Source organism: Diaphorina citri, unplaced genomic scaffold (genome assembly GCF_000475195.1).
Source record: "Diaphorina citri unplaced genomic scaffold, Diaci psyllid genome assembly version 1.1 scaffold588, whole genome shotgun sequence".
Taxonomy (NCBI): Eukaryota; Metazoa; Arthropoda; class Insecta; order Hemiptera; family Psyllidae; genus Diaphorina; species Diaphorina citri.
This window is the reverse complement of record NW_007378022.1, coordinates 103,318-172,200: the sequence shown is the minus strand read 5'-3', so window position 1 is coordinate 172,200 and position 68,883 is coordinate 103,318. Positions and strand designations below refer to the sequence as shown.

The 68,883-nt window shown below is 37.8% G+C and overlaps 3 protein-coding genes and 3 long non-coding RNA genes across 6 annotated transcripts; 3 read left to right on the top strand and 3 right to left on the bottom strand.

Moving 5' to 3' along the window:
- Positions 1-10,365: 10,365 nt before the first annotated feature.
- Positions 10,366-11,146, bottom strand: LOC113467921. The gene is made up of 2 exons (XR_003391836.1): positions 10,974-11,146; positions 10,366-10,524 (listed from the first exon to the last, which is right to left on the bottom strand). It is a non-coding gene; the product is annotated as an uncharacterized LOC113467921 (long non-coding RNA).
- A 3,021-nt stretch (positions 11,147-14,167) lies between these two features.
- LOC103510356 (zinc finger protein 830) lies at positions 14,168-26,225 on the bottom strand. Its single transcript, XM_026824422.1, has 8 exons — positions 25,898-26,225; positions 25,066-25,284; positions 24,717-24,867; positions 19,685-19,894; positions 17,157-17,282; positions 15,530-15,743; positions 14,788-15,038; positions 14,168-14,350 (listed from the first exon to the last, which is right to left on the bottom strand). Exons 1-8 carry the CDS (start codon positions 25,996-25,998, stop codon positions 14,177-14,179), a joined length of 1,446 nt encoding a protein of 481 aa, XP_026680223.1. The 5' UTR covers positions 25,999-26,225; the 3' UTR covers positions 14,168-14,176.
- LOC113467922 lies at positions 22,065-23,843 on the top strand. Its single transcript, XR_003391837.1, has 2 exons — positions 22,065-22,528; positions 22,676-23,843. It is a non-coding gene; the product is annotated as an uncharacterized LOC113467922 (long non-coding RNA).
- Positions 26,226-30,681: 4,456 nt separating the features above from the next.
- Positions 30,682-33,092, top strand: LOC103510355 (zinc finger protein 845). Its single transcript, XM_026824421.1, has 3 exons — positions 30,682-30,859; positions 32,070-32,235; positions 32,433-33,092. The coding sequence occupies exons 1-3, from the start codon at positions 30,717-30,719 to the stop codon at positions 33,090-33,092; spliced, it is 969 nt and encodes a 322-aa protein (XP_026680222.1). The 5' UTR covers positions 30,682-30,716.
- Positions 33,093-35,501: 2,409 nt separating this feature from the next.
- On the bottom strand, positions 35,502-57,102 carry LOC103510353. The gene is made up of 13 exons (XM_008475006.3): positions 57,057-57,102; positions 56,738-56,988; positions 55,925-56,014; positions 55,139-55,195; positions 54,342-54,556; positions 48,614-48,722; positions 48,253-48,402; positions 42,045-42,101; positions 41,087-41,301; positions 40,746-40,814; positions 39,935-40,088; positions 38,280-38,538; positions 35,502-37,677 (listed from the first exon to the last, which is right to left on the bottom strand). The coding sequence occupies exons 1-13, from the start codon at positions 57,100-57,102 to the stop codon at positions 35,588-35,590; spliced, it is 3,762 nt and encodes a 1,253-aa protein (XP_008473228.1). The 3' UTR covers positions 35,502-35,587.
- LOC113467920 lies at positions 52,630-53,260 on the top strand. Its single transcript, XR_003391835.1, has 2 exons — positions 52,630-52,786; positions 53,114-53,260. It is a non-coding gene; the product is annotated as an uncharacterized LOC113467920 (long non-coding RNA).
- Positions 57,103-68,883: the final 11,781 nt, after the last annotated feature.

The window sequence follows — 68,883 nt, the reverse complement described above, 5'->3', positions numbered from 1 at the left end:
CTATAGACTCAAGCAAACTGAAAGACAGGACACCCCGCTTTTTGACTAATCGAATTAGTTTTGGGAGGAATACATTTGTTTGTGTAAAATATCCAATTTGTTCATTTGTACCAGACTAAAGACCTGCCGATTACTCTGCTTAAATATCAGATTATAATCGCTGGACATTGGCTCATAAACAGCACTAACCTACTTAAGAAAATAAATGTATAATAAAAAATAAATCTAGTTGTGTCACTTTTCTTGTGACTCCAACCTTTAAACACCCAATTTACTTCTGTTTTAGTATGAGTCCCACCTTTGGAGTCGGAGGGAGGGGCGCCGGGGTGGTTCAATAGTCCCGCACACGGGATTGACTGTTAGAACTTACTTCTCCTCTCGTGAGTTCCGACCTACACATCTTTATCTATACCCTAGTGGTGTAATACTGTAATGTGTATAGTTTAGTTATGGCCCAAGGTGTTTTGACTCCTCAGAAAGAAACTAAAGCCTTCTATCTTTGGAGGCAAATAGACAATCTCAGAAGGCACGATAGTTTGGAAAAGCCTTTTTCTCCTTCTGTCCCTTCGATAGGATCCTATGTTTTGATGTTCTGTTTCTCGTTCGACGTGAGATTAACCGGCGTTTATAAGTTTATAAACCTTGTAACGGTTTGAGAAGAACTAGTTAAGTATGATCCCATGATTAGTTCCGGGCGATATTTCTGAGCCCTGTGTTAGGTAATCTTAAGTGGTCAGTCATCAGCTGTACCCTCTTTTCGTCACTAGAAATTGTCTCGCACACGAAAAATCGTGACCATTCAGTGGAAAAAATAGTTCTTTTGTTTTTAGCACCTTAAATAAAACACCACTTAGACCTTCCGGAGAATTTAAAAAAAAAAAAAAAAAACTATATGTCGTAAATGTCCGTAACCTATAATTGTCGTAGGAGAAATGATAAAAAGATATTCCCCGACTCACAGTGAGGCCAAATTTCGTGTCTCGGCTTTATTGAAGTTTGGGTCCTGAAGACACAACGTGGATTATACTTGTGGTGAGCCGTGCCTCCTAAGAGTACGAAGTTTCATTAAATACTAGATAAAATGGTGACTCTCACTTGTGTCACAGGTTCCCCAAAAGAAACTACAGTGGGTAAAATAAATGTGTTACGTCATAAAGAAACTTAATTAACTTTTGAGAGACAGCATTCTTGCCCCGTAAATAATTTAGCGCATACAACCTGCAATGTAAGGGTTTATCTTTGTGTTATGCACATATCGGCATAAAATTAATACACTGAAAAAATATCAGTGTACCGACTTTGATTACTCTAAGGCGAAACCCTCAGGCGGTGAACGGGTGTTTCGCCTTATAGGTGAACAAGTCGGACCAACCCTGGTATTTTTCAGTGGTATTTTTTATGCCGAAAAGAAAAGGGAGAGCAGGTCCCGGTAGTAGACAAACCGGTCCTGGAGTTCTTGGTCAGCCTCGGTGTCCGTGGCGGGTGGCTTGGCGGCTTTAGGAGTAGCTTCTTGGTAATTTTGGGCTTCTCCGGTGGGGATTGCTAGTCTCTCTCGCGGGTTCACTTAGTGTCTGTGACCCCCCTATCGGAGACATGGCTGCGCTACTTGTGTTGCTATAGTCGATGAGCCTTACCCCTTTTGGGGCCTGGGTAGTCGTTGAGACACTTTGCTTGTAGTCTCTCGTGTTGAGTGAGACTTACTCCTAACTTGACCTCTTACAACTACGAGTGCCCTGAAACCTCGCCCTGTTGTCCTGCCCCTGATTGGCCAGTTGTATGTATGTACCTGTTTCAACTCCGGCTCCGTCCTGTTGCAGTTCGACCAGACGGTGACTTCCCTCACAGCCTTGAGCGAATCGGTCACCTCTAGGGTTTGAAAAGATAGTTACCTCCTCATGTTGGTTTGAAAAGATCTACCGCGTAGCTTGAGAACCGATTTGCCCCCTCATGGGTGGTTTGAACGAGCTATGCCGTAAGTGTTAACGAGGATGACTAGGCGGGTCGTCTAAGTTCTCATACTTTCTGTAGAGTTGGAACTTCTGTACCTTATTGTTCGCTATGCAAACTGCGTCCACATGGGTTTACTGCGGGTCGTTCACTTTTTGCGGGGGCTATATCAGATATCGGAAATTTCGTTCTGATAAATCCTTTAAGCTAAGCCAGCTTGGAGGCGTACGCGCTTGCTTTGTAAGTCGTAGTTTGGTGGTTCGATTCTTGCCCACGGGGGCAAACTTCATCCCTAAACAGATGACGTTCGTTCTCGGAGACTCCTCTTCGTTTTGCGGGATTGATAAAGCACCTTAGCAGTTACAGTTTCCTCTGTCAAACCTCAAAATAAATAAATTGTTTTGTTGTGTTACAGAGCTACGTACATAGGAACAAAAAAACTCAGTGTTCCGGATTTGTTTGGTTTTCATGCGTTTGGACCGCGTGCACGTATATGGTTCTCTCGACATAGGGTATCGCGGTGTGGAAGCGGATCCGGGCACATCATGCGGGCACACACTCACATGGGGCATCCAATCTCTCACATCCGGTATGGAGCTCGAGGGAACAATATTCCTGGTTATCCCGGTAATGCGGAGCTCGACAGTCAAAGTATGGACATTGTGAGCGGCAATGTTACAGGGACACTGTCGGGTAAGTACATTAGTTTACAGCCTACAACTTGTTATTCCTTACTGCTACATGTATTAATCTTTAACCATAAAATATAGCGATTACCCCCCCCCCCCCCCTTTAGACTGCTTGGGGTAAAGGGACTTTTCGCAGTCCTATTAGGGCAGGATAAACAGGTATATTTTATTCTATTCTACACTTGCTCCAATTGGAAGTGGTGTTATTAAGAGCGTATAGTACAGTACTTCTTCTCGTTTTACTACGTCTTCAACTCAGTGCACTAGCCAATAACAAGTGGACATAGTTCCTCGTAAATACGTCAATAGTTAGCTTAGTTGGTAGTGCGTCTGCGCGTGTAGAAGCGCGTAGGCCGGCGGTTTGATGTCACGCGGCGGGGGCGGATGTTATCCTGATGTGATAATATTTTATCCTGATGGGATAATGTTCGTTCTCGGAACGGCTGGCTTTCTCCTATCCTGTCTTCCTTCTCTCTTCGATTTCGGAACGATAACACCAAAGCAGTTACAGTTCCCTCTGTCAAACCTCTTAAAAAAATAATAAAAATAACTCGAGTTGGGTCGACATTTTGAACCAACCTCTTTTATGCGCCGCGGTTTTTGCCGTGGCTGACTCCCAGCAACTTCTCTTTCAAATCCTGTTTCACGTATAGTACGGTACTTTTTAATCAACCCCGTTGGACTTGTTCAATAGCCTTTTTGGGGGCTGGGGTTTGATTTCCAGTACCGACAATTTATCAACATGATCAACGTTTCGAGGTGGTTATTAGCAAAAGTTTTACTTATAAACAAATCAATACCTTTGATTAATTAACACGTCCCCCCCCTTTATGGAGGAGACGCTCTCACCAGTCTCAGCTTTACTTAAAAATAAAATTAATGTGTTTTTTTCCCCTTTTCTTGAGATTGATTAATAACATTAGTTTATTTGTTTCCAAATATTTTTTATCGATTTTGGTTTCTTCGTTTGCAGGACGTAACAAGCATCAGTCAGCTGTCACGTGTCTTCAGTTCAATTCCAGGTTTGTCATAACTTCCTCAGATGATGGTACGGTCAAGCTGTGGGATGTCAAGACAGGTGAGTTCTCAACCCCTTTTATGTCCTCATTTATTCTCAACCCCTTTTATGTCCTCATTTATTCTCAACCCCTTTTATGTCCTCATTTATTCTCAACCCCTTTTATGTCCTCATTTATTCTCAACCCCTTTTATGTCCTCATTTATTCTCAACCCCTTTTATGTCCTCATTTATTCTCAACCCCTTTTATGTCCTCATTTATTCTCAACCCCTTTTATGTCCTCATTTATTCTCAACCCCTTTTATGTCCTCATTTATTCTCAACCCCTTTCTTATGTCCTCATTTATTCTCAACCCCTTTAATGTCCTCATTTATTCTCAACCCCTTTTATATGTCCTCATTTATTCTCAACCCCTTTTATGTCCTCATTTATTCTCAACCCCTTTTATGTCCTCATTTATTCTCAACCCCTTTTATGTCCTCATTTATTCTCAACCCCTTTTATGTCCTCATTTATTCTCAACCCCTTTTATGTCCTCATTTATTCTCAACCCCTTTTATGTCCTCATTTATTCTCAACCCCTTTTATGTCCTCATTTATTCTCAACCCCTTTTATGTCCTCATTTATTCTCAACCCCTTTTATGTCCTCATTTATTCTCAACCCCTTTTATGTCCTCATTTATTCTCAACCCCTTTTATGTCCTCATTTATTCTCAACCCCTTTTATGTCCTCATTTATTCTCAACCCCTTTGATGTCCTCATTTATTCTCAACCCCTTTTATTTCCTCATTTATTCTCAACCCCTTTTATGTCCTCATTTATTCTCAACCCCTTTTATGTCCTCATTTATTCTCAACCCCTTTTATGTCCTCATTTATTCTCAACCCCTTTTATGTCCTCATTTATTCTCAACCCCTTTTATGTCCTCATTTATTCTCAACCCCTTTTATGTCCTCATTTATTCTCAACCCCTTTTATGTCCTCATTTATTCTCAACCCCTTTTATGTCCTCATTTATTCTCAACCCCTTTTATGTCCTCATTTATTCTCAACCCCTTTTATGTCCTCATTTATTCTCAACCCCTTTTATGTCCTCATTTATTCTCAACCCCTTTTATGTCCTCATTTATTCTCAACCCCTTTGATGTCCTCATTTATTCTCAACCCCTTTTATTTCCTCATTTATTCTCAACCCCTTTTATGTCCTCATTTATTCTCAACCCCTTTTTTTAAAAAAAAAAAAAAAAAAAAAAAAAAAAAAAAAAAATGTTAAGAGGTCTTCAGATTCACCACAAATAATAATTGTTTTCTTGATAAAAGTGACTTACCAGTGCTAAAAAGCACACGCCTGTAAAGATCACTGCTTTTTCTCCCATGTCGACTACTGACTGTGATTCTAATGATTGTGTCCCGAGTCTTTTATAGGGGCCTTGATTAGTACCCTAGTCTGATTTGAACAAGAAGAGTTTGGCATGTTCAAATATTTGAATATTTGCGGCCAATTAGAAGTAGCTTGCTCTTTGTTCTTGTAGTTTTGTATCCCTAGGATAGCTCCTATCTTCCTCTTTTTTGAAAAGGTTTGATAGAGGAAGACTCTAACAACGGAGGTTCCATCGTCCGGAAATCAAAGAAAGACTCCTCAGTTTTGTGAACCGTATTGATTTGATATGTGTAATGTGTATCCATATCTATTTCTACACTCCAGCTTGAGTGCTCTCCTCTTCATTCAAGATTTCAGTTAGAAGCTTTGTAATTTTGTATTGATGGTGTAGTGGTTAAGGCACACGCCTGATAACTTGGTGGGCGCGGGGAGTGAGGTGAGGTTTCCACCCGAGGTATGGAATTTTGTCTTCAATTCTACCACAAATTTTCCGACACCTCAGTGTTCTTTTCACTGTGTTGATCTAAATAAAATAATATGTAAATAAAAGAATTCATCACAATCACGACAAATAGGTTACAGGTCGCTAATATCTTATATTATAAGAACAAGATCCATTCACTCATTCACATTTCACACACTGATCGCTCTATCTCGAGAACCACAACACCTAGAAACAATTTTTCCACAATCGATCTTGTTTCATGTTCAATATCGATTAGTCGTAGGTATTCCAATTACAATCGATTGTCTCAATGAGATCGCTTCGAAAAAATAATCGGTTGACCGTAGGTATTCCACATTTTATAATCGATGTCGGTCAATCCGTAATTGAATTTCCCTGGTCGAAAAAGTAAGGTCATCATTGCTTCTGTCGTGGCTACTTGAACTTGGTGACATCATAATTCTATTCTGATTTGCGATCATTATTTTGACGTCTATGTTTTGGGACTAAAGGTCCCTGTCATTTTCTTAAAGTGTATGGTTTATTTAGTTTCATTGCCATAGGTGTGGCATTTTGTTTTCTAGACCTGAGGTCCATTCAAAAGGATGCCCAGTTGAGTCAATTGAACTTTCGGGCTAGTTCTGGGCATTATTATTTGGATAACGTTTTGCAATATTTTCATACCAGTTATTTTGTCGAAAATTGGATGCCCTTTAGGATAAAAGTACATCGCGTTGTGGCCATTAAAATTGAGACGTTACATATAGTTGTTTATGTATTTAGTTTATAGCAGGTCAACGAAGACACCTGCTTCGCCAACCGAGATTACCTCTAGTTTGGTGCCCCCCGTCTGCTTCCCTCAAAGTAACTTGACGAAATTTCACTAGGGCCGCATCTAGAATTTTAGCGAGGGGGTACCCAAGAATCTGAACTGTGGACTATGGGGGGGGGCTCTCAAAATACTCCAAATTATAGAGCAATACCTTTTAATATATTGCTACACTTAGAGCAAAAAAAAAAAAAAAAAACCTAAATATGGCCCTGGATATTTCGCAATATTTTTGACGTCATAATATTAAGTATTCAGAGCGTTTTTAAGCTTTATATCAGCCATTCTTAACCTATGGTCCGTGGACCACTAGTGGTTCCGCGAGAAGGTTTCAGGTGGTCCCCGCGAGAGGTGAGTAAGGAAAAAGTCATCGTGTCTCTATTTTATATAACATTACCCCTAAGAAAGAAAAAAAAATCTTTCCTCTTTTCATACAACGTGCTCCTCCCTAACTCCGCTCTTATCAACGATTGCATTTGTGACCTTGAAATTGAAGCAATGATACAGTACCTTGCGTGTGTGTGTGTGTGTGTGTGTGTGGAAGAGAGAGAGAGAGAGAGAAGAGAGAGAGAGAGAGAGAGAGAGAGAGAGAGAGAAGAGAGAGAGAGAGAGAGAGAGAGAGAGAGAGAGAGAGAGACAGGGACTCCAATGTCAGTACTACATAATCTCAAGTGGTCCGCGAGATTTTTGGTTTATCAATAGTGGTCCGCCAATTCTAAAAGGTTAAGAACCCCTGCTTTATATGATTTCAAACTTTTCAATCTAGCTGGAAATTTTGTTGTTACTTTGTATTTTTGGATACCAACACCTAGTCCTTTTGTATTCTGTTTTCTGTTTGTTGTTGGGTACAATATGACATACTTCTTCTCGTAATCTTGTTTCACTTTCTTCGACATCTACCTATTTTTAGGGAATCTTTGGATTGATTGTTTTTTTTTTCTTTTTTTTTTTTCAAAACAGTGAGAGAGTCATAAAAAATGGACTGGTAGTTTACCGGCGAAGGGAGGGTAAAACTTCCGTTGATTTTGGGTTCCTTAATGCTTAGCATTGGATTCCTTAGCTGGTAGAAGTGGCTTTAAACCTTGGGGAAAATGATGGTAATAGAAAGTAAAGAGTTATTTCGTTGGGCTAATGTCCCGTGGTTTGTGTGCGAAGGTAAATTTCTTCGAAGCTCTGTTCTGATTTTTCCTTCTTCCTTGTGCTGTTATTATTTATTTATTTTAGGTTTTTATTTAATTTTAATTTATTTTAAATTTGTATTGTTGACACATCTAAAATCCCTCTCCTTTAGGGATTTTTTGTTTTGTAATTCTTGGGACTGCCGGTTCATGTTATGCCCGTCAATCACGCCCAGACCGTCTGATGTGAGACCGGGGTCTGTCAGACGGTCTGAGGAGTGGCGGTCCCTGTAACAACACATTTCCTCAACAATGCGTCATGTACATAGATTTTAATTTTTTTTGGTTCATGTTATGCCCAGACCGTCTGATGTGAGACCAGGGTCTGTCAGACGGTCTGAGGAGTGGCGGTCCCTGTAACAACACATTTCCTCAACAATGCGTCATGTACATAGATTTTAAATTTTTTAACCATGTTTAATTTAAATAACTTAGGGATTTCTTGACTGAGATAGGGTCTATAATATTTTATTTCTAAAGCCCGGCACATACACTGCATGTCTCTCAACTTGGTTTTTCGACAGACGTTGCGTGTGTACGCAATTTTTGCGCAAATAACACTCGTTTTGCGGAAGTATCCCGTGTATAGACCTGAAATTTTCCGCAAATATCCCGTGTTTAGACCTGAAAATTTGCGTAAATATCACGCACGCAACGATTTGTCGAAAAGGCCAAGATGGAAGGTACCTATGTAGTAAATGTACCGTGTTTTAAGTTCAACTGTCGTTTTGTTGTCAACGGGAATGAAGCGAGACAATATTTATTTTGTAAAACGACTTTTTTTCTCTTCAATTTTATGACGAGACAATTTCCCGTTAGATTGACAATGACGAAATGTTTTGTTAGCATGTTTAAATGATGAATTGTTGCTATTCAACGGTACTAAAAAAAAGTAGGTATACGTACCTACATATCCATTTGTAGCCATTAAAAAATAATCAAGAGCCTTTTAGGATGTTTGAAAATACTTTTCGACCATAAAACCAACAGGATTTGTCATCTTTTAACCTTTGTTTAAGTTAAAACGAAACGGTTTCTCTGGAATAAACCTGATTGTGCGGACTTTCTAGAGCTGCTGCAGGTGACTTGTAGAGAAACTGAGGAGGTTGAAATATACCAGTGAGGGTGCTTCGAGGTTCCATCAAGGCCCGGCGATAGCAGCTTAACTCTAAACACAAAAAGCCTACTCCGAGGGATAGGTGTAGGGGCAAACAGCCCTAAAGGATGGGTTAAGCTACTACGAATCTTGTTTAAGTTAAACGAGGAGCGGCTGGATAGGTGTAGGGGCAAACAGCCCTAAAGGATGGGTTAAGCTACTACGAATCTTGTTTAAGTTAAACGAGGAGCGGCTGCATGAGTTTTATACCAATATGCCTGACACCATAATCTGAGACTTAACTTGCTTTAAGTCAAATTATTGGATGGAGCAACCTTATTGTTTGATTTTAAACTTTTTTGTCCAATCAGATTGCTCGATACGATAACTTGACCAATTTTTTTCGGGAACTGAGATGTGTGTCACAAGCACAGCATTGAACTTTGAAGTTTGAACTGAGAAGATGATGATCCTCAAAAAGCAGGAATAGAGAATACGAAAGCCGTCAAAAAAGGAAGATAAATTTGTTCAATAAATGTTACCTGAATTAAGAATTAATGTTAATTTGTTAATGGACTTAATGGTAATGGTAATTGGAATATTGGAAACGTTTTTCAGTTTTCACTTTTCCTTTTCCTAAAAAACAAGCAGGGCCCGTCCCTCCGGGAATTTTTTAGCCCGTAGTTTATTCGATCATGGTTAAAGAATACCTTTGTACCTACCTATAATCCCCTAATTAACCTTTTTCAATAAATAAACCCAGTGTTATCAAATTTAATGCGGTGCATCCCCAAGTAGGTACCTATAAAGCCAAAAGTGCAACCAACATTATCTCTAATCATGCAATACTTGACCAATATGGCTCATGAACGGTTTAAATATGGAATTATTTTGACCTTCTAATTGGCTCTTGTTCTAGGGACAGAATAACAAATATTGTATGTGTCTCATTCACTTTGTGTTGAATTAACTTAATGAGTTTTATACCAATATGCCTGGGACCATAATCTGAGACTTAACTTGCTTTATGTCACATTATTGGATGGAGCAACCTTATTGTTTGATTTTAAACTTTTTTGTCCAATCAGATTGCTCGATACGATAACTTGACCAATTTTTTTCACACCCAGATTGTGGTCCCTGCCATAAGCTAGAAAACTGTAGTATCAAGGCAATGATTTTTTTTACTTACTCGTAATATTCCCAAAGAGATATTTATATTATTTAATTACAGAGATATTACAAAGTCATGACATGGGACACTTTACACACCCAGATTGTGGTCCCTGCCATAAGCTAGAAAACTGTAGTATCAAGGCAATGAATTTTTTTACTTACTCGTAATATTCCCAAAGAGATATTTATATTATTTAATTACAGAGATATTACAAAGTCATGACATGGGACACTTTACATTCGACAATTCAGAATGGTCCTGCCTCTATAAATTGCCCAGGTGAACTGGAAACTCTATTTTCTATTTAATCTGTTTGTGAAAAAATATATTGTTGACAAGAAATACTGTTTATAATAAAAAGAAGAAAATATTTGTTATTTTGAAAAAGAAAAATAGTGGTTCGTTTATTTTTGCAGATTTCATACAACATTTCATCAATTTCTATAGTATATTTTTTTTTTTGACTTGAAGGGGGAAAAACAAAAATAATAATAATCTCTGATCCACTGAAGATAAGTAACATTAGTAGCTCGTTTTAACAGGAGAGAATTCGAGGACACCTGAAATCACAACAGACACGGAGAGATCACAGTTAGAACAGTGTCTTTTTTTGCAGATTTCATACAACATTTTATCAATTTCTATAGTATATTTTTTTGACTTGAAGGGGGAAAAACAACAATAATAATAATCTCTGATCCACTGAAGATATGTAAGTAACATTAGTAGCTCGTTTTAACAGGAGAGAATTCGAGGACACCTGAAATCACAACAGACACGGAGGGATCACAGTTAGAACAGAGCAACAAACAGAACCAGAGGGAGTCTTAGTCCGATTTAAGTGAAATATGTCAGAAATGTTCATTACAATCAGTGATTCGGGAAATTTTTTCATTCGATTTTCGGCCCAACAGGTCCTTCGATAAGGGCTTTTTTTCTCTGATAGTTCTAGTTAGAACAGAGCAACAAACAGAACCAGAGGGAGTCTTAGTCCGATTTAAGTGAAATACGTCAGAAATGTTTATTACAATCAGTGATTCGGGAAATTTTTTCATTCGATTTTCGGCCCAACAGGTCCTTCGATAAGGGCTTTTTTTCTCTGATAGTTCTAAAGTTCGTGGGACCACCAGTTATGTCACTACCGAGGCAATGACATCATTTTTACTTGATTGAAGGCTACATAATTTTTACTGCTCTTGTTCAACTTACTTCTCTGTAAGATGCCTTCAGTCCCATTCACTAGAGCTTGGAAATCTTAGATTTCTGACAGCTTGATTTGAGTAACGGCGATCGATTCGATTGGTAAGTATGTACTTAGTAGATGTTTGATTAATGTTCAGTACCACACTGGTTTTACTTCAAGCGAAGATCTTTGTCTGCCAAAAACTGCCATAATAATTTTGAACAAGGTCCCATTGGTTTAAGACCTGAACGAGGGGGATAGGAATGAATCACTAATGGAAGTTAGGAAAACATTAAAAAAGCCAGCCAACCTGGTTAGCCTGGAAGATAGCGCGTGCCAAAAACTCTGTAACAAAAATAGAGTTAGTAAGACAGTGGACATCAGAGTAGGATGTTAGGGAATAAATCCTCAAACGTGAGACTGTCCATTGAATGGTGAGGGGAAAAGTGGTAGTCAAATGTACCTTTCTCTCAAAATATGGGTCGTACATAAAATATGTAAGTTTCATGTTACCAAAAACTCTGTAACAAAAAGAGAGTTAGTAAGACAGTGGACATCAGAGTAGGATGTTAGGGAATAAATCCTCAAACGTGAGACTTTCCATTGAATGGTGAGGGGAAAAGTGGTAGTCAAATGTACCTTTCTCTCAAAATATGGGTCGTACATAAAATATGTAAGTTTCATGTTCTCCTATCCTGTCTCCCTTCGATTTCGGAACGATGAGACCTTAGTTACAGTTCCCTCTATCAAATCTCTTGAAAAAAAAAAATCATTAATCAAAGTAAGAAAGGTAATGTAATCGGCTGATATTTTCACATACTTACTTTCCGCGGCCGTACATTAACTTGTTCGTGTCTCCCTTCTGTTCCCAGGTGAGTTTATTCGTAACCTAGTATCCCTGGACAGCGGAGGCAGTGGCGGCGTGGTGTGGCGTATCCGGGCATCAGAAACCAAACTGGTGTGTGCTGTAGGCTCACGCAACGGCACTGCCTTCATCGAGACCTTCAGATAGTTGGTTATTGATTGCTTTTCCAGTAGAAACCCCGGTTTCGCTGATAAAATTGACACCGTCTGAAACGTGATTCTTCGCATCTTGAGCTGCTGAATATCCTAGTTCATTCACTTCGTTGACGTTTTCATATAAAATGTTATTGGCAGCTTGTCCAGGTAATCCAGTTTCACTTGCTGTACTGACGCTGTCTGATACTTGATTCTTGACATGTTCTGCTGAAGATCCCAAGGGTCTCACTTCATTAAGATCTTCAGTTATTTGGTTAACTGCTTTACCTGTAGATGACTCAATCCCGCCAACTCCATTGAAACCTTCAGGTATTTCATATAGTCTTTTTCCACCGGCTAGTCGGATGACATTGGAAAGTTGGGTGTTGATTCCTTGGGTAACTTGGGTTGAGGAATCTTGATCAGCTGCAGCTTCGAATCCATTTGAAATTTGTGTCCTGACTCCTTTGCCGTCCGAAGTTGACGTTTCACTGAGCGAATTGATGTTCTCTTGCGCCTGTTGGGTGTGTTTCATATTCTTTGACTTGGTGCACTTTCTTTGTCCATGGTTATTTCCTTGTCCTCGGTGTCCATGGTTTTGATGTTCCTCCTGCTGATATCCTTCTACGTTACTTTGGACATTGGTTCCTTGGGTGATGGATAGCCCCCCGTTGTCAACAGCTCCAGCTCTGAATTTCAATGTGTTGCTTTCAGCTTTCTTACCATTTTGATTTGAGTTTTCCTTGCGTTCCCCATCTGAAATTTGGTTCACGATTTTTCTTGTGGAAGATCCCAGTTTGGCTCCATTGAAACCAGTTAGTTGGTTGTTGGCCGATTTTCCTGCAGAAGATTCTGTTTCACTGAGCGAATTGACGACATTTGGACCTTGGTTCTTTGTTCCTAAGGCTGCATGCCCTAATTCACTAACTCCATTGAAAATTTTGGATACTGAAGAAAACTCTTTTCCACTGGCTGGCCTGACACCATTGAAAAGTTGGGCAGAAATTCCTTGATCAACTGCAGATTCTCAAGAAGAGTTTGGCATGTTCAAATATTTGAATATTTGCGGCCAATTAGAGGCAGCTTGCTCTTTGTTCTTGTAGTTTTGTATCCCTAGGATAGCTCCTGTCTTCCTCTTTTTTGAAAAGGTTTGATAGAGGAAGACTCTAACAACGGAGGTTCTATCGTCCGGAAATCAAAGAAAGACTCCTCAGTTTTGTGAACCGTATTGATTTGATATGTGTAATGTCAGTAATGTGTATCCATATCTATTTCTACACTCCAGCTTGAGTGCTCTCCTCTTCATTCAAGATTTCAGTTAGGGCACACGCCTGATAACTTGGTGGGCGCGGGGAGGGAGGTGAGGTTTCCACCCGAGGTATGGAATTTTGTCTTCAATTCTACCACAAATTTTCCGACACCTCAGTGTTCTTTTCACTGTGTTGATCTAAATAAAATAATATGTAAATAAAAGAATTCATCACAATCACGACAAATAGGTTACAGGTCGCTAATATTAGACTATAAATATCCGTCTCATTAGCCGTCAGAAATCAGACCATGTTTACTTATTTACCTATGAAATATGTGTTTGTTTACATATTTATTTTTGATTAGGCTAATCAGTTTTCCCCACTAGAACAGAAAGTCAAACGAACTACTATAAATATCCGTCTCATTAGCCGTCAGAAATCAGACCATGTTTACTTGTTTACCTATGAAATATGTGTTTGTTTACATATTTATTTTTGATTAGGCTAATCAGTTTTCCCCACTAGAACAGAAAGTCAAACGAACTATTTTATTTAGAGAAATAAAAGGGGGTAATTGAAAGAAAAATAAAGAAGTGCCTACTAGGTACAAAAAGAATTAAAAAGTACCTAACCTAGTGAAAAGAAAAAAGAAGAAACTTTATATAACATACCCCTAAGAAAGAAAAAAAAAATCTTTCCTCTTTTCATACAACGTGCTCCTCCTAACTGAAAAGAAAAAAGAAGAAACATTAAATTTGAAAGTCAGAAAAAAAACTAAAATGAGAATTTTAAATTTTTAATAAATAAAATACCTAGGTATATATTTGTTATTATGTGGTCTCTTCCTGATCCCTTGTGTGCCACATCCATTTTAGTTTAGGACTATTGCACTGCACATAAATAGGTAAAAAATAAATTATTTCAAATGGTAAGTGGTAACTGTTCTTCCAAATGGTTTTAGAATTATCTCATGTTTCTTACCTTTCCCAGTTTTTGAGTTGCTCATCAATTTCCACAATCTGCCGATCAGTCACAGCTTCTTCTTGATCCTCGGCAATAATCTGGGCAGACACTGAAGTTTCCTCTTTCAACTCCTTCTGGAATTTCTCCCACTCTTCCTCGACAGGATCTTTGTACTCTATGTTTCTTGCCTGAAGAATAAATGTGAGTTAAAGACAAAAATATTTATGAGCATGAATGTTTATTCATAAGTCATAACTTAAATTATTCTTTTTTGTTCTCATGCTTCAAACAACTTGTAAAAAAAAAAAAAAAAAAAAAAAAAAAAAAAAAAAAAAAAAAAAAAAAAAAAAACCCCCCTTTTTTTCCCACAAAAAAAAAAAAAAAAAAACTTGAAACCCCACTTGTATGTTCAATACACCCATGTGAATGAGGCTTTGTTTGTTTGATAGGGTTTTAATACCATTGTTTAACTGCCTAAGGGTGGGTTCACCAACCTTCTTTTTAGCCCCTAACAGCCTGTTAAACCTATACAAATCAAATAGAACTTAACAGGCTGTTAGCTTAACAGGCCTTCTAGGCCTGGATTTTTTTTTTTTTTTTAATCCACTGTAAGCATTGTACTTGCCTTAGCATCAAGGACTGGATCATCAAAGAATCCCTCGGGTAAAGGAGGTTCATCAGTCTTTTCTTCTTTCTCACTGGGTGCGGCTACATCAATGTCCATGGCAACATGACTATCATGTTTAGAGGATTGAGGTAGCAACAGTTGACCCAGACTCAGAGGTTTCGGGGTAGATGAGGAATCAAAGAAGTCATCGGGTAGGGATGATTTTGTATCGGGAGGTTTGGATGGGGCAATAGGATTTTTCAATATACCTGTAAAAGGAATCACAAAATCCATAATTAATTATAATACCTAGGTAAGTGTATTTCAGCTTTCCCCGCCTTCAGGTCATTCTCAAAACAATGTTTTTGGCTACATCAATGTCCATGGCAACATGACTATCGTGTCTAGAGGATTGAGGTAGCGATAGTTGACCCAGACTCAGAGGTTTGGGGGTAGATGAATCAAAGAAGTCATCGGGTAGGGATGATTTTGTATTGGGAGGTTTGGATGGGGCAATTGGATTTTTCAATATACCTGTAAAAAGAATCACAAAATCCATAATTAATTATAATACCTAGGTAAGTGTATTTCAGCTTTCCCCGCCTTCAGGTCATTCTCAAAACAATGTTTTTTTTTTTTTTTTTTGTTTTTTTTAATACCTAGCCTCAAAGTCATGTCATACTTATTATTTTTTCTATTGGTCCAAATGAGTAAACCAATAAGTGCAGAGTTGTTGGTACCTAGGTACTACTGAACTTACTTTTAATTTGTTTTGGAGGTGGAGGGAGTGGGGCTGGAGTCTCAGCAGGCCTTTTCAAACTCGCACCATTCTGTTTAACATCTATCTGTACAGGAGCTGATTTCTTCTTACTGATATTGTCCTTGTGTTTCTTACTGTTGATGTGGATTGGCCATACAGCATCACTTTTAACTATGTTATCACAGACAATGCACCAGAGCTGGCCATCTTTATACGTGAAGACAGTGGTTAAGGAAATAAACTGGTTTACTGAACAACATAAGTACATACAAGCACATTGTGAATAATGTAAAAGCTCCATATTCCCCAATATTACTTTCCTTTTTATAGCACAAGGAAGGGAAAAAACTTTAATTTGAGAACCCATATCATACATACCATACCTACATTATTTTATTTTATCACCTCATTACTGTGCTCATCTAAGAAGATCCCATTTATGAAATGAATAAAAAAAAGGCCATTAAGGCTGAGACCTCAAGTTCACACTGAAGTGTTTAGCCAAGCACTTTCAGATGTCAACAATTCAATGAACATGTAGATGTGACCCCAGACCAAGGGAAAACATCCATGAACCCAATCCTATTTAGAGTTTATGTCCAATGTATCAATCCCCTAATTAACCTTTTTCAATAAATAAACCCAGTGTTATCAAATTTAATACGGTGCATCCCCAAGTAGGTACCTATAAAGCCAAAAGTGCAACCAACATTATCTCTAATCATGCAATACTTGACCAATATGGCTCATGATGGGTGCCCCATGGGGCCCTTTTTTTCTGAGAATCCTCTCTTAAAGCAACTTTGCACTTCACACATCACAAATATTTTGAATGTTTCACAAATGGTTTTATGATTCAGCATTCAGTTGGATTACTATTACACAACCATGTAACTCCTTTGCAATATGCCATGTCAATTTCAAAGTGAGAAATGTGAAGTGCAAAGTTATTTACAGAATATTGTAAAATTCTCTTCTATCCTTTATTATTCTATTCTACTCATTTACAGAATAGCCCCCTGGTGTTGGTGATGGTTGATTAACTAAAATATAAATTAAACTTATGATATTCAACAGATACAACAATTTCATTATGTTCAGTACCTACTCAAAGTAATGAAAGTTAAGATTAGGTTCGCATCACTTTTAGAATAAGATACCACATTTGGACGAAATTTCTCTAAGCTCCAGTGTGAATGAAAGTTCGCGCGAAAAATATTTCCATTTATTGCATATATGGTCGTGACTTGAATCGTTGGTGAGCGAATTGAACTGTGTTCCGACACCTAATTTTTGATCAGAGTATTGAATAAAAAAAGGCCATTAAGGCTGAGACCTCAAGTTCACACTGAAGTGTTTAGCCAAGCACTTTCAGATGTCAACAATTCAATGAACATGTAGATGTGACCCCAGACCAAGGGAAAATATCCATGAACCCCTTCCTGTTTAGAGTTTATGTCCAATGTATTAAACCCCTAATTAACCTTTTTCAATAAATAAACCCAGTGTTATCAAATTTAATACAGGTGCATCCCCAAGTACCTATAAAGCCAAAAGTGCAACCAACATTTTATCTCTAATCATGCAATACTTGACCAATATGGCTCATGGAGTTTTATAAAGGATATTTTGCTAGTGGAGAATCAATTTTCTTGGCAATCTGCAGAATATCGTTCTTCTTCTGGGACATAAGGCGCCGTAGATCATTTTGAGTGATTTTCTTGGCCATGGCTGGGAACAGGAACTGAGATGTGTGTCACAAGCACAGCATTGGACTTTGAAGTTTGAACTGAGAAGATGATGGTTCTCAAAAAGCAGGAATAGAGAATACGAAAGCCGTCAAAAAAGGAAGATAAATTTGTTCAATAAATGTTACCTGAATTAAGAATTAATGTTAATTTGTTAATGGAATTAATGGTAATGGTAATTGGAATATTGGAAACGTTTTTCACGGTTTTTCAGTTTTCAACTTTTCACTTTTCCTAAAAAAACAAACTTTTTAAAGCAGTGTTGCAACATGTACTTTGTACTCCGACTTGAGGCGCGTTAATGCGCGTTACCCGTTGGGAGAGTTTTGTCCTCTATATCGGTCGGGTACAAAAATCCGAACAAAGCGGCAAAGGAAAAGAATATAGAAACAAAGTACCTACCTCTATAACCACTTTTTGAAAGTTATTTTCAAAAAGCTTGTTCATTTTTGAAAAGACCATAATAGTATCGACCCTCGCAGAAAATAAAGAATTTGAGCCAACTAGCTGTTTATTCTGCGATGGTTTATGGTTTTGTATCCAATTAATCCATTAAGCCTACCTAACATGAAATAATTGAGTATGTATACAATAGTATATACAGATAGTGAAGTTTATAAGAAAGAACAGTTAAAAGAGATTTAACTGGCTTCTAAAATCTTGATGTGTCTGTCATTTCAAATGATTATTAATTTCTCAAACAATGCTGCATGTCCCAAACTACAAAATAATCTTTGCAATAAAAGTTCTGAAAGAAAAAGAACAACAACAAAGAAAAAGAACCCATGTCACCCATATGGGCTTCCAGAGGTCCAAATAAGGCTCAAAATCTTTTATAATAATACCTATATATAAAAAAAATGTAGGGTACTTGAACAAAATTTTCACCAAGTTTTGCCTTATGACTTATGACACTTACATAAGTCTAGGGTTAATACAACCTATCAAATTCCTAGAAAACAAATTCAAATTTTTGACATTTTATGACACCTACTTTTGAATTTTTTGTTCCAGGTTCACACAAGCTGAACAAGGGTCGACCGCCATTAACTATCGCACCAATTGTGTACAGAATGAAAATCAGCAACAAGCTCACAAAGAAATGTTTGACCCAAATATGCAACAGAGTCAGCAGCAAGCTCAGATGTACGTCGTGGACAAGAAGAACTCAGATGCCAAGGTATGAATCAATTAATTTTTTTTTTTTTTTTTTTTTTTTTTTTTTTTTTTTTACCCAGCAAATCTGCATTGTACAGAAACCTGTTTAATAAGTTTAGCGTGATCTGTCCTTCGAATATACTCGTATTGGAAAATGTACTTTCATTTTATACGTTTTCTTTTTCTTTCAAGCTCTATTATTAAGCTGGATTTATTTCGTTTCTCGGACATCGAAAAATATTTTAAAATGGTCGCCTTCGTAATTTTATTCTGTTTGTAACTTTGTACCGTTTTGGCTTGTTCACCGGATTACAAGGGAAAGAAGAAATACATCAAGTGTGAGAATTGTTCGAGTGTGCCGCCTGCTAATAACTACTCAGGCAATGACTCTGGCTCTGAAAACTCCTGTACAACAAGCAAGGGACAACATCCTGTCAAGCGACGTGGGATGGCCACAGTTACCAAATGTCACAAGTGCAATGGCTCAGGGATTATATTTGTTGGAGGCATACGGGCGCCCATTGACAAACCCTTCCATTGTAATGTGTGTGAGGGGACATTCTCACGGTACTCTTCCCTATGGAGTCATAAGAGACTTCATACAGGCGATAAACCATTCAAGTGCGATATCTGTGGCTTGGCGTTCGCACGACAGGCGTATCTAAAGAACCATGGCCGTGTACATAGTGGTGAGAAACCATACAAGTGTAACATCTGTGGGATGTTATTCTCCCAGTCACCACATCTGAAGAATCATGAACGTATACATTCAGGCGAGCGACCCTACCAGTGTGAAGTATGCGAGAAGACATTTGCCCGGCATTCCACATTATGGAACCATAGGAGAATACATACAGGAGAGAAACCATACCGCTGCTCCATATGTGGTTCGGCATTCAATCAAGCAACACATCTCAAGAATCACGCCAAGGTAGGAAAATGTAAGGTATAAGTAAGTTCTTTATTCTCTTCTCACTCTTATTCTAAACGCTTTTTCGATCTTAATACTATTTTTAATGAGGTTTGATAAAGGGAACTGTAACTGCTAAGGTCTTATCGTACCGAAATAGTAGGAGGACAGGATAGTAGAAAGCCAGCCGTTCCGAAAACGAACATTATCACATCCTGATAAGTATAAAATCCGCCCCGGGCGGGAATCGAACCCGCGGCCTAGCGCTTACAAGGCAGACGCGCCACCAACCAAGCTAACTAGGCTGACAAGTCCATTACTAACTATATATCACTGAACTTGAATCACATTATCACGTTCGCCCCTCAGGTTCACACGGGGGAGAAGCCACATCACTGTGATATTTGTGACGTTGGCTTCTCGGACAAGTTCGCGCTGAAGCGGCATCGACTGATTCACGAGAAGTACGCCCGTAACAGTACGGTAAATCAGAGCCATGACTCTCAGACCACACCGCCCCAGAGTACCCCGACCCATAGCTCCTCGCAGCTAGAAGAGTGGAAGTGTGAGGTGAGCAATAACATTGCGTTTCCGGGGTGTTCGCGCCCGCCAGACTCCAAATGAAGCTTACTCAAGCTATAGCGAGCGCTGTGTAGACTGTAAGGAGAGATGAACGAGAAGTGAACACCGGGGGATGGGTATTCGGTTCCGATTAATAGAGTTTTTGTAACCAAAATTAGCGTCCCATTAACTGAACTAAACGTTCCTTGACGAAAACTCGTTTCTGCGCATGTGCAGTTTTCGTTAAATAACGTTGAGTTCAGTTAACGGGACGCTAATTTTGGTTGCAAAAACTCTCTAATGATCGGAATTAGCTGTTATCAATTATATCTAGACCAGTGGTTCCCAAAATGTTTTCTACGTGGCCTGTCAATTGTTAACGCTCCGCGGCCCCTTTACTATATTTTATGCGCTCTTCTAGGGGGCCTTGAAATCCTTCATGACACCAGTTTGGGAATCACTGGTCTAGACAATTAAAAGAAAGTTTCCGCAAGTTTTTGTTCACGTAAAATTTGCCATATTGGACGTTTGTCCGAAATGACATTTTATACACATATGCAGTTAACGGGACGCTAATTTTGGTTGCAAAAACTCTCTAATGATCGGAATTAGCTGTTATCAATTATATCTAGACCAGTGGTTCCCAAACTGTTTTCTACGTGACCTGTCAATTGTTAACGCTCCGCGGCCCCTTTACTATATTTTATGCGCTCTTCTAGGGGGCTTGAAATCCTTCATGACACCAGTTTGGGAATCACTGGTCTAGGTCTAGACAATTAAAAGAAAGTTTCCGCAAGTTTTTGCTCACGTAAAATTTGCCATATTGGACGTTTGTCCGAAATGACATTTTATACACATATTCAAAAAACTAATATTTTTCTGCTTACTCGTATAAATGTCGGTTCGTCTAATATCGTAAATTTTTCCAAATGAAAATTTCTTTTAAATAGGTATAGGATAGGTAGGTGGTACCTATTTGGTATTTGTTCACTCGAAATTTCGTTCACTATACGTACAAATCTCCTTGACTGGTCTTCCGCACAACTCTTGCACATTGGCGCTTTAGATAACAACATTACCTACCGACCATTTATTATTATTATTATTATTATTATTACTTGAGATGTTCGTATCTTTAGAATCCTTTTATTTTAATTTATGAGGGTGCGTCAACTTTAGAATCCTTATGCTTCTATCTCTTCGGTATATTATAGCAATTTTACTCTGAAAATTTCAAGAAAAGATTTTTTTTCTTCTCTCTGATAGGCTTGCAAAATGGTACTTGGGCTGTGTTGTTTTTTAAGCGCCGACATAATCCCTGTGATGTATGTATTAACTATGTTTAACTTTACATCTACATTCTACTATTTAGAATTCTAGAACATCGTTTCACAAATCACAATGGTTCTAGTACCTATACATAGAGTAGTCGACTTATTTTTGAGGCTTGGGCTAAACTTCAAAAAGAATTATTATCACAGTATTATAGATCAACGGACTTGAAACAAACATAAAGGAAAGGGTAGTGCTTTGTAGATTCGTATAAGCTTCTAAACCCGACTTTTAGGTCTGGTTACCCCTACCATAAGCTTCAGAGTTGGCGCCTGAGGTAAGAATAGTATGAAAATTCCAAAAGCAAATATAAAAGTGTCTGAAATCTTTCCACCAGATTTTTACTATCGTATTTATATATTGATTAGAAGAAGATTTATTTATTGATCGTAAGATTGTATATTACGTTCGTAATATAGAAAAAAATAGAAAGATCGTAATATTTTATGTATTTTGTATTATTCTGTACAACCGTGGTTTAATTTTTTAGGTGTAAACAAACCTTAATGGATTAATTTATCTTCTATGCCCATTATTACACCTAAAGCCTCTCAAGTAACGTGTCGAAGCATGTGTGAGATTTGTCCCACCTAGTTTGTTACTTCAAAACCTGTGGTCTATTTCTAAAATGTATTAATTAGCTCTGAATATCGATTAGATGCTCTTTGTAGTATTAACACTATAAAGCTGTGTAGAAAAGAAAATCAAAGTGTTACCAGGCCCTGCTAGGTAATCTGTCCCTCCTGTATTTGAAACTGTGCTTTTCTAGATCCCCCCCCCTTGTAAAATACATCTTAATTTTTTTTTTTTTTTTTTTTTTTTTTTTTTTTTTTTTACCCAGCAAATCTGCATTGTACAGAAACCTGTTTAATAAGTTTAGCGTGATCTGTCCTTCGAATATACTCGTATTGGAAAATGTACTTTCATTTTATACGTTTTCTTTTTCTTTCAAGCTCTATTATTAAGCTGGATTCATTTCGTTTCTCGGACATCGAAATTTTTTTTTTAAATGGTCGCCTTCGTAATTCTGTTTGTAACTTTGTACCGTTTTGGCTTGTTTACTGGAAACAGTTACGTAGAAAAATGCCGAAAATGAACCAGCAACCTCTGTACTGAGTAGGCCTAGGTACTTTTTTTATGTTTTAAAAACTTGGTATGTATGAAATTGCTATTTATTTAGTTATTTAATATGTTTGAAAAATATGTATTTATATTTAATTTAGTTACCTAACTCTTTGAAGAAGCCGATTTCTTTTTACCTCTTTATTTAGAGCACTATGTCCGAAGTAGGTACTCCTTGGTATGTATGAAATTGCTATTTATTTAGTTATTTAATATGTTTGAAAAATATGTATTTATATTTAATTTAGTTACCTAACTCTTTTAAGAAGCCGATTTCTTTTTACCTCTTTATTTAGTGCACTATGTCCGAAGTAGGTACTTACATGGGAGTATTTTTTATTTATTGACTTGTTTTCATCGCCATTCTCAAACAATGTTGCTTATCTTCATGTCCCTACTACAAGTCTGTTCCATTGTATTATTAAATCCAAACAACCGATTTATTTACCTGTTTTTATCAACTGACATTGAAATATGTAAAGTCTGGGACATTTAAGGTTACCCAGAATAGAAATGATCATAAGGCTACTGGTTTAATAACCAAATTTTAGTGAAAAGGATGTACTTAAATATCTCAGATTTGGGGCGGCACAACAGGTCCTGCTTTATAGCTAGACGAGATTATCCAAAGCTTTAATTTAGTTGACTCTGCTGTTCGATTGTACAATTTACTTTTTAATGTGTTACGTATTGTAGTTTGTATTCTCCTTTTTTTGAAAATATGTCTCTCGTTCATTCCAAAGTAAGTTCAGAGATCTTTCTCAAATTATGTCTATCAACTAATGACTTATCGGCTTTGAATTGAACTTTGCTCTTTTCAGTTCATATTTTACTTACACCTCCCAAAAAAATTACTGATCTCCTTTTAGGTACTTCCTGGTTTCGCAAGCGTGAAAAACGTTTCATGTTGAACTAATTAGGTACAATCTCATTTTAAAAGATACTTTGCCTTCTAAAAACGTGCAAAAATGGTATGGCCAATTTATTGAATAAGTATGAAATTGCAAACCCGGGGAGGATATCTTTGTTACCACGGTTGAGTTAGTCGTTAGGTTTTATTTGTACAGATACTAGGTGTATTATTTTAGTCTACGTACCCTCAGGTGACCTAACTTCTAATTCAATCCAGATCTGTATAAGGTCAGCTATACACATAACGATAACTCGCGCCGATTCATTACAACGTGTATAATCTGCACAGTTCTTGACTCCGAAAACTGTGCAGTTTATGCTACTTTGCAAGAATTTCGTGCGAATTACCGTAATGTATGTGGCTAGCCCAAGAGAGAGACATATTTTCAAATCATCCAGAACTTCCAGAAAAATTCGATGTCCTTTTTTGTCTCCATAAAGTCCGACCATACCGGCTATATCACGTTGAATACAACAGTTTCCCATGGATAATTGAAGAACTTTGTGAAAAGGGCAAGACATAAAAGTCTGATATGACCTTACCAATGAAAAAATAAATTGTGTTTACTCATGAACTGTGGGGCAATGATTGGGGGGGTGCTCCAAAATACTCCAAATTATAGAGCAATACTTTTAATATATTGCTACACTTAGAGCAAAAAAAAACCTAAATATGGCCCTGGATATTTCACAATATTTTTGACGTCATAATATCAAGTATTCAGCGTTTTTAAAAGCTTTATATGATTTCAAACTTTTCAATCAGCTGGAAATTTTGTTGTTACTTTGTATTTTTGGATACCAACGTACTACATAATCTCAAGTGGTCCGCGAGATTTTTGGTTTATCAATAGTGGTCCGCCAATTCTAAAAGGTTAAGAACCCCTGCTTTATATGATTTCAAACTTTTCAATCTAGCTGGAAATTTTGTTGTTACTTTGTATTTTTGGATACCAACACCTAGTCCTTTTGTATTCTGTTTTCTGTTTGTTGTTGGGTACAATATGACATACTTCTTCTCGTAATCTTGTTTCACTTTCTTCGACATCTACCTATTTTTAGGGAATCTTTGGATTGATTGTTTTTTTTTTCTTTTTTTTTTTTCAAAACAGTGAGAGAGTCATAAAAAATGGACTGGTAGTTTACCGGCGAAGGGAGGGTAAAACTTCCGTTGATTTTGGGTTCCTTAATGCTTAGCATTGGATTCCTTAGCTGGTAGAAGTGGCTTTAAACCTTGGGGAAAATGATGGTAATAGAAAGTAAAAAGTTATTTCGTTGGGCTAATGTCCCGTGGTTTGTGTGCGAGTTTGGGTTCCTTAATGCTTAGCATTGGATTCCTTAGCTGGTAGAAGTGGCTTTAAACCTTGGGGAAAATGATGGTAATAGAAAGTAAAGAGTTATTTCGTTGGGCTAATGTCCCGTGGTTTGTGTGCGAAGTACTTGCCTTAGCATCAAGGACTGGATCATCAAAGAATCCCTCGGGCAAAGGAGGTTCATCAGTCTTTTCTTCTTTCTCACTGGGTGCGGCTACATCAATGTCCATGGCAACATGACTATTGTGTTTAGAGGATTGAGGTAGCGACAGTTGACCCAGACTCAGAGGTTTGGGGGTAGATGAGGAATCAAAGAAGTCATCGGGTAGGGATGATTTTGTATCGGGAGGTTTGTTTTTTTTTTTTTTTTTTTTTTGTAATACCTAGCCTCAAAGTCATGTCATACTTATTATTTTTTCTATTGGTCCAAATGAGTAAACCAATAAGTGCAGAGTTGTTGGTACCTAGGTACTACTGAACTTACTTTTAATTTGTTTTGGAGGTGGAGGGAGTGGGGCTGGAGTCTCAGCAGGCCTTTTCAAACTCGCACCATTCTGTTTAACATCTATCTGTACAGGAGCTGATTTCTTCTTACTGATATTGTCCTTGTGTTTCTTACTGTTGATGTGGATTGGCCATACAGCATCACTTTTAACTATGTTATCACAGACAATGCACCAGAGCTGGCCATCTTTATACGTGAAGACAGTGGTTAAGGAAATAAACTGGTTTACTGAACAACATAAGTACATACAAGCACATTGTGAATAATGTAAAAGCTCCATATTCCCCAATATTACTTTCCTTCTTATAGCATAAGGAAAAAAACTTTAATTTGAGAACCCATATCATACCATACCTACATTATTTTTTTTTTTTAGGAAGGGAAAAAACTTTAATTTGAGAACCCATATCATACATACCATACCTACATTATTTTATTTTATCACCTCATTACTGTGCTCATCTAGGAAGATCCCATTTATGAAATGAATAAAAAAAGGCCATTAAGGCTGAGACCTCAAGTTCACACTGAAGTGTTTAGCCAAGCACTTTCAGATGTCAACAATTCAATGAACATGTAGATGTGACCCCAGACCAAGGGAAAATATCCATGAACCCCTTCCTGTTTAGAGTTTATGTCCAATGTATTAAACCCCTAATTAACCTTTTTCAATAAATAAACCCAGTGTTATCAAATTTAATACAGGTGCATCCCCAAGTACCTATAAAGCCAAAAGTGCAACCAACATTTTATCTCTAATCATGCAATACTTGACCAATATGGCTCATGGAGTTTTATAAAGGATATTTTGCTAGTGGAGAATCAATTTTCTTGGCAATCTGCAGAATATCGTTCTTCTTCTGGGACATAAGGCGCCGTAGATCATTTTGAGTGATTTTCTTGGCCATGGCTGGGAACAGGAACTGAGATGTGTGTCACAAGCACAGCATTGGACTTTGAAGTTTGAACTGAGAAGATGATGGTCCTCAAAAAGCAGGAATAGAGAATACGAAAGCCGTCAAAAAAGGAAGATAAATTTGTTCAATAAATGTTACCTGAATTAAGAATAATTAATGGTAATGGTAATTGGAATATTGGAAACGTTTTTCACGGTTTTTCAGTTTTCAACTTTTCACTTTTCCTAAAAAAACAAACTTTTTAAAGCAGTGTTGCAACATGTACTTTGTACTCCGACTTGAGGCGCGTTAATGCGCGTTACCCGTTGGGAGAGTTTTGTCCTCTATATCGGTCGGGTACAAAAATCCGAACAAAGCGCAAAGGAAAAGAATAGAAACAAAGTACCTACCTATAACCACTTTTTGAAAGTTATTTTCAAAAAGCTTGTTCATTTTTGAAAAGACCATAATAGGTATAGTATCGACCCTCGCAGAAAATAAAGAATTTGAGCCAACTAGCTGTTTATTCTGCAATGGTTTATGGTTTTGTATCCATTTTTGACACCGTTTCTAAAGTCGAAAATTTCAAGCATGTTTAAATAGGTAAGCGGGTTCCAGGCTCCGTTGTGGACAGGACACGTCCCTGCAGATCGCCAGACCTTCGCACCATGGAGTGATGATGGTTTCGGCGGGTGTCAATGGTCCATGGTCGCCGTTGTGGACGCGCATTTATATTTATTGGCATGGTTTGTTCATTTTCTCTTGGGTCGGGACTAGACTATTAGGGTCGATGGTCAGGTTTTCCGTTGTGGACGCCTACTAAAGTAACTGCAGCAAAATAGACCGCTTGGAGATTGCGGCAGCTGCCGCTCAGTCCTGCTAAAACTCTCTAAAGAAACAACAAAAAACTGGCAACACTGCGTGCGATGGCGCGAAATTTAAAATTTTTCTTGTAAAATTAAAAATTAATCAACTTTAAAATAATTAATTAATATCATTTAATACATTTATTAGACTGAACACTAATTTAATGGCCTTTTTATATGAGAACGACCCAACGGTTCTTATTTCGGATTAAACAATGCACGTTTTCTTGGCAATCTGCAGAATATCGTTCTTCTTCTGGGACATAAGGCGCCGTAGATCATTTTGAGTGATTTTCTTGGCCATGGCTGGAAACGGGAACTGAGATGTGTGTCACAAGCAAAGCATTGGACTTTGAAGTTTGAACTGAGAAGATGATGGTTCTCAAAAAGCAGGAATAGAGAATACGAAAGCCGTCAAAAAAGGAAGATAAATTTGTTCAATGTTACCTGAATTAAGAATTAATGGTAATGGTAATTGGAATATTGGAAACGTTTTTCAGTTTTCACTTTTCCTTTTCCTAAAAAAAAAACAAACTTTTTAAAGCAGTGTTGCAACATGTACTTTGTACTCCGACTTGAGGCGCGTTAATACGCGTTACCCGTTGGGAGAGTTTTGTCCTCTATATCGGTCGGGTACAAAAATCCGAACAAAGCGGCAAAGGAAAAGAATAGAAACAAAGTACCTACCTCTAACCACTTTTTGAAAGTTATTTTCAAAAAGCTTGTTCATTTTTGAAAAGACCATAATAGGTAGTATCGACCCTCGCAGAAAATAAAGAATTTGAGCCAACTAGCTGTTTATTCTGCGATGGTTTATGGTTTTGTATCAATTTTTGACAGCATTTCTAAAGTCGAAAATTTCAAGCATGTTTAAATAGGTAAGCGGGTTCCAGGCTCCGTTGTGGACAGGACACCCCGCAGATCGCCAGACCATCGCACCATGGTGCGATGATGGTTTCGGCGGGTGTCAATGGTCCATGGTCGCCGTTGTGGACGCCCATTTATATTTATTTGCATGTTTTGTTCATTTTCTCTTGGGTCGGGACTAGACTATTAGGGTCGATGGTCAGGTTTTCCGTTGTGGACGCCTAGGTACTAAAGTAACTGCAGCAATAGACCGCTTGGAGATTGCGGCAGCTGCGGCTCAGTCCTGCTAAAGCTCTCTAAAGAAACAACAAAAAACTGGCAACACTGCGTGCGATGGCGCGGAATTTAAAATTTTTCTTGTAAAATTAAAAATTAATCAACTTTAAAATAATTAATTAATACTATTTAATACATTTATTAGACTGAACTCTAATTTAATTTATTTAATGGCCTTTTTATATGAGAACGACCCAACGGTTCTTATTTCGGATTAAACAATGCACTTTAACAAAAACTTCAATCCTTCGCGTCTGCAAAGTTCATAAATCATCAAGCGTCTTTTCCCCAAACTTCAAAGCAAAATTCAAGATGGCTGTCGCGGTTTGAAAATTCTTTTGATGGCTATTAATAAATTTCCTTCAAAAAATTTCAAGTTTCTTGGATGAAGGACCGAGGATTTCTGTGTTTCTTGAAGAATTTTCAAGAATGTAAAGGCCCAGTGTTTGAAGAAAAGTGTTTTAGATCTCTCTCGGGATTTTATTGCACCCCATGCAAGCTGCCCCCTCTTGATGTTTGGATACCAATCTGATAAAAAATAGAACTTGGGTGAGTTATGTTTTATTGAAGATCAAGGGGATCAGCGAGATGAAAGGATGTTGAGACATTCCTCTGAGAGTTACAACTGTGTTAACCTTGTTAAATGTTACAAGGCATACTCTTTATGTCTAATCTGTTAATCACACCCATCTCTCAACTTTATTATTGTAGACCTATACTCAAAAGATATTTTGGTATGACCAACATTTAGATCAGGTTTTTCCTATTGGTATGTCAGCCCACTGATCCCAATATTCCTCTGAGAGTTACAACTGTGTTAACCTTGTTAAATGTTACAAGGCATACTCTTTATGTCTAATCTGTTAATCACACCCATCTCTTAACTTTATTATTGTAGACCTACATACACAAAAGATATTGGTATGACCAACATTTAGATCAGGTTTTTCCTAGGTCAATACCTTCATTATTGTAGACCTACATACACAAAAGATATTGGTATGACCAACATTTAGATCAGGTTTTTCCTAGGTCAATACCTTCTCATTATTATATGTCCCTGAAGTTACAAACGTTGGTAGAAAAAAATCCAAAAATTATACAGGGTACGACAAAATCCCAATCCCATTTTTAAGGACCAAAGTTTTTGTTGTCTATTGTATCAAAAACTTGAGGCAAAGTTTCCACTGGCCAGCCTAGTTAGCTTAGTTGGTAGTGCATCTGCTTTGTAAGCACTAGGCCATGGGTTTGATTCCCGCCTGGGGCAGATTTTATCCTGATAGGATAATGTTTGTTCTCAGCTGGCTTTCTCCTATCCTGTCTTCCTTCTCTCTTGGGAAACCTCAGCGGTTTTGGTGTGTCAGCTCTCATATAAACATGGGTTGTAATACTCAGCGGTTTTTTGGTGTGTCTAGGCCTTTAAGGACCAAAGTTTTTGTTGTCTATTGTATCAAAAACTTGAGGCAAAGTTTCCACTGGCCAGCCTAGTTAGCTTAGTGGGTAGTGCATCTGCTTTGTAAGCACTAGGCCATGGGTTTGATTCCCGCCCGGGGCAGATTTTATCCTGATGGGATAATGTTTGTTCTCAGAACAGCTGGCTTTCTCCTATCCTGTCTTCCTTCTCTCTTTGATTTTAGGACGATAAGACCATAGCAGTTAGCAGTTACAGTTCCCTCTGTCAAACCTCTTAAAAAAAAAGTTTCCACTAATTTTGATTGAAGTTAGCATTGAAAGAGTGAGTTGGTATTACTTGTGGAAAAAATGTCCATGTAGTTTACACTGCTTATTGAGAAACTTCTTTCATTTCAGGCAACCCTGAATCCTATTGCAAAGGACTTTGGTCATTTTGTAATCACTTGTGGTCCCCTCACACATGTAAGTTGAAGTCGGAAATGTATACCATATTATTACTGTTTCCCCCTTTTAAATGATGTAAAATTTACTACTTACTGAGCAATAAATCTGTTTTATGCTCACTACAAATTGTATCCTTGAAAGTTAGTCAAAATCTGCAGCATATTATTGTGAGCAATAAATCTGTTTTATGCTCACTACAAATTGTATCCTTGAAAGTTAGTCAAAATCTGCAGCATATTATTGAAAAAAAAAAAAAATGTTTGGAATCAAGGCCAGTTGCAAATTGGAAGTATAGACACTCAACTTTGAGTAGTATGTAGTTGCCTTTTAGTAGCTGTAGTCACCTACTATAAGTTCTTTGTGAACATTTCTAATGGGCTGCAGTCCTTAATTCTAAAATACTATGGTAATAGCTTTAGGAAACATAAGAAACATCCTTGTATTCCTATTATTAATATACTGAAAAAAAAAAAAAAAAAAAAAAAATGTTTGGAATCAAGGCCAGTTGCAAATTGGAAGCATAGACACTCAACTTTGAGTAGTGTGTAGTTGCCTTTTAGTAGCTGTAGTCACCTACTATAAGTTCTTTGTGTACATTTCCAATGTGCTGCAGTCTTTAATTCTAAAATACTATGGTAATAGCTTTAGGAAACATAAGAAACATCCCTGTATTCCTACTATATTAATTTAGCCCCTTATTATTTGAAAATCTATTGCTAACACTTGGTAGTTCTCATTGTTCTTATTTTGGCTTTGTTTTATTTTCATTTTCTGTATATAATTTTCATTTTGTCTTATAATTTGTTTCTCTCTCCACTGCATTATTTTTCCTAAGGTGTTTTAGATGTTTGCTTGTAGCACTAGATGGCATTAGAATCATCCACCCAGTGGCTAGCTCAGGCCAAATCTTCATCCCATCCCGAGCCAATTTTTATTACTGAACACCGAGAGGCTAACATTATTAAAGTGCCCAAGCTCGTTTTAACTCAGAGTGTTCAGTCCAATAGGTACCTTCCCCTTGATTTGATGCATGCTGCAACTTGGAAAATGTTACTTCAGCCTTCTTTGCTGTGGGTGCCCCAAGGGGCCCTTTTTTTCTGAGAATCCTCTCTTAAAGCAACTTTGCACTTCTCACATCACAAATATTTTGAATGTTTCACAAATGGTTTTATGATTCAGCATTCAGTTGGATTACTATTAGACAACCATGTAACTCCTTTGCAATATGCCATGTCAATTTCAAGTGAGAAATGTGAAGTGCAAAGTTATTTACAGAATATTGTAAAATTCTCTTCTATCCTTTATTATTCTATTCTATGGGCTTCCAGAGATTAGGTACCTATATAAAAAAATGTAGTTAGGTACTTAAAGCCTTAGGTACTCAAACTAAAAGACAAGAATAGCCCCCTGGTGTTGGTGATGGTTGATTAACTAAAATATAAATTAAACTTATGCTATTCAACAGATACAACAATTTCATTATGTTCAGTACTCAAAGTAATGAAAGTTAAGATTAGGTTCAATACTTTGCAAGAATAAGATACAGTCCAACTCTTTTGAAATTGATTTTTTTAGAGCCTGCATTATAGTGATTATTGCATGTAAGATAGGTCTTTGTACATATTGCATGTAAGACAAGGGTAGGTTTTTTAGAGCCTGCATTATAGTGATTATTGCATGTAAGATAGGTCTTTGTACATATTGCATGTAAGACAAGGGTAGGTTTTTTTTTTTATTATTTTAATTAATCCATTAAGCCTACCTAACATGAAATAATTGAGTATGTATACAATAGTATATACAGATAGTGAAGTTTATAAGAAAGAACAGCTAAAAGAGATTTAACTGCCTTCTAAAATCTTGATGTGTCTGTCATTTCAAATGATTATTAATTTCTCAAATAATGCTGCATGTCCCAAACTACAAAATAATCTTTGCAATAAAAGTTCTGAAAGAAAAAGAACAACAACAACAAAGAAAAAGAACCCATGTCACCCATATGGGCTTCCAGAGGTCCAAATAAGGCTCAAAATCTTTTTTATATATACCTATATAAAAAAATGTAGTTAGGTACTTGAACAAAATTTTCACCAAGTTTTGCCTTATGACTTATGACACTTACATAAGTCTAGGGTTAATACAACCTATCAAATTCCTAGAAAACAAATTCAAATTTTTGACATTTTATGACACCTACTTTTGAATTTTTTGTTCCAGGTTCACACAAGCTGAACAAGGGTCGACCGCCATTAACTATCGCACCAATTGTGTACAGAATGAAAATCAGCAACAAGCTCACAAAGAAATGTTTGACCCAAATATGCAACAGAGTCAGCAGCAAGCTCAGATGTACGTCGTGGACAAGAAGAACTCAGATGCCAAGGTATGAATCAATCCATCATGTCTAATGGAATTCCATTTGTAAAATGCCAATGCAAATGTACTTACCTATGTGTAAAAACTGTAGGCTTTCCCAAAAAAAAAAAAAAAAAAAAAAAATCAATCTGAGATGAACCAGAAAAGTTGGAAAGTTTAGGATCATCAATTATGTACTGACCTATGAATATTTTTGCTTCACAGGTATCTTCAGTCTCTGAGTTTCCATTCTGCTACAATGTAAACATGCTACAGAAACAAGCCAACAATTCTGGCTCCTCCAATCTCAGCACAGCCATCTCCTCGGATGACAAAGGCTGCTACAGGTTTGATGTTGGACAACCTTTCACGTACAACTATGCACTGGTCAATCAGATGTCCCTGGCTGCTGCAGCCAACAGTGCACAGTTCAAGTGTGAAGTGTGTGGCCTTGTGTTTGGACATTTGTCCTTGCTCAACCATCACAAGAGAATACACAACGCAGCTGCTGTCACTACCACGTCCACCAGTTCCAATAATTCAAACGCTATCCAGTCTCAATCCCAAGTAGAAACACGCACCTACTCCTGTGAACAGTGTGGCTCTTGCTTTAATAACTCAAGTGAGCTCAAGTCACACAAACTCACGGCACATCCAAAGCCTAAGAACTGTAATACATGTGGTGTGGAGCTAGACTGTGAACATTACAAGGGAAAGAAGAAATACATCAAGTGTGAGAATTGTTCGAGTGTGCCGCCTGCTAATAACTACTCAGGCAATGACTCTGGCTCCGAGAACTCCTGTACAACAAGCAAGGGACAACATCCTGTCAAGCGACGTGGGATGGCAATAATTGAAGAACTTTGTGAAAAGGGCAAGACATAAAAGTCTGATATGACCTTACCAATGAAAAAATAAATTGTGTTTACTCACGAAAAATAATAATAAGCAGGACGGACGGTCTGGTTCTCGTGTTCTATGACTGAAATGAAGACAAAAATCGTAGAATCATCGAATCAAAGCTGAACGTTGAATAACATTTATTCCTTTTTCCTTGTAAATAACCATTGAAAATAGGTCTTCGTTTATGTATTTTTCCTCTTCCTTTTATCCTGTACATAGAACAATGTGTATTTAAAATTTCTTTTTAACTTCTAAAACTTCATTAGTTTTATTTTCCCGTGTATCTTTTTCCCCTTCCTCTTTCTTTCAGTTTTATTTTTACCTATTTAATTTCCTTTGGACTTCTATTTATATTAAACCCCAAACAAAAATATAAATAAATATCCCCTAAATTCGAGAAAACAGATTTTTAAGAAAATGAACTTGTGTAAATTATTTCTTTCTAGCTGCATTTGTGATTCGGGAATTGAATCCTAAAATAATAATTCTAGAAATAATAAAAGAAACAAAAAATAAATTGAGAAAAAAAATTGCGAGAGGTTTTTTCAAGCTTCCCAGACTGTCTGGTAGCAAGGTCCCCACCCGAATGCCCACTAGAGATGTGTAAAGATTCATTGAGCTAAAAAAATGAACTACTCTTTTCAGTGAACTAGATCCTCAAGAGTAGCGTAAAGATTCATTGAGCTAAAAAAATGAACTACTCTTTTCAGTGAACTAGATCCTCAAGAGTAGTTCTTTCAAAACTTGTAACTCGCTCTTTAGTTCCCTACCCTATACAATAAACAATAACCATCTGTATGCTGTACGAGACCGAGAGTTTTCTGTCTTTTTCTTTCTACATTTGAGTGAGAGAGATGGCGTTTTTCGTCAAAAATGGCAAATCAAAAATGGATTTTCAGATTGTAAAAAAGAAAATCGTCAAAAAAAATTTCACGAAAGAAAAAGATAATAATAAAAGAATTCAATTGAATCTCTTATTATTATCTTTTTCTTTTCTGTTTTTCACCTGCCTTAGGCCCGGATTCAAAGATCAAATCGGACGATTCCGCGCATGTGCCCTGCGTAGAAAGTATCAGAGAAGAGTTGCGGAGTCAAAGAGCGAGTTGAAAAAAAGAGTAGTTCCTTTTACTGAGTAGCTCAGTTGGGATTCAATCCCAAAGATGAGTCAAAAGTCGCATCTCTAATGCCCACCCCAGGTACCTAACTTTGGTGGAACAGCGTCGAAGTTCAGAAAGAGGAGGAGCCAAATCAGAATGGTAGGGAAACTTTCCCCTACACTGCCTTTGAACGAATAGCATCATAGAGAAAGCTGGAGATCATGCGTAGGAAAATTTCCCCTCTCTTGAATCTGATTTGGACTTCACTTTCTGAACATTTTCACGATGCTGGTAAAGTTAGATACCCTGGGGGGCATTTGGGTGGGGACCTTGCAATTTGACTATCTGAGAAGCTTAAACTTCTAGCAATTTTTTCCCGATTTACTCAGGAAAAACAACATGCTATGTGCCGCGATTACGAGGTGTTAAATTGGGTCAATAAATAATTATCAGGATTTTTATTTCAATAAATTGGTTAAAAAAAAAGGAATAAAATAATAATTATAATAACAACTCTTTAAATAGAATAGTAAAATACAGCGATAGAGATCAAAGGAAAATATTTAAGAATTAGCAAAATATTCACATCATATTAATTTTATCATTTCAATTGCAGATTCATAGGTAATGTTATTTCAGTATTAAGAAAATATTTAAGAATTAGCAAAATATTCACATCATATTAATTTTATCATTTCAATTGCAGATTCATAGGTAATGTTATTTCAGTATTTATCTGAAAGTCTTGAATATTCCCAACATAATCATCATGACAGAGTACTTCATATTCATTCCATTTTTTCGGATGACCTTAAAGTAGAATTCACCAGTTCCCAACGAATCAGTCACTAAAGTTAAGCAACGTTACGCGTGATTAGTATCCAGACGGATGACCATATGGTCAATTGCGTGCTGGCCCCACTCAGGTCGGGTGAGGTCAATCAGTAAATGTGGGTAGGCGGGTAATCTGTCGCAGAATAGAGGGTAAAAACCCTCGTCATTAAAAACCTTGCCAGTTGAAAATCTCAGTGACTATAAACCCCATAAAAAACTCTTCTTTCTGATTCTACATTTAACCGCTAGTTGGAACGACCAGTTCCCGAATCTCCAGTCAAACTTGTACGTTTGTCTACTTTTGACTAACAATATTCTCAATAATCTCTGACAAGTCCTCAGCACCTTCGTCACACTCAAAATCATCCATGTCAAAACTATCATACTCTTTTCGTGTACTCAAACGAGTTGGAATACTACTACAGCCTCTATTAGATGACCTTATCTCAGTGACTATAAACCCCGTAAAAAACTCTTCTTTCTGATTCTACATTTAACCGCTAGTTGGAACGACCAGTTCCCGAATCTCCAAACTTGTACGTTTGTCTACTTTTGACTAACAATATTCTCAATAATCTCCGACAGGTCCTCAGCACCTTCGTCACACTCAAAATCATCTATGTCAAAACTATCATACTCTTTCCGTGTACTCAAACGAGTTGGAATACTACTACAGCCCCTATTAGATGACCTGTGATAAAGACTAACTTCTTGATGACCATCTTTCGTATTATTTGTAGACCTGATGTTACAAAGACCCCTAGATTTACGCGTATGAGGAGAAGAAAGACCCCTTGATATACTCGTATTAGAAGAATGAAGACCCCTAGATATATCCGTATTAGGAGGATAAAGACCCCTAGATACAATACTATTAGAAGCAAGGTTGTTGACCTCCCTAGGGGTACTTACAAGGGGAAGTTTATGCCTCACCAGAGGACTTGAGGTATTCCAATCACTCAGTTTAGAATCGGAAAATTTCTCATAGCTGAAATTCGCCTGGGAAAACTTTGGACTTTGTTCCATTGCGATTGGCGAAGCACAGTTTCCTAGTGTGGTTTCAGTGAAACTCATGCTTTCCAAGCTTTGATTGTGATGTATTCTTTCCTTACTTTGGTTGGGATGTGACTCGAAATCAGCGAAATCCATTGTTTTTGTGTTGAAACTATCCAGCAAGATCAGAGATGGATCGTTTAATTTGTCGAATTTCTTGGGAGAATCGTTCATGTCAGTGATGTCTATTTTGTTTGGGACTACTGAATCGTCAATTGTTACGTTGGAAATTATGGAAATATCACACATTTTTGAAGAATTGGTTGTTTCAGGTTTCTTATTGGGAGAACTATGCTCGATTTCAGAAATGTTTCTTTCCTTTTCAGGGCTGAAATTTATTTTGTTTTCTACCAATGAATCATTGAAATTTATCTTGTTCTCTACCAACGAATCGTCCAATATTACGTAGGAATTGGTAAATATATTGCAAGTATTTGTGTCGCGTTTCGTTCTGGAATTATCGTCCATTTCATTGGTAATGTTCATTCTAGTTTTATTTGAGGCTAAATCGTCAGCTACTACATTAAATATGTCTATTTTAGAGCCGTTTGTCATGCTTATATCTGAGAAAGTGAGATTTCTAATTTTCTCCGAACATTTACTAGATAAATTCTCACTTCGGTCGTTAGTAAGTCCGATGTCTGCTAGTTCATCAAAATCGTCTAATACAGGTTGTTTCTTTACCTTTTTCCGATCCTGTTTGTGTTCTTTGCTCAATATTTTACACGCTGTATTGAACGAGTAGTTCAAAATGTCATCGTCGTCAATTAGATAGACAGATTCGGCTTTATCTTCACCCTTACTAATCTCATCTTCTTTTCTATATTCTCTAGTTTCCTGTAGGACTCTGTCCAATTTCCTAGCGGTTGCTTTGTCTATTGGGAGACTTTCATTCATAGAGGTATCTCCAACAACGTTATCTACGTTTCTATAATCACTAGTTTTCCATAGGTTGTCTGATTTTCCCGCGATTCTGTTGGAGAGACTTCCATTCATGGAGACATCCCCAATAATATTGGATATATCCAGCACATCTCTTTTCATTCTATGTGTGTCGGTGTCTTCAATAATGATCGAATGCATGTCATGTTTAATGTCAATTGCTTCTTTATCTAAATGTTCAATGTCACTTGCTTCTTTATATCTGTTTGATAGACTATTGATCCTATTTGTGTTTATGGATAAAGAGTTCAGTGAGGTATTCAATAGGTTTATCGATTCGTCAATGTCTTCTATGCCATTTGGAGCTGTTTCTGTTTGGAAGTATGTTCGAATGTCCACAGCGCCTTTATTTTCCTTTTTAGATTTATCAGCTCTTTTTTTCGTGTTTTCTGTTTTGGGGTTTTTCTTTCGTGTTTCCTTCTTGGTTTTCTCAGGTTTGGTTCGATTTTCGTTAGTGCTTTTGTCCTTTTCAATATGTTGATGACTCTGTTCACTGGGAAAGTCGGCATTATAATCTGTGTTGATTTCATGCAGAATATCAGTGTCTTTGTTAGTTTTAGCTTTGCCGCGTTTGGTTTTGGGTTTCGGAATTTCGTTGGGATCATTTTCTTTGTTCTTCTTGGTGACTGCCTTCTTCTTGCCTGAAATGCAGAAATAAAGAATAAAGTTAAAATAGTCGTGACGTCAAATATCTAAATACATTCTTTAAACTCGTTGATGGTATGATAGTATTTCTCAAATCGATTTATTTCAGGATCTAGAAATCGTAGGTTCGCCAGCCTAGTTAGCGTGAAAGGTAGCGCGTCCGCGTTGTAAGCGCTAGGTCACGGGTTCAAATCCCGCCCGGGCCGGATTTTAGCTAAGGGTCGTTCTCGGAATGTCTGACATTCTCCTATCCTGTCTCCCCTCTTCACTTTCGGGACGATAAGACCTAAACAGTTACAGTTCCCCTATCAAACCTTACATTACTTTCCTTCCTGTAGGATAAGGAAATTCACCCCATTACATTACTTTCCTTCCTGTAGGATAAGGAAAGTAAAAAAGTCACAGGAAAAAAAAAAAAATAATAATTTAAAACAAAACGGATATTTCCGACCATTTCCCGATTTTGAAAATTTGGACCGATTGCAATACTTTCATTACTAGTATAGCTCCGCTATACTGTAGTAATAGAAAGTAAAAAAAAAAGATAATAATAATAAATAATAATGAGCACATGAATTCTATTACTGTGTCAACTCACCTTTAGCCTTCGTCTCCAAAAACGCGCGCACAACCTCCGGATATTTCGCCTCAAACAACGCCTGGGGTTCCTCCGTGTTCACATCAAACTCGCTCCATTTCACCACATAGCCTTTGATCCCGCGTGTAGTTTTAGCGTTGAGAATCAACTCGGGAGTCAAACTAGAATCGGTGTGAGTCAAATGCCATCGCGTGAGAAGGGGGAGGACTTTCTCCAGGGCGTACGTTGAGTCCCATGCTAGCTTGATGTCAGCTAGTTTCTGTACAAATGAACGTAAACATGTCAATATCAATTACTCACAGTAAAAAAGAGAGTCAAAACAAAGTTTCATGTATCTATTTGATTAAAAAGAAAAAAAAATGGTACCTAATTACTTTGGACTTTTTCTATATTAATAAAACGGGGTCGGCGTTTCTTGTCCGTCCCTTCCAGGCAGCCCTTGGAAACAATTTTTAACTTTTTTTATGACCCCTCTGGTAGGTAGGTACTTATTCCCTCTGGATGGGGCAGGGGTTCCCTAATGTGTTGATAGTGTTTCTGATGATGTTTTTCTTTTTATTCATAAAGGATTAATAAAATACACGTACTATTTTGGACTTCCACCCCAAGAATCACGCCAAGGTAGGAAAATGTAAGGTATAAGTAAGTTCTTTATTCTCTTCTCACTCTTATTCTAAACGCTTTTTCGATCTTGTAATACTATTTTTAATGAGGTTTGATAAAGGGAACTCTAATTGTTAAGGTCTTATCGTACCGAAATTGAACAGAGAAGGAGGATAGGATAGTAGAAAGCCAGCCGTTCTGTTGATAGTGTTTCTGATGATGTTTTTCTTTTTATTCATAAAGGATTAATAAAATACACGTACTATTTTGGACTTCCACCCAATAATAAAAGAATTCAAATTGAATCTCTTATTATTATCTTTTTCTTTTCTGTTTTTCACCTGCCTTAGGCCCGGATTCAAAGATCAAATTGGACGATTCCGCGCATGTGCCCTGCGTAGAAAGTATCAGAGAAGAGTCGGGAGTCAAAGAGCGAGTTGAAAAAGAAGAGTAGTTCCTTTTACTGAGTAGCTCAGTTGGGATTCAATCCCAAAGATGAGTCAAAAGTCGCATCTCTAATGCCCACCCCAGGTACCTAACTTTGGTGGAACAGCGTCAAAGTTCAGAAAGAGGAGGAGCCAAATCAGAATGGTAGGGAAACTTTCCCCTACACTGCCTTTGAACGAATAGCATCGTAGAGAAAGCTGGAAAGCTCAGTTGGGATTCAATCCCAAAGATGAGTCAAAAGTCGCATCTCTAATGCCCACCCCAGGTACCTAACTTTGGTGGAACAGCGTCGAAGTTCAGAAAGAGGAGGAGCCAAATCAGAATGGTAGGGAAACTTTCCCCTACACTGCCTTTGAACGAATAGCATCATAGAGAAAGCTGGAGATCATGCGTAGGAAAATTTCCCCTCTCTTGAATCTGATTTGGACTTCACTTTCTGAACATTTTCACGATGCTGGTAAAGTTAGATACCCTGGGGGGCATTTGGGTGGGGACCTTGCAATTTGACTATCTGAGAACCTTAAACTTCTAGCAATTTTTTCCCGATTTACTCAGGAAAAACAACATACTATGTGTCGCGATTACGAGGTGTTAAATTGGGTCACCAGGAATTGATTCACGTTCGGTTTACTCCACTGGAATTTAACTCGAGGCGCTTCCTTGTGATCGTTCTGCAGGAATTCAGCTAGAAGATCGCGACAGGGGAAGTCTGGATCCTGTAGAGCCTTCGCTCTAATTTGAAGCTCACTTTTCAATTCCCTGTTGAACAGAGGAAAAAGCATAGAATATACGCTTGTTTATCCTGCCAGAATGAGACTGTAAAGCCCGTTTCCTCCCGCAGTTTAAACAAGGTCTGTAAGCGCTAGGCCGCGGGTTCGATTCCTGCCCGGGGCGGATTTTATCCTGATGGGATGATGTTCGTTCTCGGAACGGCTGGCTTTCTCCTATCCTGTCTTCCTTCTCTCTTCGATTTCGTGACGATAAGACCATAGCAGTTGCAGTTCCCTCTGTCAAACCTCTTAAAAAAATAATAATAAAAAAAAAACAAGGTCTTTATATTTCACAGGTAAAGTTTATAAATATGTAAATAAAACCTTGTTTACATTATAAAAAAAAAGAAGAAAAAAAAATATTTGTTGATAAAAGTGTTAGGAGAGGCATTCATAGGGGTGTGTTTTCCTTTCCCTTTTGGAAACTGAAATGGCGTGGCGTCTGTACTAAACCAAAGGAAATAAAAGATGGCACGCCATTGGAATCGGTCCCATTCCGAAAGGAAAACATACCTAGTTACCTAGTTTTACTCATATAAACCAATTCGCGATGGATCATTGAATTGCCAAAGTCAAGTAACGTTGCGCTCGGTTAGTAACCGCATGGGTGACAATCTGGACAATGTAATAAGGTGAGTTAACTTACGGTGAGATGGATTTGTCTTTCTTCACGTCAATATTGTCCATGTGAGTGTTTTGACGCCAGCTTTGTATCCTGCAAATTCAACAAAGCTTTTAATACCACTGTATGCTTGGGTTAACTTACGTGACTTATTTCCGAGTATTTTATACTCCAAACGTTTTTTTTTTTTTTGAGACTACACGTTGAACATGCTGCTATATTAATTAAATAATGACAATATAAGATATGACAAAATAAAGATAAATTCGTAGTAGCTTAACCCATCCTTTAGGGCTTTTTGTGTACGGAGTTAAGAGGAACACAGATGCCACTTAAAAGAAAGCTAGGAAAAAACAATGCCTTACCTGTCCAATATGTCTCCATCATGCACAGACTGAAAGAACTTGAGAGCCGACTCCTTACCGACGCCACTCACACCCTTGTTATAATCACACCCACACAGCAACGATAGCGCTATGAGCTTGTTCCTACCCAGTCCCAAGCGAGATTGTATCTCGTCCATATGATACGTGTCTACACTGCCTCCCCCAGCACAACTCGTGTTGAAATGACGATACACCTGTGTGCAAATAGATACATAGTTAATATGGATAGAGAACGTTATGAGCACGTTCCTACCCCGTCCCAAGCGAGATTGTATCTCATCCATATGATACGTGTCTACACTGCCTCCCCCAGCACAACTAGTGTTGAAATGACGATACACCTGTGTGGAAATAGATAACAGATGAAATTTTAGACTGACATTTCTGACTCCTTTTTCACTCTCTCAAAAGGTTTCATGGAGAGAACTGTGACAACGGAGGTCTTATCATCCCGAAATCGAAGAGAGGATATAACAAAGCATACCGTTCTGAGAACGAACCTTATCCGTTTAGGATAAATTCACCCCAGGCTTTGAAAAGTTTAAATCAGGGTTTATACGCTTTTACCGGAATGAAATTCCATAACTATTCCAGAAAATTTCCATGAGTTTTCCAGAAAATTAGGGGGCGGAGGTACTTGAAAATCAGTAAGATTATCCCTTTATTTAAATAAAATATGCAATATACAGAACGTCAAAGAATATGATGGGGAATGGGCCGCAGGCCGTTTTCCGAAAAACTTGATATTTAATTTGACCATTTTTAATTTTTGACCGGGTGGCAAATTCCATGACTTTTCCAGGTTGTCCTTAAATTTTCACGATCTTCCATGACTTTTTGACCGATTTTCAGATTCCATGACTTTTCCAGGTTTTCCAGTTTTTTCAGGTCGCGTATAAACCCTGTAAATTCAAATAAAAGCTACATTAAAAGTTACCTTGACCGCTCCGTACAGGAAAACATCACTATCTTGGGTCACTACTCCATCCACAAGCTGAAATCAGAAGAGAAAGGAACTTTAAATAATACCACATGAAGTTAGAAGAGGAAGAGATACGTAAGTCTCACATGCAGAGTGATTCCTCTTCTTATTCTTCCGAGTCCACAGCTTCCACCACGTCCTCCATGATTCAAGGAAAAGACGCTCCAACGGGGAGGTTGGAAAAAGATAATCCACCTAAACTCTACATTTTTTTATAGCTAATATTTTTCTGCTTACTCGTATAAATGTCGGTTCGTCTAATATCGTAAATTTTTCCAAATGAAAATTTCTTTTAAATAGGTATAGGTAGTTGGTACCTATTTGGTATTTGTTCACTCAAAATTTCGTTCACTATACGTACAAATCTCCTTGACTAGTCTTCCGCACAACTCTTGCACATTGGCGCTTTAGATAACAACATTACCTACCGACCATTTATTATTATTATTATTATTATTATTACTTGAGATGTTCGTATCTTTAGAATCCTTTTATTTTAATTTATTATGGTGCGTCAACTTTAGAATCCTTATGCTTCTATCTCTTCGGTATATTATAGCAATTTTACTCTGAAAATTTCAAGAAAAGATGGTGCGTCAACTTTAGAATCCTTATGCTTCTATCTCTTCGGTATATTATAGCAATTTTACTCTGAAAATTTCAAGAAAAGATTTTTTTCTTCTCTCTGATAGGCTTGCAAAATGGTACTTGGGCTGTGTTGTTTTTTAAGCGCCGACATAATCCCTGTGATGTATGTATTAACTATGTTTAACTTTACATCTACATTCTACTATTTAGAATTCTAGAACATCGTTTCACAAATCACAATGGTTCTAGTACCTATACATAGAGTAGTCGACTTATTTTTGAGGCTTGGGCTAAACTTCAAAAAGAATTATTATCACAGTATTATAGATCAACGGGCTTGAAACAAACATAACGAAGGGTAGTGTTTGTAGATTCGTATAAGCTTAACCCGACTTTTAGGTCTGATTACCCCTACACCTAAGCTTCAGAGTGGGCCTGAGGTAAGAATAGTATGAAAATTCCAAAACAAATAAAAGTGTCTGAAATCTTTCCACCAGATTTTTTACTATTCGTATTTATATATTGATTAGAAGAAGATTTATTTATTGATCGTAAGAATGTATATTACGTTCGTAATATAGAAAGATCGTAATAATTTATGTATTTTTGTATTATTTGTACAACCGTGGTTTATTTTTTTAGGTTAAACAAACCTTAATGGATTAAATTTATCTTCTATGCCCATTATTACACCTAAGCCTCTCAAGTAACTGCTTTACATCTACATTCTACTATTTAGAATTCTAGAACATCGTTTCACAAATCACAATGGTTCTAGTACCTATACATAGAGTAGTCGACCTATTTTTGAGGCTTGGGCTAAACTTCAAAAAGAATTATTATCACAGTGTTATAGATCAACGGACCTGAAACAAACAAAGATGACCTGTGATAAAGACTAACTTCTTGATGACCATCTTTCGTATTATTTGTAGACCTGATGTTACAAAGACCCCTAGATTTACGCGTATGAGGAGAAGAAAGACCCCTTGATATACTCGTATTAGAAGAATGAAGACCCCTAGATATATCCGTATTAGGAGGATAAAGACCCCTAGATATACTACTATTAGAAGCTAGGTCATTGACCTCCCTAGGATACCTATACATAGAGTAGTCGACCTATTTTTGAGGCTTGGGCTAAACTTCAAAAAGAATTATTATCACAGTGTTATAGATCAACGGACTTGAAACAAACAAAAGGAAGGGTAGTGTTTGTAGATTCGTATAAGCTTAACCCGACTTTTAGGTCTGGTTACCCCTACACATAAGCTTCAGAGTGGGCCTGAGGTAAGACTAGTATGAAAATTCCAAAGCAAATAGAAGTGTCTGAAATCTTTCCACCAGATTTTTTAGTATTCGTATTTATGTATTGATTAGAAGAAGATTTATTTATTGATCGTAATATAGAAAAATCGTAATATTATGTATTTTTGTACAACCGTGGTTAATTTTTTTAGGTTAAACAAACCTTAATGGATTAAATTTATCTTCTGTGCCCATTATTACACCTAAGCCTCCCAAGTAACTGTCGAAGCATTGTGATTTGTCCCACCTAGTTTTACTTCAAAACCTGTGGTCTATTTTTTCTAAAATGTATTAATTAGCCTGAATATCGATCGAGATGCTTTTTGTTAGTATAAAACTATAAAGCGGTGTAGAAATAGAATCAAAGTGTTACCAGGCTGCTAGGTAATTCTGTCCTTCTGTATTTAAAAATCTAATAATATTCGCATACGTTGCGTCCTTCTGAGGTGAAGATAAAGCACGCTCTCCCTTTCCCCATCTTCTCTCTCTCTCTCTTCCTCCTCAGTTCCTTAAATTGTCCACTGTGTTCTATAATTTCATAAGTATTTTCTGTAATAAGACTAATAAGTAATAAGTAAATGGAGATATCTGTACATAACTACATAAACCTTTTTACTTTGAGAAATACTCGTAAGTCCTTTAGGAAAGGGAATCTGAAAAGGAAAAGCCTTAACTGCCCAAATTTACCACACTACCTGTTGGCACTATCAGATGTCCTCACAAAGTCCTCTCAATAAACTGAAGAGCACCTTCATATATTATTATTATTATATGAAATAAATGTATATTACATACAATAAAATGTATAAAACATAAACATAAATATAATTATTATGAAATCACTTAGCGGGAAAAATAAGGGAGAGAGAGAGAGAGACGGCTAGTCGGCGGCCCTATCATCGATCCATGTAGAGAGAGAAAGAAAGAGAGAGGGAAAGAAAGAGAGAGTGAGAGAGAAAGAGGGGTGAGGAGAAAGAAAGGAAACCCCCAATATATTAGATTTGGAAGAGAGAAGGAGAGAGAGGGAGAATGAGAGATAGCCAGAGAAAGGTACCGAGGGGAAGAGAGAGAGAGAGGGATGAGGTGGGTATTTTCAGACTTGTATACTACACACAATACATGTGATTTTTGCCCATCCTCTCTCTCTCCCTTCCTCCCCTCTCTCTCTCTCTCGCGTATTTAATAGCCCAAATTGGTATTGGTATAAGAGTAGGGCCATCGGCTATAATGAACGCCCTATGTCACTGCAACCTGATTAGATCTTTTGTGACTACCCAAATACCCACCTCTCCAAGTTGAAAAGCACTAAGAAACAATCAGTAAATTATTTTAAGCACTATCTCCTTATTCTCACTTCTTAAAATTCTTACTGAGGGTACCGCAGAATCTCATACATATGTACTTCAGTCATGGCAGGTACCCGCACCCTGGTCGATAGCCATAGCATAATTTTCAATTTCGACTTGCGGAGAGTGCAGGCCAATAAAAACTTTCAGGGTTATTAGTTTTTTTTTTCAGTGTGAGCAAAAAATCAAGAGGTGTCTATGTACCTCCTTCATGAGGGCCATCAGGCCATAAATTTCAATTTTTAGGAGTCGTAAACTATATGAACCTTGCCCTGGCTTTTATGATGGTTCCAATCTGAATATACAGGGTGTGTCACAAATTAGAATGGACCTGAATATCTCATAGATACTCGTACATCATTTACATCTTTTGATGGTGTAGCGTGTAGATAACATCTTCGAGCAGCCTAGGACACGTTTCGTTCTTGTTAGAACTCATCAGCTAGACATAGTTCTCAGGTGCTGGGTACTTTGGGAGTAGTGTTTAAACTGACTGATGAAAATTTTGGGGAAGTAGGAGAAGTTGTGCTCCGCAAAGTAACAATCTTGTGAATACCTACCAACTTTTGCGGAATTCGTACACTTTTCCGTCAGAATAGAACAAATATTTGATCATGATAACAAGCTTTTAATGCCTATCAACGCTAAACTGATTATGAAAGGGCTTCGGCGTTTTATTCACCACCATATTTGAGAAATCGTAAGTAAGTATTTACCCCCATCGACAGCAATAGAAACACCATCAATAAAAACGCAAGGCGAGAGCTATGAAATATATTAGGGGTGACATTTTTAACGAGATTTCCAGGTATTCCATTTTCAAACAATGGAGAACAAAATCTATTTGAGACAAAAGATTGGAGCGAGGTTTCAATACCCTTTGACTACTGGAAAGTATACTTAATAGGTGTTGGGAAAAAAATTCACCCAGGCTAATTAGCTTGGAGAGTAGCACGTCTGTCACTTGTGTGTGCTAAGTCGGCCGTGGGTTCCATTCCCAGTTTCCCAGCCGAAGCGAACTTTATCCTAATATTCAAATCCTAAACATCTCGGAACAGCTGGTCTTCTCCTATCCTGTCCTCTTTCCTTAAGTATATTCTATTTCGGGAGGAGGGGAAGAAAGTAGAAGTGGAATGAGAGAGAGGAAACGTGTGTAGCAAATGTGTGTGCTGTGTGTGGAGAGAGGGGGAGAGAAGAGGATGTGGAGGATTGTGTGCAGAAGGATGAGAGGTGGAAGAGGGGAGGGGGAGGAGTAGTAGGAGGGGGGTAGGAGAATGAAAGGGAAGAGGGTCAGAACCTGGTTCGTAATAATTTTAATATTAAAAAAAGAAAACAACAATAAAGTATTATTATTAAAAATCTAATAATATTCGCATACGTTGCGTCCTTCTGAGGTGAAGATAAAGCACGCTCTCCCTTTCCCCATCTTCTCTCTCTCTCTTCCTCCTCAGTTCCTTAAATTGTCCACTGCAATGTGTTCTATAATTCCATAAGTATTTTCTGTAATAAGACTAATAAGTAATAAGTAAATGGAGATATCTGTACATAACTATTATAAACCTTTTTACTTTGAGAAATACTCGTAAGTCCTTTAGGAAAAGGAATCTGAAAAGGAAAAGCCTTAACTGCCCAAATTTACCACACTATTATGAACAAGCTTCGTGTGCGGGTAGGGAAATTATGAACAAGAAATAAATACAATCAGGGAAATTATGAACAAGAAATAAATACAATCAGGGAAATTATGAACAAGAAATAAATACAATCAGGGAAATATTAACTAGAGCTAAATTCAATCCAATGCTCTTACGGGGACTGCCACAAAAAATCCCAGGCAGAGCCTGAAAAATTCCCTCAATATTATTCGAAATTCCCTTATCTGAGCCATGCGCTAGGCCAAGTCCCAGCAAGCAGTACTTAGTGTATCTTTACATTCCTTATTTCATAATTTTCTAAGCCACTACAGCAAGGTACATACTATTCACTACCATCAACTGAGAGAAAGAGGAACCATCACGCAAGGGCACACAGCGCGCTCACTAATTTTCAACGTCTTACCATCAACTGAGAGAAAGAGGAACCATCACGCAAGGGCACACAGCGCGCTCACTAATTTTCAACGTCTATTGTTACACGCATCAAGAGTACCTATTAACATCGCCACGACAGTTAGATACTTAACCTACCATCTAATTGTGTTTAATTAAGTCCAGGGAGAGATTATACCAGCTTAATCTGCAGCAATCTTGTCCACCCAGCATTAATTCCTTTCTCATTAATTAAACGATGTACCAATATACTTGGGAGCATAGTACACAATAAGATAGATACAGTGATTCTCAACCGGGGGTACGCGTACCCCTGTGGGGGTCCGCGAGACAAAAGTAAATTTTGAATTTGGACGGCTTATCAGTGCAGTACAGTCCAAAAACCCCTGTGGGGGTCCGCGAGACAAAAGTAAATTTTGAATTTGGACGGCTTATCAGTGCAGTACAGTCCAAAAAATTGCTGAATTTTGACCTCAAGGTAGGTACTTACTGAAGTACTGAATATTTTCAAAAGTGGTACTGTTTAAAACTCAGTAGTAATGGTACACATCAATCTAGGTATGGGTACCCGGACTACCCGGTACTTATTATGGTGCTAGTGGGGGTTTGTGAGATTAAATCTATTGGTTAGTTTTATAATAAGATCGACCAACAAATTCTGATGATCTAGTGGAAACTTTGTTAAGATTTAACATATAGAATCAGATATTTAAATACGAGTATACATAATTTACTTCAGTAGTTTATAATGATAGTCTCAGAAAATTTCCTTTATGTGTTCCAATTTGTTGAAAAAAAGGTTCGAAATTGCACTTTTTTGGTGACGTGTGTTACCAAACGTCATGATTTTCGGAAGGTATTTGGCTAACGAACGAAATCCATTCGGTTCTTGACTGTAGATACAACGAAGGCTTCTCGTAACCCAGCACTGGTTTCTAGTCTCATAATCCAGGGTTCGGATTCATTAGTTCGACTGTCACTTTCAGTGATGCTCAAATGTTCATCATCTTCAGTAGAATACATCTATGGATAGAATCTGGTAGAATACTAACTTTTACAAGTACTATGGTCAACAAATCATATACATACCCACCACAGTAAGATCTTCCCTGAGTGCCATCTACATCTCTCTACCAACCTAAGGTACCTCTCTCCTAACCAATAAAAAGAAATGGAATGAATAAATAAACATTTCTTATTATCATTTTGGGTTATGGGAAGAACCACTTTTTACCCTGGATCCTTGGATCTTGGGATCTTCTTTGATTATGAGATATTTGATCTGATTAGAAATTTTTGATTTGAAATGAGACAAGATGGATATCGAATTTTTGATTACTGATCTTCCAATCTTTTCTTCGAAATCGATTATAAGTTTCCTTCTATATCAACGTTGGTTTGTTTCTATCTTTATGAGATTTGGAAATAGAAACCTACTATATCATTCCAAGTTTCCATCCCTTGTTCCTAATATTGAAATGATTGGTAGGTAGGTGTATTCGATAGTTTTGATCAGAATAATCATATAAAAATATTAAAATAGGTACTTATATACATTAGAGAAAACTCATCTAAAATACCCATTATGGATACCAACATAGGTGATTTGGTTTCAATTCCTAGGGCGCAATCACATATTATTATTATACTTCTAGCACGTGGTTATAGTCAAATGATGGTAACTAAACCTAAAGTATAGGCGTACAATAATATAGAACCTCCCTAAGACTATATAACCTTCTGGGAGGAATTTAAAGGTCGTTTATTCTCCAAAATTCAATCAATATCTGCCTGAACGCCTCAGAAGAAGACTCCAGAATCCCATCAGGGGTTATGCCATCCTATTGCATCAAGGCTTCAGGTTTAGGCTGTATAAAAAGTACTTAAAATCCGTCTCTTGTAGAGCACTCGTAAAATAATTCCTCTAAAGAGACACAGGACTATTGGTAGAGGAGAAGCCTACATGGTATTTTATGTAAAAATATTAATGTCGTAAAAATAATGTGGGCTTTTTTTATGTCCATAATTCCGTACTTAAATTGGGTTGTTTTTCATGTACCTACGCAGTCTAAAAATGCTATCAAATAAGAGCTCTGTGAACCTAATACTTGGGGAAGGGGTATTTGGACAAACTCAGTCTGTCCAAAAACAAAACTCTGCTCCCAAAGTTGTGACTTTGCCGAGAAATGAGTAGCTCATCCCTAAAGGATATTTAGCTAAAATATTTATGACCACCCTGTATACAGGTGTGCTCTCTGTGTTATGATATTCAACACATCAATTAGGTCTGTTAAACGTTAAAGAGTGAAAATTAATCTGTTATGAGAACTTATGCTAGCAATCATTGAATTATCATTAGATATTCGTACACACGTATGTAACTAGCTTTAATTATTATGAAATTTTTGGACCCGGCCGGCCTTTGTCAATCCAACGGAACGGCCATAGACATTGGGTTCAAGTTTGACAACTAGGGTTGACTCTTTCTCTCCCACGGGTCAGCTAGATCCTAGGAGAATCTGCTTAGGACATTTTTAAGCAAAGGTCAAGTAAATATGCCTTTAATACGGGTAGGGGTTTATGTAGGAGAATTTAATAATGAAAAATACTGAGGAAGGGGAAAAGGGGGAGGGGGAAAGGAGAGGAGGGGGAAAGAAGGGGAAGAGGAAGTTCAAAGGAAAAACTGCTGAGAAGTGTAGCTCCCTCATCATGTGAGATTGATTAGTTCCTTAGTCCCAATTTAATTTAATTAAGGAAACACAAATTAATCAAGAGTTAATAATAGAGTTTTCGATTGGTTCCAGGATCCAAGGGTATTAACCATTAACCTCAACAGACTTTCAGATCTCATTATTATTTTCATATGTGATTTCAGAAAAAAAAAGTAAGAAAAAATAAATAGTAATAATTCTGATGGATGCATTTCTGTTAGTAGGAAGGATACAGGATCTATCCTGGGTTGGAGTATTTTATTTTGTACCTTTCGTACTTACCTAGTTCTTTCTCTTGTAAAGTCAAAGTAGTGTTTAGTCGATCGATATCACCACCTGGAACCCTTATAAAGTGGGTAAAATCAAAGGATTTTACCATAGGTGGTGTGAAAAATAAGTTCATAGTGTGGACGTGTGTTAGCCTGTGTCGATCGTAGGTAGAAATGTTCTTTATTCCAAGTCGATCGACACCGCCTCTTGATAATGTGGACTCTGCGCTGGTGCTGTTAGAGCTTTAAGGATCACCTCAGTTATCAGTGAACTCTGGATTTTGTCGCACCCTATTCATTCCGTCGAGGTACCTGTCCTCTCTACTCCTATCTCTAAACCACCTCTATACCTACTCCTATGTCTCTAAACATAATACATTTAATTAAAACTACATCAAACATCTAATATTACAATTCTCCTCCAGTTCCTCAGACCAGCTAGCAGATAGGTTAGGTGCTCAGTGCTCAGATACCAAATCCCCCCTCTCTTACCTGAGTGTATCTCCGATATGAAATACCTGAATCTTCTATCTAATTTGGAGGGGGAGTAGCTCATTGAGTGCCAGTGAACTCAGTGGCGGAAAGAGTAGTTATTGGTTACTACTCCGATATGAAATACCTGAATCTTCTATCTAATTTGGAGGGGGAGTAGCTCATTGAGTGCCAGTGAACTCAGTGGCGGAAAGAGTAGCTATTGGTTAGTTTTATAATAAGATCGACCAACAAATTCTGATGATCTAGTGGAAACTTTGTTAAGATTTAACATATAGAATCAGATACTCGTATGTAAATACGAGTATAGGTACATAATTTACTTCAGTAATTTAGAATGATAGTCTCAGAAAATTTCCTTTATGTGTTCAAATTTGTTTAAAAAAAGCTTCGAAATTGCACATCCCTCCTGCTGTTCAATTTGTGTTTCTATTTTCATTTTCTTCTCCTTCCCCTCTCCTTTTTACTTTCTTTCTTCTCCTTCTCCCCCTCATACCTTGTTCTTTTTCATTCTCTCTCCTCTTTCTTTCTCTCCCTCTCTTTCTCATTTGTTTAATGTTGACCGGACAAAAGAGTCAGAAAAAAAGAACGTAATTAACCTAATTTATTCTAGGTACCTTAATTTCAGTGGTCAACAAAAAAGAACTTTTTTTGTAACAGAGACTGTGTAGGCTCTATCTTATGGGTTTTTTCTGCTGATTTCAAATCTGCTTTCAGTTTTTTTTTTCCTGTACGCAGATATATTGTGTCATTTATTGATTGAACGATGAGAGTTCTAAGCTTTACAGATTGAAAATTTTGCAAAACCAAATTCGCTCTTTCCATTAGAATTTAGAAGTGACGAAAAAACGGGACGAGTCACATAAATGTATGAGGTTTCGATTGTTCACACCTATTGGTCAAATCAATTGGGAGTTCAGACATCTCCACTAATTCAAATCAAGAACCACACTCACTGATTCGCTAAAACCTAGCGGACCAAAAGACACGTTCTATAATTTTCATGTTTGCTCTCCCTTTTCTCTTCTCTCCCTTTTTTCCTCCCTTCTTCCCTCATATTCACTTGAATCTCCCTCCTTGATCCCTTCTCTTTCATTCCTTCCATGACTCTCTATCTATAATTTTTTTCCCTACTTGATCTTTCTTCATGCTAACTTGAATCATAATTTCATTTGAGGAAGAGGGAGGTAATATTTACCCAAGCAAAATTACTCGTGTATGAGTGTGTCTATTTCTCCTTCATCCCTCCCTAATTCCCTTTGTCTTTATATTCTCTTCTTTCCCGTTTCAACCTCCTGCTTCCTAATTTCTAAATACCTCCCAAAACACCTGTATACGAGTAAAATGTTTGAAGAATAGAAGGAAGAATTTTTGGTGCTACAAATGGTGAAAATGGTTTTACTAGTGGAGCTATCGATATTTTCAATATTTTATTGTACGTTATGTATGGCTGCTGCTGCTGCTACTACTTGTTATTAGTGGATAATATATGTCGAAACTCCCAATATTCTATTGTACTGTACGTTATGTATTGTTGCTATATTCCGGTGAATGGAATCCTCTCGAAGAATCCCCTAGAATGAGTAGTTTCGAATATGTTATGTTTGGGAAAATCTATAGGATAGATGGGGATGACTTTACAAAGGAAGTGGCCAAGAACAAATTAGCAGCATATGTTTCATTTGGGGGTTTACTGATGAGGTTACAAGGGGATCCTAACAACTTGCATGGGTTTGAAGTTGATCAGCCATTGTATTTGTTAATGAAGAAACTTGCTTTTTAAGTTCCAAAAAAACATCTTATGTGTAATAAAACAAAACAAGGGTTTTGAAACAAAACCTCTCTGGTCTTGAGTTTCTCAGTGCCCAATATTCACTCTTGTATAGAAATACAATAGAATCATTAAAATAACCTTGGGTCCTTTGATTTCAATAGGTTAAAAAATGTATCTAATCTGAATGTTTTTGTTAAAAACTGTTGGGTAACAATCTTTTCTCAATATGTTTCATTTGGGGGTTTACTGATGAGGTTACAAGGGGATCCTAACAACTTGCATGGGTTTGAAGTTGATCAGCCATTGTATTTGCTAATGAAGAAACTTGCTTTTTAAGTTCCAAAAAAATATCTCATGTGTATTATAACAAAACAAGGGTTTTGAAACAAAACCTCTCTGGTCTTGAGTTTCTCAGTGCCCAATATTCACACTTGTATAGAAATGCAATAGAATCATTAAAATAACCTTGGGTCCTTTGATTTCAATAGGTTAAAAAAATGTATCTAATCTGAATTTTTTTGTTAAAATCTGTTGGGTAACAATCTTTTCTCATAATAAAACAATGCCCAAGTTTTTACAGCAACACTGGGTAGTAGTATCATTCTGGAAGTTTTTTTTTTTCATATTATTACCATCCAATTTAACATATTGCATCTTCTGTCTTTTTAATGTTTTAATTTTTTCTAATGTTATGACTTATGACAGTACTATTTTGTTTTGTTATCCAGACAAAACAAGGGTTTTGAAACAAAACCTCTCTGGTCTTGAGTTTCTCAGTGCCCAATATTCACACTTGTATAGAAATGCAATAGAATCGTTAAAATAACCTTGGTTGACTTAGGTCCTTTGATTTCATCAATAGGTTAAAAAATGTATCTAATCTGAATGTTTTTGTTAAAATCTGTTGGGTATCAATCTTTTCTCATAATAAAACAATGCCCAAGTTTTTACAGCAACACTAGGTAGTAGTATCATTCTGGAAGTTTTTTTTTTTTTTTCAAATTATTACCATCCAATTTAACATATTGCATCTTCTTTCTTTTTAATGTTTTAATTTTTTCTAATGTTATGACTCATGACTTCATGACAGTACTATTTTGTTTTGTTATCCAGACACCTTTGTTTTAAAAAAGGAGAGACAAAAGTTCTGAGTTAAAGTATTTTTTTCATAACCTCCCTGATCAAAATTTCTCTCAGGCATACCTAATACCTAATATAAAGTAAGCACTACAGATTAGACAAAGGAATACACTGATTACCAATGCTCAACCATACTGAATTTGTTTAGTTGTTGATTGTTGGCATAATCCAATTTTATCTTTGGGTCTGGTCCATCTGCAATGTACCCATAGTAAAACCCTTTCTTATTTGTACATAAACATTACATATATTTATACCTATGAAGGTTTCATATCCCCAAATTGAAAGATGAATACAAAAATAAATGCCAACCCATTCTAATTTTGTATAAAATACTACATTTTTTGTTTTTATTGTTAGTGGCATCAGAAGAAAAAAATGCTCTATCTCAGATTGAAAATCAGCCCTATTTTTATATTTATCAAAATGAAAATTTTCTCTTTGTTTTCTTGATCATCCTATCGTACTCAAGGGATCAACATAAGTTAGAATCAGCAACAAAATAATTTTTTTGTTAGATATTTCTAGTCTTGGGCATTATAGGGTTAAGAAATCTAGGAAAAAACAATGCCTTACCTGTCCAATATGTCTCCATCATGCAGAGACTGAAAGAACTTGAGAGCCGACTCCTTACCGACGCCACTCACACCCTTGTTATAATCACACCCACACAGTAACGATAATGCTATGAGCTTGTTCCTACCCAGTCCCAAGCGAGATTGTATCTCATCCATATGATACGTGTCTACACTGCCTCCCCCAGCACAACTCGTGTTGAAATGACGATACACCTGTGTGCAAATAGATACATAAGTTAATATGAATAGAGAACGTTATGAGCACGTTCCTACCCAGTCCCAAGCGAGATTGTATCTTGTCCATACGATACGTGTCTACACTGCCACCCCCAGCCCAACTAGTGTTGAAATGACGATACACCTGTGTGCAAATAGATACATACATCAGTTAATATGAATAGAGAACGTTATGAGCACGTTCCTACCCAGTCCCAAGCGAGATCGTATCTCATCCATATGATACGTGTCTACACTGCCTCCCCCAGCACAACTCGTGTTGAAATGACGATACACCTGTGTGGAAACAGATATCAGTTAATGAGTTAAATATTAATTCGATTATGAGTTTGAATCCCGCCCGGGTGGCTTTCGTCCCAAACAGACAAGGTTTAAGGTTCGTTCTTGGAACGGTTGGCTTTTGCTTATCCTGTCTTCCTTCTCTCTTTGCTTTCGGAAAAAATAAGACCTTGACAGTTACAGTTTCCAATATAAAACCTCTTGAATAATATTAATGAGAACCTCCTACATACATTGGTTCATACCAAGAAAAGTTCGAATAAAAGCTACAAAAGTTACCTTGACTGCTCCGTAGAGGAAAACGTCACTATCTTGGGTCACTACTCCATCCACAAGCTGAAATCAGAAGAGAAAGGAACTTTGAATAATAAACGTACAAAATAGCTTGTTTCAAGAAAAACGGCCAAAAAAAACTACCTACTTCAATGTTGAATTTTCAAACTCCCGCTCTTTGAAATGTAAACGGTTCTTTTTTCAAAACACCTCATTTCTCTTTGGTATGCGCATTGCAGATTGCAGAACTTCCATTTTTTTCTAACAAAAAGTGCAAAATCTCTCCAATAACTAGTCATTCATCGTAGCTTGCTTATTAAACATCTATTTATTTTGTAGATCGTTACTGAAATTAGAACTATTTCCTTTCTGGTTTCCAACCTAATTTACCCCAAAAGAACAATGTTACACTTTTACACATACGAAAAAGATTTATAAGAAATAAATGGTTTTCTTACATTCTACTATTTACTATAAGCAGAAACCTAATAAATATGTTGTTGATGTTTATTTTTCATTTGTCTGCAGTTTTAAAAACTCTCTAGAACTAGAAACCCTAGATACATAATCTGGGTGATACAAGTTATATCATTCATTAGAAGCACACTCAACAACCAAATATGAAACATCTATTTATTTTGTAGATCGTTACTGAAATTAGAACTATTTCCTTTCTGGTTTCCAACCTAATTTACCCCAAAAGAAAAAAAAAAAAAAAAAAATGGAGCATGGACATACATTTTTTATGGAGCATACAAGGTGGTAAGAAAGAAATGTTAATTACTAACTTACCCCAGCTTGATTGAGAAGAGCACAATATGCCTCCGCTTCTCCATCCCCCTGAATACATTTGAGTCCCATTGCAGTAAGCAAAGCTGCACACTGGAAAAAAAAAATATTTTAAAAGACCAAGAAGTGGAAATAAGAACTCATGGTTTTCAACAGGTGGAAAAAAAGAACCTTAAAAATCCCTTCTGAATTGTTTTGGAGTGTGTGTACCAAAATAAGTCAAAAATAACAAAAATATTTTCAATGGAATAAGTCAAGAACTTGGTCCACCAAAAATAAAATATTCACACCTGCCTTGAGAATCTTGGTAGCTCTGTGGTTCACTGCTTTCCCTTCTGAATTGTTTTGGAGTGTGTGTACCAAAATAAGTCAAAAATAACAAAAATATTTTCAATGGAATAAGTCAAGAACTTGGTCCACTAAAAATAAAATATTCACACCTGCCTTGAGAATCTTGGTAGCTCTGTGGTTCACTGCTTTCTTGGTATGTAAGAGAGTGTGAGTTCAACTCCCAACACTTTAAAGACCATTTGCTCATTAGCTTTTGGTGTTAATCAGGCCTATTGGGACCCCGTAGAGGCCCCAGCCGAGGTATGGAATTTTATCCTCAATATAATTTGAGAATTCGACCACAATAATAGTATTAGCCTACTGCTGGAGTAAAGGGACATTTCAGTCCTATGCGAGCAGTATAAATAAGCACTATTATTATTATTATTACACCAAGTTGAGAAAGTAAAAACTAGTTCATCCAAGAGAGCTCCTAAAAAGGGTGGGGTACCGTTTTGCCCCGTGTTCCCGGACCTACCTTGTCACCAGCATTAGTTTACTCGGCACGGACTTGAATATCTCGATGGTCCGATCATGCACGGCCATGATTTCGTTTCGGAGACGGTTCTGAGCCTCTTGCGAGAGCTGCCGGAACCGGGTCACCTTGGTCTGGCCGTCTTCCGTGGTCCTGGGCGAGAACAGGATCTTGTAGATATCGAATAGTTCCGCGGGGTCGTGTGGGTCCTTGGCAATGTACCGCTGCCCAATGGCGATCGAGAAGAGACGGTAGTCTTTCTCTGTGGAAACCAATATTATTAATCGTATGAACATTCCCGGACCTACCTTGTCACCAGCATTAGTTTACTCGGCACGGACTTGAATATCTCGATGGTCCGATCATGCACGGCCATGATTTCGGTTCGGAGACGGTTCTGAGCCTCTTGTGAGAGCTGCCGGAACCGGGTCACCTTGATCTGGCCGTCTCCCGTGGTCCTCCCCCCTCTACCTATACTGCGAACTGTCTGTTAGGTAAAATTGAACCTAATTTAACACTGATTTATTTTCTTGTTCACAGGTATGAGTCATTATATTCCCAATACAGGGGTCGAACCGAGTACCTTCTGGCTGTAATTCCAACGAGCTTTACTGTGAGTCGTGAACAAAATGCTTCATATAATAATTCTGGTTCCTTGTTGGAAATTTACTAAGAATAAGGGCTCTATGGGGCCCTCAAAATTAGTCATGCACACGAAAACATCACTAAAAAAAAGCGTTTTGGGGCCCCCAAAATTATCAATCGCAAAAAAAAAACACAAAAAAAAAAAAAAAAAAAAAAAAAAAAAAAAACAAAACAAAAACAAAAAAAAAATCAGTGATCGAGTGCCACAAGTTAGGGTGGAAAAACTCCATTATTTCAGTATTGAGTACAAAATCTAATGAGCAAACGTCCTTCATGTTTTGAACATTTTTCTGCTAGCAAATAAAGCAATAAATCCAAGTAGTGATAGACTGAAGGAAATGAAATGAAGATTCGTCGGGGTCAAATAAAATGTGGGTAGATCAATTTGTGTCCCTTAATGATTATTGTCAGCATTTTTCGTCGTCTGCTTAAAATGTCAGCGTTTTGTCTTCTTCTTCTTCTTCTTCTCCTTCTGCTTTCTGTTTCTTCTTTTTCTCTTTCTGCTTCTTCTTCTTTTTTTTCTCCTCCTCCTTCTTCTTCTACTTTTGCTTCTTCATCATCATTTCGGTTGCCATTTCGACATCCTAATCGTAATGGCTCCGTTGGTAATGTCGTCACATTAGAGACTTGATTTGCTGCTGATGCTGATTACTTATGTTGATGCTGATTGCTGACGTTGATGTCAGTTAATTTTCTGGATACAATAAATGTTCGCCCATCACTCTTAATATAAACTGTTCACTCCCACTCTCCTTCTGGGCGTCCTTGGATTCCGTGGCTTTTTTTTTCTCCTTCCTCCCCCTAGATTCGGCCTCTCCCTCCATTTGTTCTCTCTTTTCTCCATCTTCCCTGCCTCCCTTCCCCTACATTGAGTCTGCTCATCTGTTTTCTCCTTTTCTCTTCTCTCTCTCTCTCTCTCTCTCTCTCTCCCCTTTGCTTTCCTTGCCTCTGATTCTCCAGTTTTACTTATCAACAATTTGTTTAATGTTTAAAAAAACATTTAATGTAAACAGTTTTGATAATTCTCGATAAATAGGTACATACTATGACTTGACTTGGACTCGAACTAGGTACCAACTTCCAGATCTAAAGTCCATCACCAATTCAAAACTGTTTTTTTTTTTCTTTCTGTTTAATAATAATAAAAATAATATAATAATAATAGTCAAAGTAAATAGAATACCAACCTGTTTGAATAACATATCCAAAGGACTGAACCAATGGCCAAAGTAGATAGGCCAGGGGTTTCCAACTTCAATGTGTGTGCGGGCCACATGCTACATTGACAAGTACTTCGCGGGCCACATACACAAAGGAGCAGGTCCGTATCCAGGATATTCTTGAAAGGGGAATGCTCCACATTTTCGGAGTCCACCCCATGGTAAAAGAGTGCTCTAAAATAAGCTAGCACCCATAATATTGATGCAAGTTTATTTTAGGGCACTCTTTTTGGCTCCTTTTGTCCTGCACGGGTATCATGTGTAGGAACACCAATGTTATTTGAGAAAACAAAGCTTCATGTTCATGCGTTATTTTAGCTTTTCATGATAGTCGCGGGTTGTTTTAGCTTTTCATACGTGGGTTATTTTAGGTTCATGATAGTCGTGCGTTATTTAGCTACATATTCATGCGTTGCGTCCGACTAAGAAAACATTATGACAGGATAACCCAGAAGTTAACCCGTTTGGTTGGCGAGTAATTTTAATCCGTTGGGGGACAAATAATGGTAATAAATTGGGGGCCGACCATCAATTTCCGAGGCCATACTTTTTTTTTCAACATAGGTATTACTCTTTATTTATGGTACATATACAATTTATATATATACATAGATAACAATAAAAATGAGTAAAAAATATACAGAAAAGATGTTTAGTTACCTATGTAAAAAAAAATTTAATAAATTGAGTTATACTGAGATATTGTTTCCCCTTATTGGGGATGTGTTGAACTTTGAGTTGAACTTCGATAAAAGTTTAAACAGTTTAAGCAAATCCTAGGAAGTTATTTTAACCGAAACTCTACAATGTAGACTCTCTACATACCTGGGCCTTTCCCGTGTAAATTACAGCATTATTATGGTTAAGAAAAGCCAGATATGTTTGGAATTCAGCGAGCAAGATGCAACAGGTATTTGTTCGAAACAAGATTTCAATTTCCGCCGAAACCCCGAATGGAACTCGAAATCCCGAATTTGGGGAAAAACATTTTAGAATTCAGGGTCGTCGATTCCTATGTAGGATATTGCGAAAGTTGGGTGAAATACAGTGGCGTAGCGTGGTCTAAATTCAAGTGTAGGGCTCATGCACAGGTCTACCAAGTCCCATCACCGTACATGCCATTAATATTTATCGGCATTAGATTTAACTTGTGAGTTGTATGGCCGCCATACACGCCATACATACACGCTACGCCACTGGTGAAATATGTTGAAGCTATGTACAGTGTACACGGAGATATTAGGCTATCCTAAACTGCTGCAATATACACAACTGCTATCCAAAAAGATAATATGTACACACTTAATATCTCATCATAATACACAAATTTGGGGGAATTATAGGAAATAGGAAGTTATTTTAACCGAAACTCTACAATGTAGACTCTCTACATACCTGGGCCTTTCCCGTGTAAATTACAGCATTATTATGGTTAGGAACAGCCAGATATGTTTGGAATTCAGCGTGCAAGATGCAAAAGGTATTTGTTCGAAACAAGATTTAAATTTCCGCCGAAACCCCGAATGGAACTCGAAATCCCGAATTTGGGGGAAAAACATTTTAGAATGCAAGGGCGATTCCTATGTAGGATATTGCGAAAGATGGGTGAAATTATGAAATATGTTGAAGCTATGTACACGGAGATATTAGGCTATCCTAAACTGCTGCAATGTGAATACCTAATGAATACAGAAACTAGTCTAAACGTATACCTAATGAATACTGAATCTTGAAAAAATGTGCTTTCTGAACGGGTTTATCATGAAATATTTGGTACTCACTACTCACCACTCACTACCCAATCTACCCATCATTCGAACCAAATACCTGATTGCACGGAATTTTGGAATTTAAATGTAGGCAAAGACGGAGAGAGAGTGTGAGTGAGAGAGAGATATTGAGTGTGAGAGAGAGATAGATTGAGTGAGTGAGAGAGATATTGAGAGAAATATGAAATGAGAGAGAGAGAGAGAAAGAAAGATAGATTGAGGGAGTGAGAGAGAAAGCAATACTGGACGTCTATCGACTTAGGTTAAGAATAAAGAGCTATAGTGTACGAAAGTGGTTTAAAAAATAAGAAAGAGTAGATAAAGAAACGTACAAGATAGAAGAGAGAGATTGAGAAAGGAAGATAGTTGAAAAGATAAAGAAAGAGACTCTCTCTCGAAGGAGGGGGGAGGGAGGGAAAGAGAGAGAGAGAGAGAGAGAGACTTTCCTCCCCCTCTCTCTCTCTCGAAGGAGGCGGGAGGGAGGGAAAGAGAGAGAGAGAGAGAGAGAGAGAGAAAATATACAAAGAGCACGTCTTACAGCATACACTCCTCTTAATCATATTTTCTTTTGAGGTTTAATTTAAGTAAACAAGTCTCTCTCTCTCTCTCTCTCTCTCTCTCTCTCTCTCTCACCAACCTAATTTCTCTCATTCTCCCCTTCTTCCTGCTATCCCTCCTTTCTCCTATCGAGAGAGAAAATATACAAAGAGCACGTCTTACAGCATACACTCCTCTTAATCATATTTTCTTTTGAGGTTTAATTTAAGTAAACAAGTTTCTCTCTCTCTCTCTCACTCTCACCAACCTAATTTCTCTCATTCTCCCCTTCTTCCTGCTATCCCTCCTCTTCCTCCACTCTCTCTCTCCCTCTTCATCTTTCTCCTATCTCTCTCTCTCTTCATCTTTCTCCCATCTCTCTCTCTTTCTCTCTCTTGAACTTTCCGACCCAATTTCACTCATTTTATTTTTCTCTCTCCCTCTTTCCTTTTCTTTAATTTTCCCCTTTTCCTCTCCATTTCTCTCTCTCTCTCTCTCTTCCTCCCCTATTCTTCGCGTCAGAAATAAATAGGCGCCTCGCCGCGTCTCCATTTTATCTTTATGTGAATAGAATGGCGAATTAGGAAGAAAGAGAGGACGAGAAAAATTGCGGCCTAAAGAGGAAGAACAGAAGATAGGAAGGTGAAAGAGAAATAGGAAGAGACGAATTATCGAGAAAAAAGACGAAGAAGAATTGAAACAAACATGCAAATTAGAAAATAACAACACGAAAAATAAGAAGGCGACTTAGAAGAAAAGAAGATAAAGAGAATGGAGGTGGGCGAAAAAAAAAGCGGAAGAATTGAAGGAAGCAAAATTCGACGGAGGAGGAATAAGAAGAAGGAGAAGAGGAGGAGAATGAGGAAGAAGAAGAATAGTGATGATTGTTAATGTTAGAAGGAACAGGATAATAAATTATAAACGTCCGGAATTTAAAGATGGCCACGAAGAGATTCAAGACGGAAGAATGATTGTGCAAAGCGGAATGAGATGGCAAAAAAATCGTGCCATAATTATAGGCGTCATTGCTATCTTTCTTTCTCCCTCCCTTCCTCTCTCTCTCTCTCTCTCTTTCTCTCTCTCTCCCTCCCTTCCTCTCTCTCTCTTTCTCCCTTCCTTTCTACCTCTCTCTATTTTATCCCTCTCCCTCCTCTCTCTCTTTCTGCCATTCCCTCTTCATTTTTACTCCCTCTTTTATATCTCTCCATGTACCTACCTAAATCTATCTATCCCTCTTTATCTTATTCTCTCTCTCTCCTTCTCCGCCTTCTCTTCCTTAGTAGGAGAAAAAGAATGCAAAGAAGGAAGTAGAAAGAGGAGGAGAGAAAGAAAAGAAGAAATGGAAGAGAGAATAATAGGAGAGGAAGAAAGAAGAGAAGAAGAACAGGGTTTATACGCGACCTAGAAAAACTGGAAAACCTGGAATTTGAAAATCGGCCAAAAAGTCATGGAAAATCGTGAAAATTTAAAGAAAACCTGGAAAAGTCATGGAATTTGTAACCCAGTCAAAATTTAAAAATGATCAAATTAAATATCAAGTTGTTCGAAAAAAGGCCTGCGGCGCATTCCCCCTCATATTTCTTGATGTTCTACATATTGCATATTTTATTTAAATGAAGAAATAATCTTTCTGATTTTTAGGTACCTCCGGAAAAAGTCATGGAAATTTTCTAAAAAAGTCATGGAATAGTCATGGAATTTCATTCCGGGAAAACCGTATAAACGAAGGAGACGAAGGATGAAGAGGAAGAAAAGGAGAAAGAGACATAGAAGGAGGAGGAAGGAGAAGGAGGAGAGAAAAAAAAAAGAGGGAAAGGAAGAAGGTGAAGAAGAAGAAAATGCAAAGGAGAAGAAGAATAAAGAGGAATAAAGAGGAGGAGAAAAAGAGAGGAGAAGAGGATGAAGAAGAAGGCCTTTCTTTCTCCTCTTTGTCTTTTTTTCTTCTCCTACATCTTCTTCTTCATCTTTTGCTTCTTTTTCTTCTTTCTTATTTTTTCCCTTCTTTTCTCCTCTGTTTTTCTTTTTCTTCTCTTTGTCTTCTTACTACTACCTACTACTCCTCCTCCCCCCTTTCTTTCGATTATCTCTTGACACTTCTGTTTATTCGGTTTCGCTTTCCTTTTGTTTCCATCCATTCCATAACATACCTATGTAGAAACTAAATTGCCTATGTACATTTCAAGGTTCCATAAATCCATATGCTTTCGGGACGATAAGACCTTAGCAGTTACAGTTCCCTTTATCAAACCTCTTTCTGAAACTACATATACCAAAAAAAATTGGACCCCAAGAATCACGCCCTTTTCCCCCCTCTACCTACACTGCGAACTGTATGTTAGGTAAAATTGAACCTAATTGAACACTGATTTATTTTCTTGTTCACAGGTATGAGTCATTATCTCATTATATTCCCAATACAGGGGTCGAACCGAGAACCTTCTGGCTGTAAGTCCAACGAGCTTTACTGTGAGTCGTGAACAAAATGCTTCATATAATAATTCTGGTCGTTTCCTTGTTGGAAATTTACTAAGAATAAGGGCTGTATGGGGCCCTCAAAATTAGTCATGCACACGAAAACATCACTTAAAAAAAATCAGTGATAGAGTGGCCACAAGTTAGGGTGGAAAAACTCCATTATTTCAGTATTGAGTACAAAATCTAATGAGCACACGTCCTTCATGTATTGAACATTTCTGCTAGCAAATAAAGCAATAAATCCAACTAGTGATAGACTGAAGGAAATGAAATGAAGATTCGTCGGGGTCAAATAAAATGTGGGTAGATCAATTTGTGTCCCTTAATGAGTATTGTCAGCATTTTTCGTCGTCTGCTTAAAATGTCAGCGTTTTGTCTTCTTCTTCTCCTTCTGCTTTCTGTTTCTTCTTTTTCTCCTTCTGCTTCTTCTTCTTAATTCTTCTCCTCCTCCTTCTTCTACTTTTGCTTCTTCATCATCATTTCGGTTGCCATTTCGACATCCTAATCGTAATGGCTCCGTTGGTAATGTTGTCACATTAGGAACTTGATTTGCTGCTGATGTTGATTACTTATGTTGATGTTGATTGCTGACGCTGATGTCAGTTAATTTTCTGGATACAATAAATGTTCGCCCATCACTCTTAATATAAACCGTTCACTCCCACTCTCCTTCTGGGCGTCCTTGGATTCCGTGGCTTTTTTTTTTCTTCTTCCTCCCCCTAGATTCGGCCTCTCTCTCCATTTGTTCTCTCTTTTCTCCATCTTCCCTGCTTCCCTTCCCCTACATTGAGTCTGCTCATCTGTTTTCTCCTTTTCTCTTCTCCCTCTCTCCTTTGCTTTCCTTGTCTCTGATTCTCCAGTTTTACTTGTCATACATATCTCACAAACAAAATTTGTTTAATGTAAACAATTTGTTTAATGTTTAAAAAAACATTTAATGTAAACAATTGATAATTCTCGATAAATAGGTACATACTATGACTTCACTTGGACTCGAACTACCAACTTCCAGATCCAAAGTCCATCACCAATTCATAACTGTTTGTTTTTTTTATGGTCCTCTTTTTCCCTTTCTCTCTCTCTCCTCCCTCCAATTTTTCTATTTTCCTTCCCTCCCACTCACTATATTAAACATTATTACTTGATTACCTTGTCCTTTTTAATCTTCGTCTCTCCCTCCTTCCCTCTCGCTTTTTTGACCTATGGTGTCAAGTTTGTTCTATTTTATTTTTATTATTTTTGTTTGTTTTGTTAGTTGTGTCTTCATTAATTTGTTTTTATTTTTTTCTGTTTAACATGCTGTCCGCCCACATGCAACATGGAAAATTGTTTCTCTTTTCTCTCCGTTTCTCCCCTCTCTCTCTCTCTCTCTCTTTTCTCCCTCCCTCCTCCTCCTCTTTCTCCCTGATGCCTCTTGTTTTCTTTTCGGAGAGCTCTCTCTCCTCCCTGCATCACTCTCTTTCCCCCTATTCTGCTTCTCTCCCTCTCTTTCTCCCCCTCCTCTTCTTTCACTATTTTCTTGTCTCTCTCAGCCACAAATAATCTTCCCATCTACCTACTCGTCTAATCCCGATAGGGGGAGAGGGGGAAAAAAGAGACGGCTAATAAATATTATGTCTACAAAGTAGTCTCTCTCCCTCTCCCTCCCTCCTTCTCAAAAATAATATCCCTCACTCTTTCTGTCTTTTCCCACCAACCTGATAAAATTACTTTTAAAACGGCTCAATAGATATCATCCTTTCCATCTCTCTCTCCTCCTCCTCTTTTCATCTCTCTCCTCTCCCTCCCATTTCCTCAATACATGGTTTACCTTACATTGTTCTTCTTCCTCCCTCTCTGTTTATTCTCCTCGTCCTCCCCTATCTAGTCTCCTCCTCTTTCTCCTTTTCTTCTTTCCTTTCATCTCTTCTCTTCCTCCTTTTCCTCCTTCCTCACCTTCTCTTCGTTCTGTACATGCTCCCAGCTTTTTCTCAGGGTATGTTGTGGAAGAGAACAATAATGAAAAAATGGATGAATAAAGAGGAGAAGGAAGAACAACAGAAGAAGAAGAAGGAGGAGGAGGAAAAGGAGAAAAACTTCAAGGAAGAAAAGAACAAGGACGAGAAAAAAGAAAAAAAGAAGAAAGGGATTTAAGAAGGAGGAGAAGTAAAAATAGGGGAGAGGGAGGCCGAAAGGAGAATAAGAAAGAGGAGAAGGAGGAAAAGGAGGGGATTTAAGAACAAGAAGGAATAAGAATAGGGAAAAGGGAGGCTGAAAGAAGAAGGAGGAGAAGGAGTGGATGCAACACAGGACAGACTCAGTTGGAGAGGCAGTATTGAGCAGACTTATGGTCGTCTAGCCCCTAGTCACTGATCAGTAAGTGCATGGCCACAACGACGACCATGGACCGTTGACCCTCGCCAAAACCATCGACCATCGCACCCTAGCTTCCATCGACCACCGCACCCTAGCTTCCATCGACCATCGCACCCTAGCTTCCATCGACCACCGCACCCTAGCTTCCATCGACCATCGCACCCTAGCTTCCATCGACCACCGCACCCTAGCTTCCATCGACCATCGCACCCTAGCTTCCATCGACCACCGCACCCTAGCTTCCATCGACCATCGCACCCTAGCTTCCATGGAGAAACAACTTTTTGTCACAAAAGATCTAACCAGGTCGCAGTGACCAAGGGCGTTTATTAAAGCCGATGGCCCTACCTGTACCAATACCAGCACAGTTCTGGAAGGACAAAATCTAACGGTGATGTTGAAGACTGACATGGAAAGAAAGAAGAAGATGAATACACAACTGAAAACAAACATAATAGGCAATTAGGCATGAAAGAGATTGTCTGCAGAAGACTAAGTAGAAGCCCAGGATTACCCACCGTTACCAGAAAAACGAACGAAACAGAGAGAAGAAAAAGAAAGGTGGAGAGAAAGAAAGAGAGGAAGATGTAAGTTAAGACGAAAGAGGAGGGATAGAGAGAAAGGGACGGAAAGAGGAAGAGAGAAAGAAAGAGAGAGGGAGAGAGAGAAAGACAGAAGAGGGGGTAGAGAGTTAGAACAGAAGAAAGGGAGGCAGATAAAGAGAATGGGAAAGGGAAAGAGAAGAAAATAAAGGGAACGAAAAAAGAGAGAGAGATAGAAATGGAAGAGAAAATGGAGAAAGGGAGGAGGAGGGGAAAATAAATCTTCATTTTTCACAGATTTTATTCTTCGCTTGATGGACAGAGTGTGTGGAGGAAGCGTCTACTAGAGGTGTAAGGTCTAGGGAGGGTTCCTTGTTTGGGAACGAAGTCTAGGGAGGGTTCCTTGTTTGGGAAGGAGGTCTAGGGAGGGTTCCTTGTTAGGGAACGAAGGTGGCTTCCTGAAATTTCAATATTATGCATCACTGCGCTCCCTACACCAAACGTGTTACGTATACCAATCTGTTTTCAGGGTGTTGGCTCCGCCTTTGCCGAGTCAAATTCCTATAGTGTTTTTCTTGGTGCGTTTCTAGGATATCACAGCATTAGGTGAGCCTATCAGGTCCGCCTGTCAAGTCTATCTGATACCTGATGAGCACACATCAGGTATCAATAGTTTTCATCATTGGAAATACCACACCCCTTCTGGTGACCACTGATCGCTATACCCTCTTACAAGAAAGAATTCATCTCTCTTCAGGATGCTGAGAGTACCAGGATGTGAGACCTCATATCAGTAAACTTTGATGACTAGAATACTTGTATTCTTCGCGTCAGAAATAAATAGGCGCCTCGCCGCGTCTCCATTTTATCTTTATGTGAATAGAATGGCGAATTAGGAAGAAAGAGAAGACGAGAAAAATTGCGGCCTAAACAGGAAGAACAGAAGATAGGAAGGTGAAAGAGAAATAGGAAGAGAGGAATTACGAATTATCGAGAAAAAAGACGAAGAAGAATTGAAACAAACATGCAAATTACAAAATAACAACACGAAAAATAAGAAGGCGACTTAGAAGAAAAGATGATAAAGAGAATGGAGGTGGGCGAAAAAAAGCGGAAGAATTGAAGGAAGCAAAATTCGACGGAGGAGTAAGAAGAAGGAGAGGAGGAGAAAGATTAGGAGGAGGAGGAGGAGGATGAGGAAGAAGAAGAATAGTGATGATTGTTAATGTTAGAAGGAACAGGATAATAAATTATAAACGTCCGGAATTTAAAGATGGCCACGAAGAGATTCAAGACGGAAGAATGATTGTGCAAAGCGGAATGAGATGGCAAAAAAAATCGTGCCATAATTATAGGCGTCATTGCTCTCTTTCTTTCTCCCTCCCTTCCTCCCTTCTTCTCTCTTTCTCCCTACTTTCTCTATTTCATCCCTCTACCTACCTAAATCTCCCTTTCTTCCTCTCCCTCCTCTATCTCTTTCTGCCATTCCCTTTCCATTTTTATTCCCTCTTTTATATCTCTTTATGAACCTAAATCTATCTATCCCTTTTTATCTTATTCTCTCTCTCTCTCTCCCTCCCCCTCCCCCTCCCTTCTTCTCCGCCTTCTCTTCCTTAGTAGGAGAAAAAGAATGCAAAGAAGGAAATAGAAAGAGGAGGAGAGAAAGAAAAGAAAAAATGGAAGAGAGAATAATAGGAGGAGAGGAAGAAAGAAGAGAAGAAGAACAGGGTTTATACGTAGGCTTGCCAAATATCCAAAATGTCGATTCGGGACGCGAATCCGCGAACATAATTGCCAAATCCGCGAACATAATCGCAAAATCCGCGAACAAAATCGCCAAATCCGCGAAAATAATCGCGAAATCCGCGAAAATAATCGCGAAATCCGCGAAAATAATCGCGAAATCCGCGAAAATAATCGCGAAATCCGCGAAAATAATCGCGAAATCCGCGAAAATAATCGCGAAATCCGCGAAAATAATCGCGAAATCCGCGAAAATAATCGCGAAATCCGCGAAAATAATCGCGAAATCCGCGAAAATAATCGCGAAATCCGCGAAAATAATCGCGAAATCCGCGAAAATAATCGCGAAATCCGCGAAAATAATCGCGAAATCCGCGAAAATAATCGCGAAATCCGCGAACATAATCGCCAAATCCGCGAACAAAATCACCAAATCCGCGAACATAATCGCGAAATCCGCGAACATAACCGCGAAACCCGCGAACATAATCGCCAAATCCGCGAACAAAATCACCAAATCCGCGAACATAATCGCGAAATCCGCGAAAAAAATCACCAAATCCGCGAACATAATCGCGAAATCCGCGAAAAAAATCACCAAATCCGCGAACATAATCGCGAAATCCGCGAAAAAAATCACCAAATCCGCGAACATAATCGCGAAATCCGCGAAAAAAATCACCAAATCCGCGAACATAATCGCGAAATCCGCGAAAAAAATCACCAAATCCGCGAACATAATCGCGAAATCCGCGAAAAAAATCACCAAATCCGCGAACATAATCGCGAAATCCGCGAAAAAAATCACCAAATCCGCGAACATAATCGCGAAATCCGCGAAAATAATCGCGAAATCCGCGAACATAATCGC

What these genes read in the sequence shown, in the direction of transcription:
- LOC103510355 (XM_026824421.1), top strand. Translation starts at nt 30,717, where the DNA reads ATGGCATTAGAATCATCCACCCAGTGGCTAGCTCAGGCCAAATCTTCA. An exon ending in CAGAGTGTTCAGTCCAATAG is followed by an intron (nt 30,860 to 32,069) that starts GTACCTTCCCCT and finishes TTTTTGTTCCAG; the next exon opens with GTTCACACAAGCTGAACAAG. An exon ending in AGAAGAACTCAGATGCCAAG is followed by an intron (nt 32,236 to 32,432) that starts GTATGAATCAAT and finishes TTTGCTTCACAG; the next exon opens with GTATCTTCAGTCTCTGAGTT.
- LOC103510356 (XM_026824422.1), bottom strand. Translation starts at nt 25,998, where the DNA reads ATGGCCAAGAAAATCACTCAAAATGATCTACGGCGCCTTATGTCCCAG. An exon ending in CCAAAACAAATTAAAAGTAA is followed by an intron (nt 24,868 to 25,065) that starts GTTCAGTAGTAC and finishes CAAACCTCTGAG; the next exon opens with TCTGGGTCAACTGTCGCTAC. An exon ending in AACGTGATAATGTGATTCAA is followed by an intron (nt 17,283 to 19,684) that starts GTTCAGTGATAT and finishes TGCTTGTGACAC; the next exon opens with ACATCTCAGTTCCTGTTCCC.
- LOC103510353 (XM_008475006.3), bottom strand. Translation starts at nt 57,102, where the DNA reads ATGGCCGTGCATGATCGGACCATCGAGATATTCAAGTCCGTGCCGA. An exon ending in CTCTTCTCAATCAAGCTGGG is followed by an intron (nt 55,196 to 55,924) that starts GTAAGTTAGTAA and finishes TTCTGATTTCAG; the next exon opens with CTTGTGGATGGAGTAGTGAC. An exon ending in TCCTGTACGGAGCGGTCAAG is followed by an intron (nt 41,302 to 42,044) that starts GTAACTTTTAAT and finishes ATTTGCACACAG; the next exon opens with GTGTATCGTCATTTCAACAC.